Source organism: Streptopelia decaocto (genome assembly GCF_964273445.1).
Source record: "Streptopelia decaocto genome assembly, chromosome: 20".
Classification (NCBI taxonomy): Eukaryota; Metazoa; Chordata; class Aves; order Columbiformes; family Columbidae; genus Streptopelia; species Streptopelia decaocto.
Genome location: NC_138675.1, coordinates 437,574 through 507,156, shown reverse-complemented (window position 1 = coordinate 507,156; position 69,583 = coordinate 437,574). Strand labels below are relative to the sequence as shown.

General features: G+C 53.0%; 3 protein-coding genes across 4 annotated transcripts; 2 read left to right on the top strand and 1 right to left on the bottom strand.

Annotated features, from left to right (window-relative positions):
• Positions 1–2,045: 2,045 nt before the first annotated feature.
• Positions 2,046–7,480, top strand: LOC309448484 (ADP-ribosylhydrolase ARH1-like). 2 transcript variants are annotated; one of them, XM_082070052.1, is made up of 7 exons: positions 2,046–2,065; positions 2,137–2,360; positions 3,390–3,488; positions 3,560–3,665; positions 5,755–5,834; positions 5,906–6,089; positions 6,727–7,480. In XM_082070052.1, exons 1-7 carry the CDS (start codon positions 2,055–2,057, stop codon positions 7,097–7,099), a joined length of 1,077 nt encoding a protein of 358 aa, XP_081926178.1. In that variant the 5' UTR covers positions 2,046–2,054; the 3' UTR covers positions 7,100–7,480. The 2 variants fall into 2 exon arrangements, with proteins under 2 accessions (XP_081926178.1, XP_081926179.1); XM_082070053.1 differs by lacking the exons at positions 3,560–3,665; positions 5,755–5,834.
• Positions 7,481–29,368: 21,888 nt separating this feature from the next.
• On the top strand, positions 29,369–48,339 carry LOC309448371 (antigen WC1.1-like; the record flags this gene model as incomplete). Its single annotated transcript, XM_082069842.1, has 15 exons — positions 29,369–29,423; positions 30,004–30,318; positions 34,543–34,857; positions 35,429–35,749; positions 35,835–36,149; positions 36,458–36,772; positions 37,305–37,619; positions 38,313–38,450; positions 39,213–39,308; positions 39,736–39,834; positions 40,044–40,196; positions 43,365–43,436; positions 43,778–43,837; positions 46,771–46,901; positions 48,184–48,339. 15 exons carry the CDS (start codon positions 29,369–29,371, stop codon positions 48,337–48,339), a joined length of 2,856 nt encoding a protein of 951 aa, XP_081925968.1.
• Positions 48,340–59,183: 10,844 nt separating this feature from the next.
• LOC309448370 (SUN domain-containing protein 3-like) lies at positions 59,184–62,902 on the bottom strand (the record flags this gene model as incomplete). Its single annotated transcript, XM_082069841.1, has 7 exons — positions 59,184–59,339; positions 60,015–60,107; positions 60,612–60,779; positions 61,589–61,704; positions 62,094–62,178; positions 62,568–62,776; positions 62,827–62,902. The coding sequence occupies 7 exons, from the start codon at positions 62,900–62,902 to the stop codon at positions 59,184–59,186; spliced, it is 903 nt and encodes a 300-aa protein (XP_081925967.1).
• Positions 62,903–69,583: the final 6,681 nt, after the last annotated feature.

Below are 69,583 nucleotides of genomic sequence, written 5' to 3'. Positions count from 1 at the left end.
CATGGAGAAAGAAAAGAAAAGTAACCTCACAAGTACTGGGTTTGTGTAGCAAGGTTTTAAGAGCAGGGGGGCTACACGGGTGGCTTCTGTGAGGAGTTTCTAGAAGCTTCACCCATGTCCAATAGAGCCAGGGCCAGCGGGCTCCAAGATCATCAGCGATGGTGGTAGCATCTCTGCGATAACATATTTAAGAAGGGCGTGGAAAACTGCCGGACAACAGCAGCTGGGAGAGAGGAGGGAGAACATGTGAGAGGAACTACTCTGCAGACACCAGCCCAGGTCAGTGAAGAAGGAGGGGGGAAGGTGCTCCAGGTGCTGGAGCAGAGATCCTCCTGCAGCCCACGGCGGACCCCGCGGATCAAGGGGCAGCACCTGAAGGAGCTGTGACCCTGCGGGAAGCCTGCGTGGGGGCTGGAGCAGGTTTGTGGCAGGACTTGTGACCCCGTGGGGACCCAGGCTGGAGCAGCCTGCTCCTGACGGACTGGACCCCCGGGACGGGAGCGCGGTGGAGCAGCTGGTGAAGAACTGTGGCCTGTGGGAAGGACTCGCTGACTCTGCACTGCCTGGCTGATCAGAGTTCATGCACTTCTTGCTGTCTGCCCTGTGCTCCCTTACTCTTCTGTCGCTCCAGTTGCTTGACTGTCCTCCACACAAGAAAACACAGTGGTGTTGCTGATTCTTAGAACACGAGGCTTCCCAGATGCACAGGGGCAGGTCAGGGAGTTGCTGGGCTGGGACAGCTGCGGGGGAGCGGGCTGGGGGGCTCCGGGGCTCTGGGCTCGGGGGGCCGGTGCCTGCTCTCCTCACGGGTGGGCCCGGCCCCACCTCGCCCGGGCCTTAGCTGGAGCACAAACTGTGTGTTCCAAGAGCCAATGGCGCCGGCAGCCCCGTGCCCAGGACTGCAGCTCCCGGCCTGTCCAACCCTGCGGGGACACCCGCAGCCCCGGGGAGCCGGGAGGAGGGGAGGGGACAACAGGGGGTGTCGTGGCTTGACCCTGGCGGACACCAGACCCACCCGGATGCTCCAGCCCCGTCCGGACCCGCAGGGTCTGCGGAACCGTGTCCGTTCCTGGCCCCGAGCCCCAGGGCCCACGGCTTCCTCTGCAGGGCTTGGATGCACTCTGCGTGCCAGGAGGAATCCTCAATTCCTGTGTGTCTGAACAAACGTACGTTAAAAAATTGTTATTGTTTTACACCTTTTTTTTTAAAATATAATTTTCACAATCTGATGATGAATTTTAAATGTCATTATTCAACTATTTTACTACCGGCCACCTGTCACTTTCCTGAACAGGATATTTTCAAACGTATCAAAGATTGTGTCGCGTTTGACATAATTAGGGCTACGAAAACCTGTTGCTGGGGAGAGAGGCTTTTTACTTTTCCGGGCCTGGCCCAGGACCTGCGCCAACGCTTTGCTGCTTGAATCCATAATTAAGGCTCTGAAATTTAAGGATGATCTTTTAACTGCTCGCTGCCCACCACCTAACATTAATTTACTATTTTTGAATAGCAAACCAGAGTGGTTTCAGGTTGAAGATGACAACAGTTGTCAGAGCGGGGCTGCATATTGCTGCCCCATCCTGGCTGGACCCAGGCAATAGGAGTTTTGGGGATCTTGCCCTAAAATATGGCTCAGGGCTGTGTTTTTGCCCTGTCCCATTGAAACAAGGAAGGGAAAATAATTGGCAGAAACACTTTCCCTTGGAGATGCTCCTTTTCTCTCTGTCACTGCTGTTCCCCGGGCCTTGCTAAAACCCATCCCCCTGTGCCTCAAATCCTTTTGAGGCCGCTCCCCGCTCTGGGTGTTCCCTTTGGATGCCCCCCATGTGCCTGTGTGACCCTCTGGGTGCCCCACATGTGCCTCCATGCCTCTCTGGGTACCTCTCGGGTCCCTTTGGGTGTCCCCCAGTCCCCTTTGGGTGCCCCCCCAGCTCCTTCACGCCCCTTTGAGTACCCCCAGCCCTCTTTGGGCACCTCATCCTCCTTAAGGGCGCCCGGCCAGCGCTGGCACCGTGCCCCAAACCTGATGGGCGTCCCCAGCTGCTGCTGCAATGGAGGAGACGTGAGTGCCCCCGGGGCTCCCGGCAAGCGCCCCATAGCTGGACCCCCCCTGAAGCCCCACTGTTTCCCCAGGGTGCCCTCGGTGGAAGCCTACGAAGCAGCCATGGTGCTGAGCGGGGTGGGGGATGCTCTTGGGTACCGGGCGGGCCTCTGGGAGTACTGCACGTCGGGACCCCAGATCCACGCCGAGCTGGCTGAGCTGGGGGGGCTGGAGGCCATCACCCTCAAGCCCCCCGAGTGGCCCGTCAGTGATGACACCATCCTCCACCTCGCGACTGCTGAAGGCCTGGCCACAGGTGCGGGGGAGGGGAGCCGGGGTCTCCCCTGCACTGCACAGACGCAGGCGAGGGTCCTCAGGGGGTGGGGTCCCCATTGAATGCCAGGCCCACAGTGGAGTGTTCCGGGGCTGTGGGGTGTCCCTGTTACTCTTTGGGTTCCCTGGAGGGGTTGAAGGTCCCTGTTATAAGCTTTGGGCGGCATGGTGGGGGTCCCTGTTATACCCATAGGCTATATGGGGAGGTCTCTGGGGAGGTTTGGGGGTCCCTCTTATACCTCTGAGCTGCTATAGGGGGTTCTGGAGGGAGTTCTGGAATCCTTGTATACTTGGAGGGTCCCTGTGAGGGGCTTTTGGGGGTCCCCAGCCAGCCCAGGTGCTGGGGGCATCCTGATTCCAACCTCTTTTTAGGGCCTCCAGTGAGGCTTCCTATTTCCCCTCCAAAAAATCGGGGGCATCCCCATTTCCCCTCAGAGGAGGAGGTCTTATTTTTCCTCAGAGTTTGTAGAAATTTGTGTTCTGTTTCCTCCCATATTTGGTGCTGGGGGCGGGGGGTGGGGGGGGACAGTACATTTCCTCTTCCCGATTTGGAGGGCTCAGGGGCCAGGTTACCTCTTTGCAACCCAGTTTAGGGTTCTCGGGAGGATTCCCCAGTTCTCCTGAGTTTTGGGGTGCTGATGGATGTTGTCCCACTTCTCCTGTTGAGTGGGGGGTGCATGGGGGATGTCATCCTTCCTCTCTAGCTTTAGAGCACATGGTGGGATGTCCCCTTTTCCCTTCAGTTTTTAGGTATCCGTGGGGGCTGTCACCCTTCCTCTCAGGTTTTGGGGGTCCATGGGGGTGTCCCCTTTTCCCTCTGAATGTCTATGGGGGGTGTCCTCCTTCCCCTTCAGTTTTGGGTTGTCTATGGAGTGGTGTTCCCTTTCTCCACCATTTGGTGGTAGTGCAGTGAGGGTCCTCCTCTTTCCCTTCAGTTTTGGGGGGTGCATGGGCCCTCTCCCTCCCCTCCAGTTCGGGTGGCCCAGGGGGTACTCACCAACCCCCCCCTCAGGCCTGGAGGGGGAACCCCTCCTGCAGGAGCTGGCTCGCTGCTACGTGGCTGCCATGGGTGACATGGAGGGTCGCAAGCCAGGACCCACCAGCATCCTGGGTGAGTGGGGTCCGAGGGTTTGCAGGGAGCCAGGCTGTGCCAGGAGGTCTCACACCCCCGACTTCCCCCAGGCACTTCGCAGCTGCGACCTGGGGAGCCTGGGGGCTATCGCATCCCCTTCAACCCCACCGGCACTGGCTGTGGGGCTGCCATGCGCAGCCTGGCCATCGGCCTCAGGTAGGGACAGGGACATGGAAAAGGACAGTGGTGGGGGGGATGGGAACGTGGGGGCACACATAGGGACAGCAGGACGGAGGTGTCAGAGATGGGAACAGGATGGGGTTGGGGACATCAGAGCTGGAGGGATGTGAGTGTCAGAGCAGGTGGAATGGGGGCACAGGGGAGTCGGGGACAGGGACATGGAGAGGACAGGGACACAGAGGGGCCAGGAACACGGAGACAGGTGTCACAGCTGGATCAATGGAGACATGGGGATGTCAGAGCTGGGGCGGGGATAGAGACAAGGGGAGAAGGGGGACAAAGGGGGACAGGACTGGAGTGTCAGAGATGGAGAGATGGGGACATAGCGGGGCTGTCGGGTAATGGGATGTCAGGGTGTCACGAAATATTACACGGAGGCACCCCAAGGTTAATTTAAGGGACAACAGAGTCCACAGCAACTTTTATTAAACCAGTAAGAAACAGGGTTCTTGCACTCCACCAGTGACTTAAATACAGGTTCGGATATCAGTTGAGGAAATAATTTGAAGGGGCAGCAACTAATACAACAGCGGTCCACAGTGTGCATGCACGTGGCTGCACCAAAACAATGCCGGAGCCAGCCTTGGGTCCCGGAGGAGCACACACTTGCCAAACACGGTGCAAAAGAGATGCACGTACTCGTAGTGAGTACGAGAAGTGTGCACTCGCGATTCCGCGAGGGTAAATTTATAATACACTCGCAATTGTGCGAGGAAATAATTTACTTACCCGTGCCAGTGTGCACGGAATCCTACACGTGCTTATGTGAAAGCACGGGAGGAAAATACACTCGCGGTTGTGCGAGGGGCTCTCAGCGGCCACTCGCGACTGTGCGAGGATTAATTTAAAGTACCCGTGCAAATGTGCACGGAAAATATATGTGCAAATGTGCACGGAAAGTATAAATATGCTCGCAATCCGTGAGAAGTTTTACTTACACACGTGGCGGCAGGGCAAGTGGAGTCTCCATCCCGGGGAGCGGGGGGGCCCGTGGCTCCCGGCGGCAGGGGCCAAGCTCGTGCTCCGAGGGACCCGCACAATGGGCCGAGTCGCCGACGAGCGTCCCGTTTTTATAGGCTGATCAGACCTGACTGGAGTCACTCTAGAAGCTTCTCTGCACCTCCACACTGTCTGTGGGTGCCTCTGAAGCTTTCCAAACATCCCCCATACTGGCCGCAGGGACCCAGCGGCTCAGTGGCGCCTGGGCACTCCCTTCTCCTAATGGGCCTGGCAGGGTGTGCTCTGGGCCACACAAAAGAAGCTGTTAGCCTCAAGTACCAGAGAAAGAGGGGAGGGGGGTTGCATTCCACGACACAGGGTCATGGGATAGTCAGGTACAGGGACACAGGGGTGCTAGAGTTGGTGGGATGGGAGGGGACATAGGGAGATGGGGCCATGGGATGTGGGGACATTGGGGTGTTAGAGCTGGGGGAGTGGGGACCTGAGGGCATCAGAGCTGGAAGGGACAGGGACTTGGGGAGAACAGGGATTGGGACACAAGGCTCTCAGACCAAGGGGGGATAGGGACATGGGAGGCAGGGACAAGAGGGTATAAGGAGACATGGTGACAGGGAGACATAGGTGTCAGAGCTTGGGGGATAGGGACGTGAGGGTGACAGAGCTGGAGGGAAGGGGACATGAAGTGTTAGGGATGGGGTAACAGAAACATGGGGGTGTGAGAAGTGGAGGAGTGGGGACACAGGGGGATAGCGACATGTGGGTGTTGGAGCTGGAGAGGACAAGGACCAGGCATTGGGGATATGGTGGTGCTGGAGCTGGGAAGCTGGGGACAGTGAGGATGGGGGATCCAGGGTTGTCTGAGCTGGGGGACTGGGGACAGGGTGTCATAGGGGACAGAGAACATGGGGACATCGATAAAGAGGATGGGACATAGGGGTCACAGAACAGATGAGAGTGGGACATGGAGGTGGCAGGGCCAGGGGAGATGGGGACAGCAGGGACAAGGACAGTAGGGACAAGGGTGGTGGGATGGTGATAGGGAACAAGGGATACAGGGACAGGGAGGGGACAGGAGAGGATGGAGACAGGGCTGATACCAATGCAGGTACCCACACGCCTGGGAGCTGCCAAAGCTGATCCGGGTGAGCATCGAGAGCGGGCGCATGACCCACCACCACCCCACTGGTAGGTGCCAGGCAGAGTGGGACAGGGGAGGAGGGGACACTACAGCCCCCCTGAAATCCCTGTTCTTGCAGGGTACCTCGGGGCGCTGGCAGTGGCCCTCTTTGGGGCACTGGGGGCTCGGGGAGAGCCCCCAGAGCGCTGGGGGGCCGAGCTGCTGCGAGTCCTGCCCCTTGCATGGGACTACGTGGAGGGAGCTGGCATGGCTGTGGAAGACAATGCTGCTGCCTGGTCCTTCTTTGGGGATGCCTGGCGCCGGTGAGGGGGTACTGGGAGGGGCTCAGGGGGTCACTGGTGTCACTGGTGCTTGCAAGGCCCTCTCTCAGTCCTGGAGATGCGCTGCATTGGTGTCAGTGCTCTGGTCCAGTGCCTGGATGTCTCCAGAGTCCTCTGTCCCACTGTTACTGATGTCATTGTTGACCCTGGTGTCCAGTCTGTCTGCAGGGTTATCAGTGCCCATCCTGTCCCTGCTGCCCTCAGTGTCCCTGACAGTCCTGCCATCCTCAGCTCTGGGAATGTGGCCCAGGGCTACCCCACACCCGCACTGACCTCAGTGCCCCTGGTGCTCTAAGTTTCCCTCGTGTTCCGACTGCATCCACTGCCATGGTGCCCCCAGGTGTCCTAACTGTTCCCAGTGTCCCCACAGGTACCTGGTGTCACATGGGCTGCTGAAGAGCCATAACCTGGTGACTTCCAGTGTCACTGATTACCCTGTTGTCACTGGTAACACCAATGACCCCGATGGCCCCAGTGACACCAGTGTAGATAGTGACTCCACTGTCACCATGTGTCCAGTGTCCCTGCTGACCCCAATGTCCCCAGTGACCCCAGTGTGCCCATGTCCCCAAATGACTCCAGTGTTCCCAGTAACCTCAATGTTCCCATATCCCTGCAGGTACCTAGAATCTCGGGGGCTTCTGGAGGGTCATGGCCCACCACAGGTGCCATCTCTTCCATCACCAGCTGAGCGGGATGTGGCCTACATGGGCTGGGCACTGCAGGCGTGGCCAGGGCGCAGTGGGCATGACGCACCCATGGTGGCTCTGGAGGCCCTGCTGGCAGCCGGCGGATCCTGGGGAGACCTGTGTGCCAGGGGCGTGCTGCATGGTGGGGACAATGATTCGACGGGGACTATCGCTGCTGGGTGCTGGGGTTTGCGGTGGGGGCTGACGTCCGTCCCCCCTGGGCTGCACAGCTGCCTTGAGCACCGTGGGCGGCTGCATGATGCTGCCCACCGCCTCCATGCACTGGCCTGGGGGAGACACTGAGCCCCTACCCTGTCACCTGCTGTCCCCCTGCTGGGAAATGCTCTATGGGTCCCTTTCAGAGACCTTCATGGGGTCCTGGGAGGGTCTGGGTCTCTGGGGGTCAGCAGGGAGCTTCTTGGAGTGCTGGAGGGCTCAGGAGGGTCTGTGGGGCTCAGCTGTGACCTTCACAGGGTCCTTGGGCAGCTCAGGAGAGTCCCTGGGGTGCTCAGGAGGCCCCTGAGAGACCCTGGGAAGAAGCAGGGCCCTTCAAGGGGTGCTGGGGAGCTCAGGCAAGCCCCAGGGAGAGCACTGTAGCCACATCCAGGTGACCTGTTATCCCTCCACAGTTAGAGACCCCAGAATTTCCCAAGGAGCCTCAGTCTCCCTTACAGTAAAAAAAGTGTCCTGAATCACTCTGTGTCTGGATTTGTGCCCTGCACCTCTTGTCCTGTCACTGCCACTGCTGAGATTCCACCTGTGTGGGACTCCCTAGAGTCAGATCTCCAGGCTGAACAATTCTGGGTCACACAGCACTTCCAAGAGTCTCTCAGACATGAAGCATCTCAAGGACCTATTACTGGACTCTCTCACAGCCACTCACACTCTCTTGTACTGGTAGCTTGGGACTTGGACCCAGTGTTCAAAGGGTGGGCTTGTCAGTGCTGAGAGGAGAGGATGAGTCTACTGCCACACCCCTGAGTGCTACCCAGGATGGTGACAGCTTCTGCTCATGTTGCCACTTACGGTCACCTTAATGCCCACAGCCCAAGGTCCTTCAAAGCAAGAAGTGATGGTCATCCAGGGTGATGGGCCCCCAGGGTTAACAACCCCAAGGGCGATGGGCCGTAAATGTGATGGGCCCAAAGGCTAAACCAAGCTGATGAGCCCATGGGGATAACCACCCCAAAGGTGATGTGCCTGAAGGGTGTTTTGCTCTGGCTTTAACTGCCCAAGAGTGATGGGCCCCCAGGGTTAACCACTGTAAGGTTGATGGGTCCCACAGTTAAGCACGCCAAGGGTGAAGGGCCCAAGGAGTGATGGGAACCCAGAGTCAAACACCCCAAGGGTGATGTGCCCCAATGTCACCCACTTCAAAGGGTGGTTGTGCGCAACGATGTTGGCCCTGGAGGTTAACCACCCTGAGGGTGATGGGCCAAAGATGTGATGGGCCCCCAGGGTTAACCGCTCCAAGGGGTATGGGCCCTTGAGGTGATGGCCACCTGGGGTTTACCACCTTAAGGGTGATGGGGTCAAAGAGGTGATGGGAACTTGAGGGTTAACTAGCCCAATGGCAATGGGTCCACTCACTGATGGGCCCCCAATGTTAATGACAACAAGGCTGATTGTTAACTACCCAGAGTGGGTTCTAGGGGTGATAAGCCCTCAGTGTTAATCAGCCCATGGGTGATGGGCTGCTGACGTGACAGTCCCATAGAGTTATCCACCCCGAAAGTGACAGGCTGAAATGGTGTTGGGTCCCCAGAGTTTGAAACCCCAAAGTTGATATCTGCTGAGTTGAATCACACCAAGGGTGATGATGAACCTCAGGGCAGTGAGACCCCAGGGTTAACAACCTAAAATTTTAAGAATTCAGAGTGCCACTTGTCATAGAATCATACAATAATTTGCATTGACCAGGACCATCTTCACCAGCTCAGGTTGCCCAGAGCCCTGTCCAGCCTGGCCTGGGATGTCTCCAGGAATGGGGCATCCACCAACTCTCTGGGCAACCTGGGCCAGTGTTTTACCACTCTCTCTGTAAAACATTTCTTCCTCATGTCCAGCCTGAATCTTTCCTCTTTTAGTTTAAAACTGTTAATGCTTGTCCTATCACAACAAGCCCTGCTCAAAAGTCTGTCCCCATCTTTCTTATCAGCCCCTTTAAGTCTGGAAAGGCCGCACTAAGCTCTCCCTGGAGCTTCTCTTTTCCATCCGAACACCCCAACTCTCTCACCTGTCCCCCAGCAGAGCTGTTCCAGCCTCGGATCATTCCTGTGGCTCCTCTGGCCCCTCTCCAGCAGCTCCATGTGTGTCCTGTGCTGAGGACCCAGAGCTGGACCAGCACTGCAGGGGGGTCTCACCAGAGTGGGGCAGAGGGGCAGAATCCCCCCAAACCTGCTGTCCATGGGTCTGGGGATGCAGATGTCCTTCTCCACCAAGTGGGATCAGGTTAACTCTGAATGTGACGTGTGCCCTGTGTCACCAGGTGAGATCAGGTGTGAGTTAACTCTGGGTATTTCTGTGCGGTAATGCGAAGTGAATGACAGACAATCCCTCCAGAGGTCAAATTCAATGCTGAACTTACTAAAAGCACTTAGTGGAATACAAATGACGGCAATTAGTGTCTTGGCAAAAGTATATTAATATACCACAAAACTTAACAAGACTTTAGCAGCAGAACTTACAATGATGTTACTTTTATATGTTCAAGAAGAAGGAAAAGAGAGAGAGAGAAGGAAAACTAAGATATCAGAGAGAGAAAGATATCAGCGCTCCACAGGTCGACCGGTCCCATGACGTCCTCTGGAGAGGGGGTGGACTTGTTGAAGATATTGGTATATGCCACCACCTCACGTCATGCATGAGGTCATTTTATATGCAAGATAAGAGGGGGCGGTTCATCTCCTCTCTCTGTTTGCTCTTCATGCTAGTTAGGAAGAATCTTCTGGGAATGGGTCTGGGATCTTCAGACTAGGGGAAAGTTCACAGTACTGACCAGAAGTGAGTTGTTTTGCCTGACAGAGGTAGCTGTTAGTTTGTGGTTTCTTCTGGTAATTGGTTGTCCGACAGATGATTCATCTCTATCATCCCAATTAGATCATGAGGCCTTCACAGCAACACTGTTAATTGCCTCTATCTTAAGTCTGCTTTGTTTCACAAAACCTTGGGAAAGAAAAGACAAGGTGTCTGCCTCCATAGCCATCTATCTTGTCCACCCAAAGTATCAAAAACTAGATGTTTAAGCCATAACATCATTCTTTGTTTTAATTGGGATGGGAGGAGTGCTTCAAGGTTGTCACAGCAGCCCAGGATATGACTGGCCTCCGAGCTGCAAGCACACATTGCTGGCTCATGTCCAGTCTTTCATCTCCAGTACCCCCACGTCCTTTTCTGCAGGGCTGCTCTCCATCCCTTCATTCCCAGCCTGTATTGATATCAGGGGTTGTCTCGACCCAGGTGCAAGACCTTGCACTTGACCTTGTTGAACTTAATGAGGTTCACACAGGCCCCAAAGTCTGATTTTGAAGGACCAAAGCCTTATTTGTAGAGTCCAAAGCCTAATCTATGGGGTCAAAGGTTCATTCTTGGGCCCAAAGCCTCACTTTTTGTATCAAAAGCCTCATTTTCAGGGCCCAAAGCCTCATTTCCATGAACCATAGCTAACTTTTAGGATCCACTCTGCAATTTTGAGGGCCCAAAGCCCAAGTTTGAGAGTTGAAATACTTATTTTGAGCACCCAAAGGCTCATGTGATGGTCTAAACTCCTAGTTAAGGGCTCAAAGCCTCTTTTTCTTAAATTCCAAACCTAATTCTGGGCATCCAAAGACCGATTTTTAGGGTGAAAAGCCTTAGGTTTGGACCAAAGCGTTCTTTTAAGGCACATAATCTAATTTCAGGATTCAAAACCTCAGTTTCATTTCCAAATCTCTAACTTTAAGGGTCCAAAGACCAATTTTTAAGGCTCCAGCTCTCAGTTTCAGTGTTAAAACTCTCATCTGTATAGTCCAAATCGTCTTTCAGAACTCTAAGCCTCAACTGTAGTGCCCAAAGCCCTGTATTAGGAACAAAAGCTTAATTTCTTGGGTCCATATAGGTACCAATAAGCTCCCTTCTTTTTCTGAGTCCAAAGTTTACTTTTCAGCCTCTAGTCCATAATATTTAGGGCCCAAAGCCCCATTTTTAGGCCTAAACCCTCCCTTCTGGGGAGTGCAACCAACCAGAAGCGCAAACAGGGCCAGCAAACAGAGGTGAGGCAGTTAGTGCAGCGGTTTGCACAGGCAGGGCAAGCAGGCAGGGCAAGGAAGCTCTGCAAGCTCCTGTGAATTACCTCACTTGTTTGTTGTCACCGTGCAGAAAGAGCTGACTATGGTTTCCACTCGGAGCAAAGTTAAGTATTTGGCACTCAACAGGAAAGAGGCGGCAAACCAGACACAGGAACATGCAGCCACCCAGACCTCAGTCTGCAGAGAACGTCAGAGCCTTTCGCTGGTATGGAGCGGCAGTAAACAGCTGTGTGAGGTGTGAGCAGGTGGATGACCTGCTCAGCCTGGTAGCAGAGCTGAGGGAGGAGGTGGAAAGGATGAGAAGTATCAGGGAGCTGGAAAAGCAAATCGACTGGTGGAATCAAGCTCTGGCCTCCCGGGGGCAGGTAAGACCACCAGCCAGAAATGAAAATCAGGGGATTCTTGTATCCTCCCCTTGCCTGACTGAAGAAGGCAGGTCAAGGGAAAGGGATGAATGGATGAACGCCCACACTCGGGGTGGCAGGAGAAACACCCCCTCACCCATCCTGCCCTCTCAGATGCCTCTGTTCAACAAGCATGAGGCTCAGGATGTGGAATGCAGTGACTTGAGGAACAAGGGGAAATGGCAGCTGGTTCCTGAGGAGGGGCCCTACTGTGACCACCCCACCCGCCCAGGTTCCCTTGCAAAACAGGTGTGAGGCTCTGCAAGTGGAACCAAACAACAACATTGAGTGAGGCGGTTCCACTAAGTTGGAGGTGCCACAGAGGATCAGTCACCGTGCACCCTCCATCAAAACAGCTCCCACAAAGAAAAGAGGCAGGTTGTGGTCATAGGAGACTCCTTTTTAAAGGGAACAGAAGCCTCTATATACAGGCCTGACCCACTTCTCAGGGAAGTCTGCTGTCTCCCTGAGGCCAGGGTTAAAGACATGAAAATAAAACTTCCTGCCCTGGTTAGGCTCTCACACTGTTATTCCCTAATAATGGTTCAGGTAGGCAGTGATGAAACTGAAAATGGAAATCTAAAGACAATCAAGAGAGACTTCAGGGCCTTGGGATGACTGCTTAAGGGATCAGGAGCACAAGACATGTTCTCCTCTATCCCCACAGTTGCAGGGTAGGATGAAGAACAGTGCAGGAAGACCCAGCAGATCAATACCTGGTGCAGGACTCATGTCACTACACAGGATTTTTGTTCTTTTGATGATGGGTTGGCTTACATGGCACCTGGCCTGCTAGTGACAAATGGGATGCACCTGTCTCAAAAGGGGAAAAGGATCCTGGGGCAGGAGTTAGCAGGACTCATTAAAAGGGCTTTAAACTAGATTTGAAGGGGGAAGGGCAAGAAACCAGGTGTGGCAGAGGTGATCCCAAGGTGGGCATGCCAGCATTTGAGGGAAGTGCTGGCAAGGCCTTTGGGTCTGCTGTCCCAGTGGAAGCAGGGGATGGAGAGCCATGCAGTAAGAGAAACGCAAGAGTTATTAATGTGTCAGAAGCCATGGAAGCACTTGATGATGGCCTCAAAGGAATTAGGGCTTCTCAGCAGAAAAAGGTGGTGGAATCAATGGCCTGGCTGAAGTGTATCTATACGAATGCACACAACAGGAGGAGCTGGAAGTCATTGTGAGGCAGAAAAACTACAATGTAGTTACCATCACAGAAACATGTTGGGATGACTCTCATAACTGGAGTGCTGCATTAGATGGCTATAAACTCTTCAGAGGGGCAGGTGAGGAAGTAGAGGAGGTGGGGTAGCCCTGTGTGTTAGGGAGTGTTTTGACTGTCTGGAGCTTGATGAGGGTGATGATAGTGTTGAGTGTCTATGGGTGAGAATCAAGGGGAAGGGCAACAAGGTGGACATCCTGGTGAGGATCTGTTACAGACCACCCAACCAGGATGAAAGAGGCAGATGGAATATTTTGCACGCAGCTCGTAGAAGTCTCTTGATCACCAGCCCTTGTTCTTATGGGGGACTTCAACCTACCAGATGTCTGCTGGAAATACAACACAGCAGAGAGGAAACAGTCTAGGAGGTTCCTGGAGTGCATGGAAAGACAATTCCTGACACATCTTGTCAGTCAGCCAACTAGGAAAGATGCCCCATTGGATCTGTTGTTTGTGAATAGAGAAGGACTTGTGGGCCGCGTGTTGGTTGGAAGTCACCTTGAGCACAGTGATCAGGGAGTGATTGAGTTTTCTGTCCTCCAAGGAAAGAGGGTGGTCAGCAGAGCTGCTGCTTTGGACTTCCGAAGGGCAGACTTTGACCTGTTTAGGAGGCTGGTTGGCAAAGTCCCATGGGAGGCAGTCCTGAAGGACAAGGGAGTCCAGGAAGGCTGGTCTCTCTTCAAGAAGGTGACCTCAGAGGTGCAGGAGCAGCTGTCCCCATGTGCTGGAAGGTGAAGCAGCGGGGAAGAAGACTGGCCTGGCTGAATAGAGAGTGCGGCTGGAACTTAGGAATAAAAGGAGAATTTATAACCTTTGGAAGGTGGAGCAGGCTACTCAGGAGGAATACAAGAATACGGTGAAGTTTTGCAGGGAGAAAATCAGAAGGGCCGAAGCCCAACTAGACCTGAGCCTGGCCACTGCTGTGAAAGGCAACAAGAAATGTTTCTATAAATAGATCAGCAACCAAAGGAGAGCTAAGGAGAATCTCCATCCTATGGTGGATGCGGGGGCAACATAGTGACAGAGGATGAGGGAAGGGCTGAGGTACTAAATCCTTTCTTCGCCTCAGGCTTTAATAGTCAGAACAGTTGTGCTCCAGGTACCCAGCCCCCTGAGCCAGAAGACAGGGATGGGGAGCAGAACGAAGCCCAAATAGTCCAAAGGGAAATGGTCCGTGACCTGCCACACCACTTGGGCACCCACAAAGTCTATGGGGCCAGATGGGATACACCCAAGGGTGCTGAGGGAGCTGGCAGAGGTGATCACTAAGCCACTTTTCATTATCTATCAGCAATCCTGGCTAACTGGGGTGGTCTCACTTGACTGGAAGTTGGCTAAAGTGATGTCCATTTACAAGAAGGATCAGGAGGAGTATCTGGGGAATTACAGACCTTTCGGTCTGACCGAGGTCATGGAGCAGATCATGCTGAGTGCCATCACGTGGCACATACAAGAAAACCAAGTGCCAGCTTAATATTAGCCAGCATGTGCCCAGGTGGCAAAAAAGGCCAACAGCATCCTGGCTTGTATCAGGAATAGTGTGGCCAGCAGGACTAGAGAAGTGATTGTGCCACTGTACTTGGCACTGGTGAGGCCCCATCTTGAATTCTGTGTTCAGTTTTGGGCCCCTCATCGTAAGAAGGACATCGAGGTATTAGAGGGAGTGCAGAGGAGGTGACAAAGTTGCTGAGGGACCTGGAGCACAAGTCTCATGAAGAGCAGCTGAGGGAACTGGGGCTGTTTAGCCTTGAGAACAGGAGGCTGAAGGGAGACCTTATCACTGTCTACAACTACCTGAAAGGAGGTTGTAGCATGGAGGGTGCTGGTCTCTTCTCCCAGGTAGCAAGTGATAGGACAAGAGGAAATGGTCTCAAGTTGTGCCAGGAGAGATTTAGATTGTATGTTAGGAAAAAATTATTCCTGGAAAGGGCTGTCGGGCATTGGAACAGGCTGCCCAGGGCAGTGGTGGAGTCACCATCCTTGGAGGTGTTTAAAACATGTTTAGACGAGGTTCTTAAGGACATGGTTTAGTGCTAGAGTTGAGTTATGGTTGGACTTGATGATCCTGAGGGTCTCTTCCAACTGAAATGATTCTATGATTCTATTTTCTGGAGTCCAAGCCTTTCTTTTTGTACCCACAGCCTGTTTTTAGGACCCACAGTTTCATTTTTAGGGTCCAAACCCTCATTATTATGGTCCAAAGCCTTATTTATAAGTTCCAATATTTACACTTTGAAGGTGCAAAAACTCATTTTAGGACCCAGAGCATCGTTTTTAAGGGAACAGAGCATCATTTTTAAGGCCTGCAGTCTGATTTTGAAGGTCCAAAGCCTCATCTCTGGAGTCCAAAGTGTACTTTATAGTGTCCAATGCCACATTTTTATTTTTCAAATCCTTATTTTTCAATTCTAAAGCCTCATTTTAGACTCCAAAGTCTCATTTTTAGGTTCCAAAATCTCAATTTTAGTTTGCAAAGTCTCATTTTCATGGTCCAAAGCATCATTTTTAGGATCTAGCCAGGCATTTTTAGGGAACAAGTCACATCTTGATTCACATTTTGTGTCCAAACCCACATTTGGAGTGTCCAAAGCCCTATTAGGGGGTTCAAAGCCTCAGGTTTAGGCCCCAAAACCTCATTTTTAGGGTCCAAATCTCTGATTCTAGGATTGAAAGCCCCAGTTTTGTGGTCCAAACTCTCATTTAAGGGTACGCACTTCTCACTTAGGGTGCAGAGTCTCAGTTTCTGAATGTCCAAAGCCTCATTTTTATCATCCACTTTTTAGGGTAGTGGTAGGGGTGGTAGCTTAGATGGTGCCTGGAGAGGTGCTGGTGGGTTTAGTGGGGGTGGTGGAGCTTGCGGTGGGAGTGGTGGTGTGGATACTTGTGGTGGTGGGGGGGGTGATGGTGGGGATGGTAGTTATGGTTATGGGAGTGATGTGGGGGGTACTGGTGGTTGTGGGGGTGCTAGTCATCGTTATGGGAGTGGTGGGGGGGGTACTAGTCATTGTGGGGGTGGTGGAGGTGATGGGGATGATGGTGGTAGTGGGGGTGGTAGGGATGGGAGTGGTCATGGAGGTGGGGGGTTGTGGTGGGGGCGGTTTGTCAGTGTGGGGTCATGGTAGGGGTAGAGTGGATGGTAGTGGTCATGGTGGTGGTTGGGCCAGTGGTGGTGGAGGTAGAATAGGTGGTAGATGGGGGGGTGATGATTTGGGTTTATTGTGGGGGTATTGAGTGTTGTGGGGGTGCTTGTTGGGGTGTCTAATGTGGTGGGTGGGGTTAGTGGTGGTAGTGGTGAGGTGGGGGTGGTGGTGAGTGTGGCGGTGATACTGGTGGTGGCGGTGCTGATGCTGAGGGTGGTGGGAGCGGCGGTGGTGGTTGTGGTGGAGATGGTGGAGCTGGTGGGGGTGGGAATGGTTTGGGCGATTTTAGGGGTGGTAGTGTGCATGGTGGTGAGGGTGGTGATGCTGGTGCTGGTGGAGGTAGTGGGGGTTTTGGGCAGGGTGGTGGTTGCAGAGGTGTTGGTAGGGGGTTGGTGATTGTGGGAGTGGTGGAGGTGATGTTTGTGCTTGGGGTCGTGGTGGCTGGGATGCTAATGAGGGTGGTGCTCATGGTGGTGCTGCTGGTAGTGGGGGTAAGGGTTGGTCTTGGTTGTAACAGTGGTAGTGGGGGGGACTGGTGTTGAGGAAGGAGGGGGTGTTGTTGTTGGTGGCATAGGTGGAAGTGATGGTGGAGATGGTAGTTGTGGTAAGGCTTGTGGTGGGGGATGTGGTTGTGTTGCTGGGGGTGGTGTGGGGTAGTTTTGGTTGTTATGGTGAGGGTGGTAGGGGTGCTGGTGGGGGTGGATGGTGTGGTGGGGATGACGGAATTAGTGGTGGGTACTGGCAGAGGTGGTGGTGGGAATGGTTGTGGGGGGAGTAGTTGTGATGGTCTGGGGGACAGTGGTTGGTATGGTGCTGAAGCTGGTAGGGAGTGATGGCAGGTGTAGTTAGGATCGTAGTAGTGGTGTTGTGGGTAGTGCTGGTGGTTCTGGGGGTGGTGGCAGTGGTTTGGGTGGTGGGCATGGTGGTTGGAGTGGTTGGAATGGTGCTGGGAGTGGTCTGCATGGTAGTGGAAGAGGTGGTGAGGGTGGTATGGCTGGTGGTTTTGCAGGGTGTGGTGGGGGGAGTCAGTTGCTGCTGAGTGGGTGGTGGTGGGAGGGGGTTGGTTATGGTGGGGAGTGGGGTGGCGACAGTGGTGGGGGCCGTAGGGGATGATGTTGCTGATAGTGGTAGTGATGATGGTGGTGGCAGAGAGGGTTGTGGTGCTGCGGTGGTGGTCACTGTGGGAGTAGAGGTGGTGGGGACTTGTGGTGAGGGTTCTGGTGTTAGGGTTCCAAGAGCCACAAATCCTACAGCTCCAGGGACACTGGGGCTGCAAAAGGCATAGCAGGGAGAGCACGGCACCAACATTGCCCATTGCAGAAATTTCTCACCTGGGCCACCCATGCATGCAGGACCTGTTGCTGGGTGCAATTAGGGGTAGGGTTAGGGGAGGGATTCTGAGAGCCACAAATCCTACAGCTCCAGGCACACTGGTCAGCAAAAGGTATGACAAGGAGAGCACAGCACTGCACCAACATCGCTCCCTGCGCACCTTTCTCATCTGGGACACCCATACATGTGGAGACCTCAGCTCAAGGAACAGGATGCCATTAGGTTAACAGTGTTAGGGTTCCGAGAACCACAAAGCCTGTAGCTGCAAGGACACTGGGGCTGCAAAAAGCACTCCAAGGGGAACATGCTCTCTGGTGCCACCTGCTCAGAAAGATCTGTTCCTGCTGCTCAAGGCCTGCACATGAACAGCGCTGCTCTTTGAACACGCTCTGTGCTGCTATCTGGTTATTAAAATTCGGTGCTGCATCTGAAGAGCTGCACCTGCGCAGTTGCACTCTGAACGTGCTGTGTGCTGTCACCTTGTGACTAAAGTTTGGAACTGCGCCTAAAGAACCGCGCACGTGCAAAGGCGCGGGTTTGCTGCTCTCTCTGCTGCCGCCTGTTGGCTAACTCTCGGCACCAGGTCTGGATCACGGCTCTGTGAGCGTGCTCTCTGCTGCCCCCTGCCGACGAATTTCTAGTACTACATCTCAAACCCCCACCTGGGTAGTGTCCTGTGTCAACATACCTGTGCTGCTGCCTTGTGAGTAACATCAGGGACAGCAGCTCACAAACCGTGCATGCACGCTTGCAGCACTGGTGAGGAACGTGCGGTGCTGCAGCTCCGCTCCGCACTTTCACACTGGCACACCCGTGCTTGGTACAGGCCGCCCGCCCATGCCGACCATGCGGTGCTGCAGGGCCTGTGAGGTCATGTCGCTGCGCCAGTTGCTGCCTCTCGTTAAGGAAACACCACCACCCCCTCACGTGCCTCATGATTCTGCACATAGATGTATGTGGCTTCACACACATAAATGCAAGCGTTGTCCTTGCAAACGTTTCTGTATTTGTACAAGTGTATGCCTTCATGTCTATGTTTGCAGACGCATGGGCATTTAGTTGGGTGCATAAGTGTACAAGTGCTGGTGTGTATTCACATGCGTTTGTGGAAACTCCTGTGCCTATGTGTAGGTGCACAATCAAGAGTGTGCATGTGGACAGATACTAGGGAAATATGCCAGGTAAGACTCAAACAAAAGAGCTGAAAGACTTTCCTTGCAATCCTTTGCAGACTCTTCAAAACCACATGAAGAAATATACTTAGTTGTGGGTCTATAAGACAAATGTTACCAAAGAGCTTTTATAGTGAAAGGCAGCAAGACCGTGGGTTCACAAGTTGGATCATGATGCAAAAGTGCATGAGTCTGTGAGAGTACAAATGTGTGTGTAATTGTTTTATACCTGATGAGGAGAAAGGCAAGAAAATAAAAGGCAAAGCAAAGAATATGGAAAGCAAAAGGGAAGGGGAGATAAGGTAAATGAAGGCAAGGGAAGGGAAGGCAAAGCAATGAAAAAGGCAAGGCAAGCAAGGAAACAGAAGGCAAGGGAAAAACGAAGACAGAGAGAAGGCAAGTAAGGCAAGTCAAGGAAAAGGCCAGGCAAGGCAACGCAAAGGAGAAGGGAAGCCAAGGCAATGCAATAGGTAAGGAAGGGCAAGGCAAAAGGCACAGGAAGGGAAGGCAAGGGAAAAGACAAGGCAAATCAAGGCAAGAGGCAATGTAAGTCATAGGAAGGCAAAAGAATGCAAAAGGCCAGACATGGCAAAGCAAAGCAAGGCAAGGCACAAGGCAAGGCAAGACAAAATGCAAGGCAATGCAAAGGAAGGAAACATAGGCAAAAGGCAAGGCAAGTTTAAATAAAGGCAAGGAAAGGCATGGCAAGGCAATGGAAAAAGGCAAGGCAACTGAAGGCAACAAGAGGCAAAAGGCAATGCCTGGCAAGGCGAGGCAAAAGGCAAGGAAAGGCAAGCAGTCCTACAACAGAAGGGTCATCTGAGAGACCAGGCAAGGTAGACATCTGTTTAATGTCCTCAGTCTCTACAGCTGCTACACCAAAGGCCCACCGATACCCTTTTGGGTCCTTAAAATACCCTCTTCTGGGATAGTCTATACCAAATATGCATGGAGCATCTGGGCCAGTCAAAATAGGGTGTTTTTCCCACACTTTTCCAGTTAGGCCCACTTCAGCCTCTAATACAGTCAGTTAGTTGGATTCCCCAGTCACTCCTTCAATAATGAAGGATTCCGACCCTTCATGATTCGGTGGCATCATGGTACCCTGTGTGTCAGTGTCTACCTGGGCTTTATACTCATGTGGTTCTGACGTACCATGGCATCGAATCCACACTGTCCAATAAGCTCGATTGTCATTGTTCCTCTCCTCCACTTGCCTGGAGGCAGGGCCCCACTCTTTACTTGACTCTAGTAGGGAGACACAAGAATCCCTCCTACCCTGGCTGGAAAGCCTCCCACTGGTAAATGGAGCAGCTTTTCTCTTGGGAGCTTTCTTTTTCAACACACATATTCATGCCTCTAGGTCAGCAGTGTGTTTTCCATTCCAATTACTCGTATCTTCCCTGGTCATGCAGGAAAAAACATAATGAACCTTGTGACGTGTTCTGTTTCTCTCAAGCTGGTCTTGCAGAAGGGCATCTTCTATTAACAGCTGTGACTTGGGCCCATGCAGGTGACAAGTAGGATCTATCCTCCCTCTCCACAGCCAAGACACAGGCTTGTAAGGGAGAAAAAAGAGTGTCTTCATATGGTCACAAAATGTTTGCTACTTCACCCACAGCTGATGGCTGATCTCCTACTGAAATGAAGAATAATCCCAAAGTGTGGGTATAAGTCGGTGGTGTGCTCTGCACAAACTCCCGCAGTGTACCTGGGGTACATGGCACTTCATCAGGATCTATATTTGTCTATGGGTCACTGTAAATTATCTCTCACACAGACAGTTTTCTCAGATACCTAACAGATTTCTCCATGGTGGCCCATTTGGTTGGGCGGCATACAATATAATATTTTAAAGCGTATCTCATTTTTACGGCTGACAAGATTCATCTCCAGAGGCTTTGATTTTGTTTCTTCTTTGCAATTGCCTTATCAATGCCACCATCTTGGGCCAGGGATCGCAACTGACTGGCTTCATTGCCACCTAATTACAAACTATTGGCCCCATCATCCCAGCATTGACTCAGCCAAGTGACAACTGGCTCACCTTCACAACGTCTAAAGTCTTGTTTCACAGTCCTCAGCTCCTTCAGAGATAAGGAGCAGTCTATTAGCTCTTCCTGTACTGATTGCTTTGCTTTAGAAGGACCCTCTCCTTTCTCCTCTGGCTGTTCTTCACCTTCACCTTGTTCTATTCCAGAAATAACCTCTCCCAGCTCTTCATCTTCCTTCATAATGGATTCCAATTGTGTTTTCTTTTGCCTCCTGCTTGAAGCAGCAACTAATACTGCCGAAGTCTGAATGGCCACGTCACATATTGTGGAGATTTGTGTGGATGCAGTAACTGGCATTGCAGTTGTAGTTGTCACGGCTACAGAGTGACAATTGTTGAAGTTGTGATGGCTGCAGTATCTGCAGTCAGCGTTGGTGTGGCTGCGATGCCCGATGCTGGAGTTGCAGTAGCAGCATTAACTGTGGTTGGCACTGGCGTGACTGCAGTATCCAAGGCAGGAACTGGAGTGGCTGCACAGCTTGTCGAGGGGGCTGCAGTAGCTGTTGTATCTGTTGTCAGAATTGGTGTGTCTGCAGAATCTGTCACAGGAGTTTGAGTGGCTACAGTGCACATTGCTGAGGCTTCAACAGCTGTAACACCTGTCGCAGAAGTTAGAATTGCCACAATCCTCCTCAGTAGTTTTACCACCAGCAAAGACTGACACACATTCCAGAGACCAAGTGATACCAACAAGTTTCACTCAATTGTCCAGGGATATTCAAATAACCCAAAAGCATCTGTAATTTTCCCCAATGAAAAAGGCAAAGGGTAGTTGAACAGCTCTCCTAAAAGATCACTCCTGCAACTGAAAAAAACTCAAAAGGTACAGTTCTCTTTAATTTATTTTGCTTCTACCTGAGAATTCCAAAAATGCATACTCCTGAAGTATGACAACAATGAATAGAAATACACCATCAGCTTAACTGTCACCACAAAATGCAATGCTACACAATCCAGCAACAAAGCTATTATACCAACTTTATCGCAACTTCCAGAGATGATGTTCTGCACATAAACAGTAAAAAGAAGCATCAACCCCAAAAAAGTCATTATTGAATACAACCAAGTTAGCAAATAAGACAAATAATAGCAGATTTGCAACAACATCCTTTAAATCAAGATAATAACTGCAATCTGCTTTATCATCGCCAAATGACCTGTAAAGCACACAAGATCTATCATTTTCTGAGGTGTCCTCCCACCAGAGGATTAGAACTCTGACCACTCAAATTGGGAGTCCGATGTTGTCTCACTTGCCCTACCCAGGAAGCTGTTAAGGCAAATTGTCAGAGACCACTCTTAGCCCTTCTCACTCAAGCCCCACCCTATTTGGTGCAAATAAAGCTGTCACCTTCTACTGCAAGGCGACGATAACCTGTGGCAGATGCTCTCTGTTAACCCCCCACCGTCTCCACTAGGAGAGGTAACAGGAGGAAAAGGAAGAGAGACTTACAAGTTATGAAAGTTAAAAATGCTACTAATAAATAGAGAAAATAATACAAAATATACAAAATCAATCTTGAATTTCCTGGGATAGTGCAATTGCTCCAGCAGCTGCAGGGCAGGTACCTGGAAGTCCTGGGCTGGACTTGGCAGTAAACCGGAACTGGATTCAGGGATGTAGGCTCTGGAACCAGGCCTCAGATTGCAGGCATGACAGGCAGGATCCTCTTTAGATGCCAGCCATGGTCAAAGAGAGCGAGACCCTCATGATCTCCCACTTTCATAGGGTGTATGATGTGGATGGGATGGAATACTTGGGTCAGTTTTAGTCACCTGTTCTGTCTGCCTCTCTTTGCAAATATGCCCCTCTAACTTACAGGATATGCAAAATTTATCAGTAACCTTTGCTGCCATAGCAATAGGTCTAAACATGGGGCTGTTCTGCATACCATTGCTACGGTTATCAGCTCTGGAGCGAACAGTGTCTGAAAAACACGCAGACAAATTCAGAAAAGTGCAGTTACTTAGAAGAACTTAGCTGAAAGGAAAATTCACTAATAGAGAGCTGGTCTTGTTTTTCATAAAGCCAGGACAGTCATGCATGCTTTCAGTAAGAGGAACGATCCTCCAGCCATCTGGTGCACCGCAATAAAAGTGGCTGCTTTTTAACACTTTCAAAACAGTGTTAAGGAGCTTTTTTGCCAACTTTTCAGTATCACCGCCCTCCTGATCCCACCACAAATTGGCAGGATTGTCTCTGGGCTGACTCATGCTACGTGGGGACGAGCCACAGAGAGCAGAGCCTGGTTCCTGCAGGCCATAGCCACCACAGGTGGTCTGTGACACCACCAGCTGGGATGTCCTTGTGGCCCCCATGCACCTCCTCTGATCTGGGCACTGGTGATCTGCAGGTCACAGTTGGCCACCTTCAGCTCTGACCCGTGCAGCACCATGTCTACAGCAGAAGGACCCTGCATTGTTCCTTTCATGCAGAGCTTCTCCCTGCAGTGGAAGGGGATCTCCCCGGGCAGGCTGAGCGCTGACCCTGGCAGGCGGCAGAGTCCCTGCCCTGTCACAGCCCTGGGGTGCAGGGACCCTGCACTGCAGGACAGCCCTGGGCACCCCTCGGTGCAGACTCTTGATTCACAGCTCTTCAAAACTGCCCGACAGGAGCCCTATCCTTACAGATCCCATAAGCTGTGGCTGTGCCAGTTTTAGGAGCCAGGAGCTACAGCTGCATTGCCCTGCACCCAGAGACTTACCATGGCAAGGACTGCAGAGATTTCAATTCCAGTGATCTCTCAGCATCCTTCTACCCCAGGCTGTGTTTCCCTCTCTCTGCCTGGCTCCTGTGCCCTCGGTGCTGCAGGCAGAGCCCTCAGCCCTGCTGCATGTGCAGAGGAGCTGCTCCCGGGCAGAGCTGTCTCTCTGCAGTGCTGCCACTTGCCATGAGCTCCCTCTGTCCCAGGAGCCCAGCTCAGCTCAGCAGCACAGCAGCAGCACAAGGCACTTTAATGACCTCTCTGGTGGGTTTGGTGCTGAGTCCGTGAACATCAGATGGTGATAAGAAGTTGAAGAAACTCCTCAAGAAGTCAAAGTCTGATGCAAACTCAAAAGTTTCTTGTAGTTTTAATGGGTCCCAATGTGGGGCATCACTGATATGGCTTGTGTACTTGTTAGGGGAGAAAACTGGAAGCAGTGAGGACAGTTAGATACAAGCAATGTAAAGGTGGCTCTGGTGTGTTAATCTGGATGTGTTACTTAAGACAAAGGTCCAATCCCTGATCCAAGCATCTGAGAAGGCAGATGGTGTTCCCCACTGTGCTGGTTTGACTGAAAATTAGTTAATTTTCCTCATGCAGTTAGAAACCTGTCTTTTTCACAGCTAGTATGGTCATTGTTTGAACTGAGTCTGAGAACAAGAGGGTAACACCCCAGAACAGAGTTAATCTTTTTCAGTTGCTCTGGTCTGGTCTGAGAGCCAAGGACATTCTGAGCACTCTGCCCACAGGTGTGAGGCATTGAGGAAGAGGGGCCATGTATGGGGCAGAGCTTGACTGACACCCAGATTGATCAATACGAGTATTCCACCCCATTAGTGTCATGCTTCATATTTAAGGAGAGTTGGAATCTTCCAGTCTCTCTCTGGCTCTTCTCTTTGGTCTTGGAGACCTGTTCAGGGGAGTTCTGTTTGGGACTTTCTTTCATTCAGGGGTCGAGGAGGGGGGTGAGTGAGCAGCTACCATGGTTATATTGCTAGCTTGGGTTAAACCATGGCAACTGGAGATAAGTAAAGGAACAGAACAGCATCTAGTAGAAGAATGTTTTGGCTGTTACCAAGGACTTATTTTCTCCAGCTGTGGGTGCAAAATCACAACTGAAGGTCAGAACTTTACTTGACAACCTTTCTGACAAAAATGAAGAGATCCAATAAAGAAAGGGAAGACCCCAGACTCTAATTTTGCAATTAGACACAAGAGGGGTGGGAGCTTGGATCTGATCTGAAACTCTGCAAGACAGCTGAGTTATGACAGGGGAAGACTTTCTGTTTTGCACTGAGTCAGCATTGGCGAAGCTTTTCTGTATCTTATGGAGCCAGCTCAGGTGAGTGTATCTGCAACGACCAGTGAAATCTGCAGTGGCCTCTGTGGTGGCCTGTCCAGCTGCAATGCTGTCTGCAGCAGCAAAGATGGCTGCATCTGCAGCAGCATGGGTGATGCTGTGAGTGTCTGCAGTGGTCTCTGCATCTGCAATGGCACCTGCATATCTGATTGTCTCTGCACCTGACTGCCTCAGCAATGGTCTCTGCAGTGATTTCTACAATGGTATCTGCAGCTGCAGAAGAATCTGCATCTGCAGCACCTAAACCAACATCTGTAGCTGCAATTGTATTGGTTTGGTGTCTTCATCTGCACCATTATCAGGAACGGCATTGTGACAGATGCACAACCCCCCTGCCAGCCAAACCTGCAGCAGTTTGGTCCAGTCTTCAAAGAAGGGGAAGGCCTGAGCAGGTGAGCTAAGAACTCCTGTTGGGAAACCCACAAAGAAGCAGAACAGCAACTGAACACTGACAAGTTGGGGGTGCAAAGAGTCTTGTGTAGATCTTTCCCACTGTGTGCAATTTGACTATGAACCAACCACTTTAATCCGTAAATATGACAACCTGGGGGAGCTACTGTGAGCTCTCTGCCAGAGAAGTGTGGCTGTATGGTAATGATCTATCAACAACATCTGCAGCCAAAAAAATAAGGGTCTATCTGAAGACAGTGAAAGAATCCAATGAGAAGCAAGAAGACCCCAGACTCAAATATGGCTATTGGACTGGATCAACATGGGAGGTGCTGGTAAATAGTCTGTAAAGGTATAATTACCCAGTGACTTCTATGCTTGAATTGGCACCTCTGCAAAGGCACAAGCCCAAGCTGACTCTGCTGCTGTACTACTCCATCAAATTGTTTATTTCTATGAACTGCAATGCTTGAGAGTTTGCTTCAAGAGACCTGGGAACCAGACTTCAGAGCAACCTGACACGAGGTCTCTAGAGGGGAGGTAAGCAGGTTGAGATGCAGAATGATGAAAATTTAAGAACCTAGCCAAGCCATATAAAGAATTGGCTGTGGACACTGACCTGTTTTCCCTGTGTTTCTTAGACATGAACTGTTGACCAAATCTGGGGCTACGTTTGGACCCAGCTGCACCTGGACTCCTCTCTGAGAAGGAGTTCAGAAAGCAAGGGGGTCCATTCTGAACCATGTGACTCAACGGCAGGGCCTCCCTCTGCCCTTTTGCATTTTCTGTCCCCATAGAAATCACAGAATCATAGAATGTTCTGAGTTGGAAGGGACCCACAAGGATCAAGTCCAGCTCATGTTCCTGCATAGGACAACCCCACAGCTCACACCAAGTGTCTGAGGGTGTTGTCCGAATGCTTATTGAATCCTATCAGACTTGGGGCCGTGACTGCCTCTCACAGAATCACAGAATGGTTGGGGTTGGAAAGGACCTCTGGATATCAGCTAGTCCAACCCACCTGCTAAAGCAGGTACACCTAGAGTAGATAGTACCGGAATGGGTCCAGGAGGGTCTTGAATGTCTGCAGAGAAGGAGACTCCACAACCTCCCTGGGCAGCCTGGTCCAGGCTCTGGCACCTCAAAGTAAAGAAGCTTTTCCTCATATTCAGATGGAACCTCCTGTGCTTCAGTCTGTGCCCGTTGTCCCTCATCCTGTTGTTGGGCACCACTGAAAGGAGTCTGGTCCACCCTCTTGACATCCACCCTTGAGATATTTATAAACATTGATGAGATCCCCTCTCAGCCTTCTCTTCTCCAAGCTGAACAGATCCAGTTCTCTCAGCCTCTCCTCATAAGAAAGGTCCTCTAGGCCCCTAATCATCTTCGTAGCCTGCCACTAGACTCCCTCCAGTAATTCCTTGTCCTTCTTAAACTGAGAAGCCCAGAACTAGATGCAATACTCCTTTCTCTTTTGATTCTCTCCCCTATTTGGGGAGTGGGGAAGGGAGTGAGCAAGCAGCTGTTGTGGCTATATTGCTAGCTCGGGTTAAACCACGACACCCTCCTACTGAGTGGATGGGGAGAACACGAATGCCTCTTGTTTGCCCTCAGATTTCCTACTGCAACCACATCTCTGCCCACCTGAAACATCAGCAGCTGATAATAATCTGAGGGTCTGACCAGGGTGGGAAGTTTTCTCTTCACATTTTTAACCCAGCCCCAGGGACACAGCAGACCTCCCTTAGAAGTGGGTCCGGTCTGCATATTGACCACTCTCCTCTGCATTCTGGTTATTTCCCCCGGCCTGATGAAATTCCCCATGACTTTTAATTGTGTTTAGAATTTTCTATCTATCTACAAAAAATACTTCTTGTGTAGTTCTCCCTTTGGGAAGATGAAGCTCGTTGGAGCCAGCTGGGAATTGGCATAGAGCTGAGATGTGTGTTTGATCTTTTTGGTAAATCCTATCATGTCTTACTTTCGCATGTTCAAAAGTAAGAAAAATATTTTTGTGCCTGTTTGCAGCCAGCTCTCTCAGGAGAGCAGCTGGGAATTAGTGGAAGGGGCTTTAACATCCAGCTGCAGGCTTCAGTGGAGAAGTCTGATGTGAGGAAAAGTGGTGTAAGTCCCAGGTGGCCAATGACAGAAATAGTGGTGTTGGGAGGTGGGATCAAGGCTGTCCATACAGTGTTAGACCTCAAGGGACTTCTTCCAGTCTGTCCAGACCTCGTAAAGAACATCCTGGATCAATATCAATTAATAAGTCTTGCTGCCACATTATCCATAAACTGAAAAATAATGAAAAAAATCCCCAAATATTAAAAAAAAAATTAAATGCTCATAGAAATTTTCCCCTTTAACTAGACTCCCCAAACCTCTCTAATTAACTGTACAAGTCTTGAAAACTTGAAGAAATTGTAGTAGAGACAGGGTTCATTAGAGCTTTCTCTACTTTTATGAGCCACATGGTGTATTTGGTCCTTAGCCCATGAACATCAGATCCTGAGAGGAGGCTGAAAAACTTCTCAAGGATTTAAAACCAGAAGTAAATGCCAAAGTGTATTGGAATGGTAACGAGCCCAGCTGAGGGCAATTAATGACAAAGTTTCCTCAGGGACTTGTTAGAGCTCTCTCTGCCTTGCTCGTCTCCCTGAGATCCCCAGGCAGAGCCCTCAGCCCTGCTGCGCTTTGCAGAGGAGCTGCTCCTGGGCAGAGCTGTCTCTCTGAAGCGCTGCCACTTGCCATGAGCTCCCTGTGTCCCAGGAGACCAGCCCAGCTCAGCAGCACAGCAGCAGCCCAAGGTGCTTTAATGACCCCTCTGATGTGTTTGATGCTGAGTCCATGAACATCAGATGGTGATGAGAAGTTGAAGAAACCTCTCAAGAAGTCAAAGTCAGATTCTAACTCCAAGGTGCAAACCCTCCTGAGGAGGAGGGCTCTGTCCATCCTCCTCCACAGCCAAGAAACTGAGAATACCATCCTGCCAGATCCTGTCTCCTGCAGGATGTGCCAGCTTCAGGAGATCCCTCCAGGAACTGCAGCTGCATTGCCTCATAGCCAGAGACTTACTGTGTCAAGGACTGTGAAGATTTCTCCTTCCGTGAACTCCCAGCATCCTCCTACCCCACATTGCCTTCTACCTCTGTCTGCCATGGAGCTCAGTGCAGACCGTCCGTGTGCTGTCACAGGGTCCCCAGGAGGTACAGGAGCTGCCTGGCCCCGTGTCTGCGAGGCCGAAGGAGCAGCCCCTGCAGCCCTGGGTGCAGCCGTTGGGCTGGGGGTGTCTCGGGGGCACCACAGGGATGTGCCGGGCACGGCGCCAGGAGGAAACCACAGACTTCCTGCCCGGGTGCCGCGGGGGGAGCGCAGGGGCTGTGGTTTGTGCACCTGCAGGCTGCAGCTCTGATCCACCCGTGGGGAATAACGGCCCCTCGGTGACACGCTGACAGTCAGGGACACGTCTGAGCCTCTGGGCTGCACGTCTGCTGCCAGGACAGGGACATGTCCCAGCTCCAGCTCCTGTGAGGGACCTTCCGCGGGCTCTCCATGGAGCGGTGGGTGAGACAGCGCTCCTGGGATGGGGCTCTGCCCTGGGCTAAGGCCCTTTCCCAGCTGCTGCTCCCAGCATAGTGGGCTCTGTCGCAGGGACAGGGGCTGTTTCCTTCCCTTCCTGACACAGCCCCGGTGCAGTCCCAGCCCCTGGGTCTTATGGCACAAGAATGGTTGGACACTCACACGTTGGGCTCTTGGATGTGCCTGTCACAGGACATGCTCAGTGTTCCTGGTCCATTCCGCAGTGCTCAAGGAGTGAAAAATCTGTTTCCCCCAATACAGCTGGTCCTGTCCTGTGATGCTCCACCACCACAGTGATGTGACACCTGCAGCGGAGCCGTCCCTCATATATGGTCATAAATGGTGCTGGAGAAGTTCATTGGAGGACTGGGCTGTGTCGGAGGGGAGATAGCTCCCGATAATGTCTAAAAAGGTGTCGCTGCTTCGATTGGCTCCTCCTGTAGCTGGGCTGGCATCTACAGACATATATTGCCCTCCCATCATCATTGTTCCCACGAGTCCCTGGAGCTGTGGCAGGGAGCACGGCACAGAGGGATGTGCCATCAGGGCAGGAGGCTCAGGATGGGCACAGAGAGACTCCTGTCCCCTCAGACACTGTGGCTGCTCTTCTGGGTACAGCTGTGCCAGGGTAAGTGTTGACTCCTTTGTCCCACCACCCAGGGCCAGTGGGTACAAGCGTGGTCATGAGGATCTGTCTGGGAATGGGGTTTCTTTGCAGGCATTACTGAGACAAGGGACAGAAGGTACTCAAATCCGTGGAATCCGTGCCTTTCTCTGTGCCCATCTGGGTGGGAGAGAGTATCTCCTTTTCAAGGGCTCCAGTGTTTACGGCAGTCTGTGCCCTGCTGGATTGAAAGACCCCCTGTCCTGGGGTACCCTTTTTGGAGCCCCTATTCCCCAACACTCTGCCTCTGGAGCAGGCCTCACTGGCGATGGCAGCACTCAGAGATACCCTGGGCACTGCCAACCTCTGGGGTGCCCCAGAAGGTTTGTGTGCTGCTCACCACTCCTTGTGCCAGGGGAGACTTGACCCCACGAGGGTAGTTTGTGCCCCACAGAGAGAAGAGGACAGGGACATTCAGTAGAGAGATGTCCTTTGTGAGGGGCCTGGCTCAGTGCAGGGGCTGGGCTGGTGACAGGGCAGAGGAGGGGATGTGGGTGGGAGGATCCTCTAGATGGTCTCAGTGGGAACAGAGAAAGCCCTGGGTGGGTTTGGATGGTGTCAGGGCATGCAGTTTGCATGGGAAGCTGCTGGCCTGGGTACACGGGGCTGTTGCGGGTGTGCTAGGCTGCAGAGGAGTGGGTGTCCAGTGCAGAGCTGGGCAGTGTGCGGGTGGGCTTGGGTGCCGGGCAGGCGGCTGTTGGGGTGGGAAGAGGTGCTTCGTGTGGTGGGGTGGAGAATGACCCAGCAGTGCTGGATCTGGCACCCCAGCCTTGCAGAGCTGTGGGGACAAAAGGGACCCTCACACTGCACTGGGGACAGACTTGGCCCAGGCAGGAGGTTCCCCCAGACCTCCAGTACTGGGGCTCGGTGCTCTCCTGACTCACCCCGTGTTGGTGTTTGAAGGTGCCCTGGAGGTGAGGCTGGCGGACGGTGGCAGGCGCTGTGCTGGGAGAGTGGAGGTGAAACACCAGACACAGTGGGGGACCGTGTGTGATGACTACTGGGGCATGAACGATGCTGCAGTGGTTTGTAAGCAGCTGGGCTGTGGGTCTCCTGTTGGAGCTCACTTGCTTGGCAAATTTGGGCCAGGATCTGGCCGCATTTGGATGGATGATGTCGGCTGTAGTGGCACCGAATCTACCTTGTCTGACTGCAAACACAAAGGATGGGGAGATCATAATTGTCATCATGGTGAGGATGCTGGAGTGACATGTTCAGGTAAGGGGTCAGCATATTCCCCACTTTGGGACTGTGATGGGGGAAAAGACCGGGCTGTGCTCTCAGGGAGTGATGAATATGCTGGAGCAGGGCCCAGTGTGACCAACCACACTGTGAGCTGGGACTATAACTGCTGGTGTAACCGATCCCTGGGGAAAGCTGTGTGAGCGCTGCAAGGACAGGACGCCATGCAGATGGTGCTGACCAGCCCCTCCTGTCTGCCCGCAGCTCCTCATACTGCTCCATTAAACAGGGTCTTTGCCAGCACTTACTGACACTCATCTCTGCCTGCTGTCACCCTCTGAGGCAGTGTGAGGACACATGCAGGTGTCCTGCCCCCCTGCCTGGCCATTGGTCTGGGACCTGTGCACCTCTGGGCAGACAGAGCATGATGTCCCTGGCTGAGAACACCCCACACAAGCAGGCATGGGAGGGGTCTGGGCAGGCACCAGCTGTGATAACAGCTGCTCCATTTCTGTGCTCTGGGACTTCCCCCGCCTAAAAGGAACCTCTCAACACCCCAGGAACGCCATGGGATCAGAGTGTGCTACTGGTTGCACCGAGGTGATGATGGTCCTGCCTGGCCCCAGGGTGTGCAGGGGCTGAGCAGGCTGCATCAGTTGTCATCACCTGGGCCAGTTCTCCTGGACCCCAACTGCTCGCACTGCTGCAGTGCTGGGTGGACAGTGCCAGGCAGCGCAGAGAACCTTGTGTGGGAGCACTTTGCCTGAGCAGTACCTGTGGCTGAGTGTGCGGCAGACACATACCTTGAGAGCTCAGATGGTGTAGGGAAGGGGTGCAGGGGTCTTGGAAGTGTTTGTGTCACCAGCACTCCCCAACAGCTTCCTCTGGGATGTGCAATGGGCAGATTGGCCACAGCATGCTTGGAGGTGATGCGGGATGTGGGCACATAACTGCCTGACAGCTCTGGGAACTCCCAGTTCTTTTGTTGCTTTTATTCTTTTTTTTTTTTTTTTTTTTTTTTTTTCCCAGGATTTGTCCGTCTGGTGGGCGGGAAGAGCCGCTGCTCAGGACGTGTAGAGATCCATGACGAGGACCAGTGGAAAACTGTTTGTGATTCACACTTTGGCCCCAAAGCCGCTGACGTGGTCTGCAGGGAGCTGCGGTGCGGCGTGGCCCTGCCTACGGCTGGAGGAGGTCACTTTGGAGAAGGGGCTGGTCCCATGTGGGATGGAGAGCTGCAGTGTGTGGGGAATGAGTCCCTCCTGTCCTCCTGCCCCAAGGGGTCCCCCAGGGACCAGGCCTGCACCCAGATGAACAGCGCTGCTGTCACCTGCACACGTAAGGACTCAGGGTGGGGTGTTGAACACTGGGGTGAGCCCCAACCTGAGCAGGGGATGGTTTGTGCTTGTGGAGATAAGGGAACTGGAGCATCACTTCCCACAGGCTGGCAGAGGGGTGACTTTCCTGGGGGATGATTTACAAGGATGTGGCTGGGCTGATGCCCCAGTGGGATCATGGGCTGGGAGGGCTCTCTGGGATCATCATGTTGCTATATGGGAGATACACAAAGGCCTGAGATGATGAGCTGTGAGGTGCCCAGGGCAAACTGTGTCCCAGGGGAGCTGGGGGTCCTGGCGACAAGCATCAGTGTGTGCTTGGGAAACCCATACAGGCCTCTTCCCAGGGTTCTGGCTGGGGAGGAGTGGGTGCTCTAGGTGGGCCTGGGCCAGGGGCCAGTCGAAGGGGCTGTTAGGGTAGAAGGAAGTGCTGAAGGCTGTGGGGCCACAAATGACCCAGCGGTGCTGCAGCTGGTCACCCCCAGCCATTGCACAGCTCATGTGGACAGAAGGGACCTCTGTACCACCCTGGAGACAGACTGGGGGTGGGTGGGCTCCCACCCTGACACCCACAGTGCTAGGGCTTGATGCTGTTCTGACTGCTGCTGTGTCAGTTTTCGAAGGTGCTGTGGAATTGAGGCTGGCGGATGGTGGCGGGCACTGTGCTGGGAGAGTGGAGGTGAAAGGCCTGGGACAGTGGGGAACCGTGTGCGATGACAACTGGGGCATGGAAGATGCTGCAGTGGTTTGTAAGCAACTGGGCTGTGGATCTGCTGTTGGAGTTGACCAGGATGGCTATTTTGGGCCAGGATCTGGCCCCATTTGGATTGATGGTGTTGACTGTAATGGCACCGAATCTGCCTTGTCTGACTGCGCACTTGGAGGATTGGGTAACTATAGCTGTGATCACATTTACGACACTGCAGTGATGTGTTCAGGTAAGGGGTCAGCCTGTTCCCTGCTTTGGGGCTGGGATGGGGGAAGGGACCTGGCTGTGCCATTAGAGAGCAATAAGCATAAGCCAGAGCAGGTCCCACTGATGCTAGTCGAACTGCTTAGTTGTATTGTCATTGCTCATGTCCCCAGTCCCTGGGGAAAGCCCAGAGGGTGCCTACCCCAGGGTGAATTAACCCTGCCTCAGTGTCTTAGCTCTGCCTCAGTGTCTTGGGCTGCACCTGAATCCTCCATCCTTGCCCTGGGGTGTCCACTGATCTCCATTAGTCCCCACCCATTCTTCCAGTTCTGAGCCAACAAGACTGAGGATCCCCATGCTCGAAATACCACGAGGGGACTTGCCCAGTACCCCACACCTTGGAGGAAGAGAATGAGCTGTCTGGTCACGCTGGGTTGTTCCCCCTCAGAGACATATGTACCTTGACGGCCCTGGAGGGACTTTTCAGAGAGCACGAGTGCTGGGCCCTAGGAAGTGGAGCCGGCAGCAAACAGCCTCTCACTGCCCATCCCCAGGGTTCAGCTGTGTGGTCCTGCACCATGAGGCTTAAGGTGCTTGGCAGCTGCTTGATTCTGTCTGCTTCTCCTGCATCACCACATGCACAGGCTGGAACTGGGATGTCCCTGGGGAAAGCTGTGTGAGCGCTGCAAGGACAGGACGCCATGCAGATGGTGCTGACCAGCCCCTCCTGCCTGCCCGCAGCTCCTCACACTGATCCATTAAACAGGGTCTTTGCCAGCACTTACTCTCATCTCTGCCTGCTGTCACCCTCTGAGGCAGTGTGAGGACACATGCAGGTGTCCTGCCCCCCTGCCTGGCCATTGGTCTGGGACCTGTGCACCTCTGGGCAGACAGAGCACGATGGCCCTGGCTGAGAACACCCCACTCGAGCAGGCATGGGAGGGGTCTGGGCAGGCACCAGCTGTGATAACAGCTGCTCCATTTCTGTGCTCTGGGACTTCCCCCACCTAAAAGGAACCTCTCAACACCCCAGGAACGCCATGGGATCAGAGTGTGCTACTGGTTGCACCGAGGTGATGATGGTCCTGCCTGGCCCCAGGGTGTGCAGGGGCTGAGCAGGCTGCATCAGTTGTCATCACCTGGGCCAGTTCTCCTGGACCCCAACTGCTCGCACTGCTGCAGTGCTGGGTGGACAGTGCCAGGCAGCGCAGAGAACCTTGTGTGGGAGCACTTTGCCTGAGCAGTACCTGTGGCTGAGTGTGCGGCAGACACATACCTTGAGAGCTCAGATGGTGTAGGGAAGGGGTGCAGGGGTCTTGGAAGTGTTTGTGTCACCAGCACTCCCCAACAGCTTCCTCTGGGATGTGCAATGGGCAGTTTGACCACAGCATGCTTGGAGGTGATGCGGGATGTGGGCACATAACTGCCTGACAGCTCTGGGAACTCCCAGTTCTTTTGTTGCTTTTATTCTTTTTTTTTTTTTTCCCAGGATTTGTCCGTCTGGTGGGCGGGAAGAACCGCTGCTCAGGACGTGTGGAGATCCGTGACGAGGACCAGTGGAAAACTCTTTGTGATTCACACTTTGGCCCCAAAGCCGCTGACGTGGTCTGCAGGGAGCTGCAGTGCGGCGTGGCCCTGCCTATGGCTGGAGGAGGTCACTTTGGAGAAGGGGCTGGTCCCATGTGGGATGGAGAGCTGCAGTGTGTGGGGAATGAGTCCCTCCTGTCCTCCTGCCCCAAGGGGTCCCCCAGGGACCAGGCCTGCCCCCAGATGAACAGCGCTGCTGTCACCTGCACACGTAAGGACTCAGGGTGGGGTGTTGAACACTGTGGCTGGGGAACAGAGAAAGGACCATGTGGCCAGGAGTTAGGGCAGGAGGGATCATGGAACCATCTGCAGCATGGAAAGTGTGAAGAACCAGAAGAAAGACAATTATGTCCTTCTGGGCTCTCTGCCAGCTACCAAGAGTGCAAAAGCACCAACCCACCCTCTCTCCTCCTCTGTCCCCAGAGTACACAGGGTTCAGGCTGGTGAACGGCAGCACAGCGTGTGCAGGGAGGGTGGAGGTCCAGGTTCTGGGGACCTGGGGGACCCTCTGTGCCTCCCGCTGGGATCTCTTGGATGCCCACGTTCTGTGTCGTCAGCTCAACTGTGGGTTTGCTGAGTCCGTTCCTGGAGGAGAGCATTCTGGGAGAGACACTGGCCTTGTCTGGAGAGAATCCTTTCACTGCGATGGGACTGAAGCCCACCTGGGACAGTGCCCAGTGGTAACCTTGGGGGCCTCACCATGCTCTCACGGCAATGCTGCTGCTGTCATTTGCTCAGGTGAGTGCTGGGAAAATGGTGCATTAGCTCCATTTTCCCTTTTTGTGAGACATGGCCACCCAAAGCAGCAGTCTCATGGCAGCACCAGGCTGAATTTCTCCCTGGAGGAGCCCTGGCTTCCCCAGGAGTGGCGTGGAGGGCCTTCCCTGCTCAGACTGACCACGCTGCTCTGGGAGAGCTGAGGTGTGAACAGAGGCAGGCGTCTGCCCCAGGGCAGTGGCTTGGGCTGCAGCACCACTGCCAGGCCTGGGCTCTGTGGGATGAGCCCAGAACAGGGCTGCAGCTCTCTTCTCCATCCCTGCAGCTGCAGACAACCGCATCCCATCCCCACAGAGAGCCCTGCAGAGCCTCATCCCACCACCCAGGCAGGAGCTGCCCAGGTGCCCCCAGCAGCAGCAGACCTGGGTGTGAGCTGCAGAAAGGGTCTGGGCTTTGCCCTCACTTCTTGTCAGCAAAGGGCTCAATCTTGTCCTGTTTGGTCGGACAACCCCCCCTTGCCCTCCTCCCTGAAGGCTGCTGTGCTGCCCGGTGCCACTGATGGCTGTGGCTCCTCTGCTCTCCCCAGGCCCAGCCGACTCTGCGTCCCTGCGGCTGGTGGGCGGCGGGAGCCGGTGCGACGGGCGAGTGGAGATCTTCCGGCGCGGGACATGGGCCAGAGTCCTGGACGACCAGTGGGACGAGCAGGAGGCCAGCGTGGTGTGCCGGCAGCTGCGGTGTGGAGAGGCAGAAAAAGCCTACAACCCCCCAAAGCCTGAGCGAGGGACAGGCCCCGTGGGGCTGCGAGGGGTCCGGTGCGCAGGGCACGAGGCCAGCCTGACCCTCTGCAACACCTCCCTGCCCGGGAGTGCCCCGCTGGGAGCGGTTGTGGAGGACGTGGGAGTCATTTGCTGGGGTGAGCAGCGCTGCACGGGTCCCCAGATGATGAGGTGGGGGAGCAGCCACCCCCTTACAACAACTGGGGTTTCTTGCCACTGCAGGGAGCCGGCGGGTCCGGCTGGTGAACCAGCCCAGGCGCTGTGCAGGAAGAGTGGAGATCTACTACCAGGGCAGCTGGGGGACCGTCTGTGACGATGGCTGGGACCTGTCTGATGCTACTGTTGTGTGCCACCAGCTGGGCTGCGGAGGGGCAGTGGAGGCGGCCGGCTCCGCTCGCTTCGGGGAAGGCTCCGGGCAGATCTGGCTGGACGGTGTGAACTGCTCCGGGGCTGAAGCTGCTCTCTGGGACTGCGCTGCCAGGCCCTGGGGGCAGCATGACTGCAGGCACAAAGAGGACGCGGGTGTCATCTGCTCAGGTCTGTGCTGGGAGCTGTGCCGGGATGGTGCCCAGGAGGCATGGCCAAGGCTGTCCCTGGCTGAGCCCGGCCTATGGACACCCATGCACGGGTACCCTCAGTTCAGCGGGGTCCCTGGGGAGCTCAGTGTCCCCCAGGGTGAGCGGGGAGAGCAGGGGCTGTGTCCATCAGGGACTTCTCTCTGCCCTGGGTGCAAGGGGGACTTGCTGGCCCTGCCCTGCCTGGCTGGGGGCCTGGGGAGCGCAGGGGTGTCCTGGCTCCCACAGCCCCACACCAGCCTGTTCCTCTTGCTGCCTCTTTCCTTCCAGAGTTTGTGGCCTTGAGGCTGGAGAACAGTGACGGCTGCTCCGGGCGCCTCCAGGTTTTCTACAATGGGACATGGGGGAGCGTTTGCTCCAGCTCAATGACTCTTGACACGGTGTCGCTGGTGTGCAAGGAGCTGGGCTGCGGGGATGGAGGATCCCTGGAAGCAGGCCTGCCCTATGGCAGGGTGTCTGGCCCTGCCTGGCTGGATTATGTGAAGTGTGAGAAGGGAACCAGCTCCTTCTGGCAGTGTCCCTCTGCTCCCTGGGACCCACAGTCATGTGATAACCTGCAAGAAGAGACCCACATCACCTGCAATGGTAACTCTGAGCCACTTGGGCGCTGGTGTCACCCCAGGTTCTGCTCCCCTCTGGGCACAGCCAAATTCAGAGAAAGAGCTTGGAGGGGCTTTTCCTTTCCATGTCAGACTCCTCTGCTGCCCGTGGCACAAATGTGACCACAGCTCTCAGAGCCCCACATGTCCAGCAACAGTTGTCACCCAGCAGTTCCCAGGGGAGGCAGAGACATCTCCTGGAGAGGTCTCAGAAGAGACCAGATAGACTTCAGAGGAACCTCCCCTCCATGGGCACCCTCCTGCTGCTCTGTGACCAAGACAGGACACAGAGGCACAAGCAGAACTCAGCTCTGCTCTCTTCTGCACAATCGCCTGAGGCAACTCATTCACCACAGTGTTTCCTTCTTCAGGAGGACGCCCAGAAATGCCTCCAGAGCCTTTGACCCCATGCCCCAACTCCAGCAGCTGCACAGGTAGGGAGCTGCTCCTCCGTGTGCTCCTCTTGCCTGGCAGGGCTCTGCTGTCTGAGTGCCATGGGAGCTTTTTGCCTTGTCCAGACAGGGAGAAGATCCGTGTCGTGGGAGGCGAGGACGGGTGCTCGGGCAGAGTGGAGCTCTGGCATCGCGGCTCCTGGGGGACAGTGTGCGATGACTCCTGGGACATGCAGGATGCCCAGGTGGCGTGCAGGCAGCTGGGCTGTGGCCCCGCGGTGTCTGCCCTGCATGAGGCTGCTTTTGGGGTGGGCCAAGGCCCCATCTGGCTGGAGCGGGTGGAGTGCCGGGGGACGGAGTCGTCTCTGCAGGACTGCTGGGCCCGGCCCGGGGACGGACATGCTTGCCGGCATAAGGAAGATGCTGCTGTGCGCTGCTCAGGTGAGCGGGGGGCTGGGACCCCTTGCTTGGGTATTGGAAGGGAGCTGGGGAAGGCCTTTCACCCGCTTGGTCCTGGCACGGCCCTTGACCTGCCGAGACCAAGAATGTTCCTGTGGTTCCTGTGGCAGCCTGGTGCCGAGCTCGGTGCAGCCTTGGTGGAACTGGGTGTCCTTGGGCCACTGCCCGTGGGGCCCTGCAGCTCCAGGACCATCCCCTGGGCTGCCTGTGCCATCCTGCCTGCCACCCAGAGCAGAGGCCCTGGGCCCTGTCCTGGCCTCCCTTTATAGCACTACAGGAGGGGAAATTTGGGTGGGATGTATCAGGGACACCTACAGACACACATATGGTGTGTTGGAGAGGAGGGTCCCTGGTACGCGCACTCCCACCCTCTCAGCCAAGCTCTCCTTTTCCTCCTCTGCAGCTACACCCAGGACAGCAGCATCCCCACCTCGAGCAGGTAACTTGTCCTCCCCCCAGAGCTGGGTATCCCTGGCGCCAGGCCCTGACCCACAGGTAGATGGAAGAGGCTCCTTGCTGGAGTGTGAAACTCCCAGAAGGAGGCACTGGGGTGGTATTGAGGAGGCTGGGGAGGGTTGTAATTCCCTCAGCAGGGTTAAAGCTTCTCCATTACGCCCCTCTTGTGAGATGGGGGTCAGGACTGAAGCTGCCCCTTCCATGTTCTTGCCCATGCAGATCCCCCTCGGGGCCGTCCCGCTGCCAGCGGGAGAGTCTCAGTGCCCGTCATCATCTGCATCATCCTGGGGGCCCTTCTCTGCCTGCTCCTGGCCATTCTGGCCGGGCAAGTGCTCAGTGCCAGGGCTGGGCACAGAGGTGGGTCCTTCCACAGAAGTCCCAGGAGTGATGCCTCCTGGAAGGGCTGTGGGTGCCAGTAGGGGCACAGGCAGAGTTGAGGGGATGAGACTGTGTGCTGCCACTTGTCCCACACACCTCCTCATTGACAGTCTGGGCACCAGCAGCAAGGGGTGGAGAGAGCCCAGAGGTGATGGGAGCAAGAGATGGGGCAAGGAGAGAAATGGCAGAGCAGGACAGGGGTAGATGTTAGCCTGGGAGAGATGTTAGACTGGGGGAAATGTTAGCTTTGGGGAGACGGCCAAGACTGGCAGTGCTCTGGGTAGTAATGGAGGGAGCTCTGGGGCAAGGGAGAAGACGGGAGGAGCACAGGGCAGCAGGGTCCATCTCCATGTCAGACCCCCCGACTGACCCTCTGCCCAGCCCTACCCAACCCCTGCAGGGCAGAGGCCATGCTGTGGGCTCATGGGACAGACAGGGGTCAGTTCCAGGTGGAGAGAAAACATGGGAGCTGCTCTGGGGTCAGACATGGGGGACATGACCCAGGGGCCAGAGGGGCATGAGTGTTGTCTCTGAAGGGATGATGCAAGGGTGATGCTGTCCCAGGTAATCTCCACAGCAATGTGGCCCCCACTGGGGATATGGCAGCCATTCTGGGACAGCACAGTGCGGCTGTGCTGTTGGAGCAGTCCTGGGATGGGCCAAGGAATGGGTTTAGGGGAGCACAGTGGGGTCTCATTGCCCCTCTGTCTGTCCCTGTGCCAGCCCTGTTTCTGTCCCCAGGCTCCAGGAAAGCCAAAGAGCTCTTCCCCGAGGCTGTGTATGAGGAGATCAGTTACAGCCCAGTGTGGGAGAAGCAGAAGAGGTTTGGTCGCTCAGGTGGGTGTGGGTCCTTCCTGGAGGCACATCTGCAGGACCCTTTGCCCTGGCCCCAACCCAGGGCTGATCCCCTGATGCCTTCAGCCATGATCCCTGTGGTGCTGGGGCTGTGTGGTCTGTGGGCAGAGCACCCAAGTCCTGGGCTTGGGAAAGGAGCTTCTTCCCAACCAGCTTTGCCCATCACAGCTGGACAGCCCCTCTCTTCCTGCCCCCGAACCCCACGTGATACCTGAGGAGTGAGGGAAGAGTGGTGCTGGGGTAGCTCTGGGAGCACCTCTGAGACAGGGCTTGTCCCGGGGAAGCAGGGTGAATTCCAAGAGCTCCTCCCCATGCAGCCCCAGCTCTGTGGGTCCCCCTTCCCCAGCAATGCTGACCACAAGGCAGATCAGTGGGCTTGCTCCGTAACACCCGCTGCATATCTCTCCAGGCTCCTCTTCAGAGCAGTCCCTTTCACAGCAGTCCCTGACCCAGCTGCAGCTCTACTCTGGGCACCATGAGGAGGAGCATGGTCTGGGATCAGCACCAGGTAATGGAGGAGGAAGGGGCTGATCTCCCTGGAGACAGGAGATGGATAGAGGTGTCACTAAGTGTCATTGTCAGAGATGGGGAGCACTTGAGCGTCTCTTGTGGTGCTGCCAACACCGGTGTCTCAGTCCTGTGTCCCTGTGCATTCTCTTGTTCTCTGTTCTGCAGGATGTATCTTCTCACTGTCATCAGCTCCCCTTCTCCTTTCAGATGTTATTGTTCTGCCCGGGGATGACCCAGAAGCTGGCTATGATGATGCCAGGGAGGTTTCTGACCCTGGGGAGGACGTTGCCCCTAGGCAGGGAGCTTGGGAAATGCCCAGGGTGCCAGAGGAGGGAGCAGGACCCGGGGATGCACCCAGAGGTAAGAGAGAAATTTAGCGCTGCTGGTTTCTGGGGTGCCATCCCTGCCACCATAGTTGCTGCTGTGCTGAGACCTAAAACTCCTGGGAAGGGGGAACCTGCCCCTGGAGTTCTCAGTGGAGGGACTGAAGGGTGAGAGAAGGAGCTGAATATGGTGAGGAGCAGGGAGAAAGGTGATGCACAGACCCCATGGGACAAACTGCAATGTCCTGCCTTGCTGCTTGTAGGGGGCAGCCTGTGCTCCCAGAGAAATGCTGAGGTCCCTGGAGCTGAAGGAGACACCTCGTCCCTGACCCTGGAGAGCATGGGCTATGATGATGTTGAAGAGGACTCTCTGGCACATCCTCATGAGGACAGAGCTGCAACAGAGCTGGGTGCACAGCAATCCCTGAGCCCCTGGCCTGGAGAGCCCATCCCTGTTGTGCAGCTGGGTGCAGCCAGGAGGGAGGAGAGGTCTGTGCAGCTGGGAGACCCATGATCGCCAGGGAACCATCTACCTTTGCCCATGGTCAGCAGAAACAGCCCAGATTTTCCTTGATCTTTTTTCCACTTTTACCCTATACATTGTATTTGTTTTTATTAAAAATCTCAGGAGCCTTTGACCCAGAGCCAGTCCATGTCTGCCCAAGCGTCATGAAATCTTCCTGAGTTTGATTAGGAGGAGCAGAGAACTCAGACATAGTGGTGGGGAACGGGCATGTCTCAGTGATGGCAGGCTTGGGGTTAGGCTGTGGGGCTGCCAGAGCCCATAGTCCCTGGTGAATAATTCTGCTGATACAGATGTCTCCATCCTGCTTGCCATAGGCAGTTTCTAGTCAAAATGTCTCTCTAATAGGTCCCATGATGCACCTCAGTGCCCATTTCTTGACTCCAAGATCTCCCAGCTACTCTTTCCCCCACATCCTGCCTGGGCCATGCTGGTGCCACGGTGCAGTGACCGTGACAGAGCTGCGGTGTGAGGGTGAGTCTTGGGCTGTGACCCCATGGGAGTGAACTGTAAGGTGGTCACAGTTCCCTTAAACTCCAGATGACCCCAGAGGTGATCACGGCCCACAAACCTCTTCCCACAATGGTCAGGAGGCAGCTCTGCTCCCCAGTGCCCCAGCATGGGGTGCAGAGCCACTTTCTGGGACACAGGGCTGGGATACCCTCTCCTCTGGCTCTGCCAGGGCCTCAGTCTCCATGGGCTGCTCCTGCAGCCTTGGGCCATCACAGACCACGAGCATCCTTGTCACAGCCACAGAGCTGCTTTCTTCCTGAGTAGGGGCTGTAAGGCCCCACAGCAGCCCTGGGACCCCCTCCTCCTGCTCACCTCCAGTACTGCTGCAAACAACAGAGTCTGACCCTAGAGTAGAAGATGTGAGGAGATGGCCGTGACAAACATCCTCTCCCACTTCAGCATTGCCCTGTTCCCTGCTGGGAGCTCCTCCACCCATGGGGTGAGCCTGGGGGGACAATGGGGGAGCCCAGGCTCACACATGCCTCTACCAAGCACCCTGGGGCCTTCCTGCTGCCAGCCCCCATGGGAGAGCTGCATTCCCAGTGCAAGACCCCCATGGTGATTGGTGATATGCATGTGTACTGCAAACAGCCTCAGTCCCCTGGAAAACTCCCACTGGGGCAAGCTCCAGTCCTGCATCTCAGAGAAATAAAGTATAAACGTGAAGCAAAGAAGAAGGGGAGAGCATTATCTTCTGAACACAGGCTGGTGGGGGCCTATGGGCAGTAGGAACACTGACCTACAAACTCAGTGTGCCCCAAGTGGGGACTGGGAAGAAGAGCCCAGTGCCTCTCCCATGCCACCTTGCTGGCAGCTCTGCCCTCCCACAGCTGTAAAATTCCTCCCTTACTTGGGCACCTGGCAGAGGTTTGCCTCCTCCTCCTTGGGGAGATGAGTCACAGGTTCTCAGTGTGCATGAGGGGCAGCACACCCGAGCAGAAAGAGCCCGTTACCTGGCATTTTGGGACTTGAACAATCTGGTTTTGTGGGCTGGGTCTGTTCTCTGCAACAAAGCAGGATCATGACCACGCGCCAGATCTGTGGTTCCTCCTGCTGCTCCCAAGGACCTACCTGAGGATGGACATGATGAGACCTCAACCCTCAGCACTGCTGTCCCACTCCAAGTAGAGCACAGCTTTGGAAAGCCCCCAGGAGACCCACCTTACTTCCCTGAGTCTGGGTTCACTGTTCACAAGTGCTGGGCACCCTGCAGTAAAAGCCCGTGTCTCACACCCCATTTTGGTTGTGGGTGTTTTTGCCAGGGGAGCAGCTGAGGCATCTCCTGGTCCTCAGTGCCTGTGCATGGCTGTGGACAGGCCTGTGCCTCCCCAGACCCATCAGCATGGGACACCAAGCACCCCAGGAACACGAGGTGGGCACCGGTGTTACCTTTGCAGGGCTGGTGTCTGACCTCAGCATCTCCAGGTTCCCTGCTCTGCTCAAGCCGGTGGTGACGGTGGAAGGAAAAGGACTCAGAGACATGGTAAGGGCAAGAAATGTCTTTCCTCCTGCTGGGAGTCCCACAGCCCTGCCCAGGCCTGTCCAGCTCAGACACCCCTACCTGCTGGCACAGGGAGGTGCTTCCCAAGTGGTATGGGTTCTCCACCTGGAGACAGGACAGTTTCAGACCCTTATCCCTGGAAAGCCACCATGGAAGCGTGGCTCTGGTCTCAAAGGACACCTGAGCTGGACCAGCACCCTCACACCACATATGTCAATGCAGCCAGAAAGGATTCCTAGTGTGCTGCAGATGCCCATGCACTTCCTGAGGCTGCACTGCAGGGAGCTGCCCCTTCAACATCTCCGCAGGGCAATGGGGCAGGAGGAGGCTGCATCTCTCCCATGCTCTGGCCCACTAGTTCTGCTTCGCAGGTGTTGTCATCGGAATCAGACTCGCCGGCTGTATCCTGGCTTCCAGCCTCGGCGATATCCGGAGGGGCATGTTCAGGAAGTGTCCTGGGAATGGGAAAACAGGAACGTTTCTGCTCTCATCCTGCAGCCCTGCTCCCCTTGGATGAACTGCAGGTCTCCAACCTGCAGGAACATGCAGGGCTAGCGGTGGTGCAGCCTTTCACAGGGTCTTGTCCATGAGAAGCGTGGACGATTGCTTTTTGCTCCAGATTCTTCTTTCCTCTGTGAGTGTTGAAACTTCTCTGTGTTTGATTCCAGGGTATGGCATTGTCAGCGCTTATCGAGCTTCTCGGCTGTATCCTGGTTATGAGCCTTTGGTGCACCTCAGAGGTAAGTTGTCACTGTCTTTCGGCTTGAGGGAATAAACACTTATCTTTTAATAGGTTATTCATGTGCAGTTTTACCAAACATCATCTTAAGGACTTCCAAGAGCTTTTTGTGCCTTAGGGGTGTTGCGCAGATAAGTCATGAATATTCCTTTACCAAAAGAGCTGCTAGGTCTTGGCAAAAAGGTCACCCATGTTCCTTTTATCTGTGGGAAGCTACACCTTTGTATGTGTCCTGTGTCATTACCCCACCCCCTTCCAGTCACTGCAGGTGACTGAGAAGTAGATCACAACGTGCCCTGGAAACTCCTTGCCTGTGTTTGATTCCCTGTTTGGTTCCTGCAGTTCATGGTGATGAAGCCACTTGGTGGAATCTTGTTCCTGAGCATGAGGAGAATCCCAGAGGTAAGTGTTCAGTCTTCATTTGTTACTGACCTTTTGCATTTGTTAACATTTGGTTTGTTATTTGTTAACATTTTGTTGGGATAGTTCCCCCTCACAGTGGCCAGCAGGCTCTTCTCTACAAGAGTTGTGAATGATCACTTTTTCCTCTGGTGCTACATGCTCCCGCTCCAGTGTGGGTTTCATTGTGTGTGTGTGTGAGGCCTCCTGCTCAGAAGGCCCTGAGAGGCCCCATATTTGCTCATCCGCTCCTTGAGGAGTGTGCCACGGGTGGCTCTGCTTTGTGAAGCTCTTTGCCAGCTGCTTCATCCTGCGCTGCTCCCAGTGCCACTGCCAAGCCAGAGGCACGCTGGGGTTGAGTTTAGAGCTGGAGGAGCTCCAGGGAGTCCTTTCTCGTGACAGCTCCAGGCCTGGTGTGGGGCCACTGCGACCACCAGCAAATGTCTGCAGAATGCTCCTGGGAAGATATCTCAAGTTCCAAAGGAAATGCTGAAAGACCTGGAGAAAGCGACACCTGGTCAGTGTAGTTCACTCTGTAACCGTGTAGCTTGGGCAGCTGAGCTTTTAGATTCATGTATGGATGTGCTGTAGACTTGACGGCGGGGCGGGGGGCAATCAGCGCCTCACTGCAGTGACATTCAATTTCACGTCTGGCGTGGGCTGGCAGCCACAGAGATGGTCCAGCACAGGGTCTGCTACCAGCTGTGGTTCAAGCTGAGTCCCAGGGGCAGCTGCTGCCCCATCTGTACCGTTACTGGCCAGAGGTGCTTTGTGCAGACACTGGTATCCAGAACCAGTGTGTGCTGCATTCATGTTCAACTCATGCACAGGCCAGCTGGCAGCTGGGCAAGTTCCAGTCAGGAATGAGGTCCCAAGAAATCTTGGCTGTCCTTTCCTAATGTTGGAAGTCAGGGGCAGATGCTGCTTCTGCAGCATTTCTCTTTGTGATTGATTTCATCCCACTGGTACGGCAAGGTGACTGGGCTTCAGGCAGGATTGATCTCCTGGGTAAGATCAGAGCAGCTCAGTCTTCATAGCCTGGTCCAGCCCCGTTGCTCTCCTGGGTGTCTGCAGGATCTCAGTGTCGTCTCAGGGTCGCGGTGGGTTGGAGCTGGACACTCGTCTTGAGGCTGGACACTGATCTTTCAGGCAGCCTTGAGTGGTACCTTCATTTAATTCAGCCTTGAGTGGTTTCTCTCTCTGTTTCTAGTTGCAATTCCAAAAACTTGGCTGTGGTTTTCTGCTTGTTTTGGGGGACAGTGGGCTCTTCAGAACCACTTGTGAAAGTGCCTAGAACATGTTTGGAGGACCCTGGGATTCGGTGTCCCATGTGTGTTATCCTTCCCATGTGATGGAGTTGGCTTGGTGGGACATGCTTCTCAGATGGCTCTTTCTCCAGATGAACTGGCTGAAGGTATAATGTTCCTGATGAGGAAGTTACATCTCATGAAACTGTCCCACTTTCTTTCTTAAGAGGCGGACCATGAGACTGGGCAGAAGAGCCTTCTGAAGTGAAACAGTCACACAGTGTCAGTGTCCACTGAAGAAAGAAAGACAATGCCAGCAACTGGCACGCCAGGTAATTGCTGTCCTGTGGTCACCCAGTGTCACCAGTCAGAATTACTGTGTGCCTGCAGGTTCTTCCCCAGCTCTTGCACAACAGGCTGGTGCTGCTGGACCAAGTGCTGTCATGGCCATACTTCCTTCTCCTGTTGCTCCACACTTCCTTATGGGGAAGAGAGAGCCCTGATAGGCATGACAGCTGTCTGAGTCATACCTTCCTCTGCATCCACATCTTGGGTCCTCCTCAAGGAAGTTCTGGAAAGAAAGAATAATCTGAGAGGTCCAGAGTTAAGCCCATCCTATCTCATGCCCAGGAAGCTTGTCTGTCCGTGCTGCCTGGCCTGGGGCCTCTTCACAGGAAAAGCCCCTTCCCGCAGCTCCAGCATTCAGAGCACTGGAGTGAGCAGCCCCCCACTTTCTGATCCCGTCAATCACAGCAGAGCAAACATGAGAGGCTTCCAGATAATTTGGGTGTTCCTTCCATCTGAGATGGGCCTTGTCCCCATTCGCCTTGGCTGGCCTTGCATGGGGAGCTGCTTGCCCCATTCCTTTTCCTTCTAACAGGCTCTCCTTTGTGTTCCTTCCCAGGCTGTTCAGGAGATCATCACTCAAGCCCTGGACAAGCTGGAAAAAATGCAGGTCCTGATGCCTGATTATGCTCTCAAATCAGCAGGTGCTGTGACATTGTACATACAAACCAGTTCCAAAGCGCTTTGTATCCAGATTGGCAAGATGGGCATTGGAACATGCCCAGGGGTAGGAGAGAAGGGGCGAGAAGTCAAGGGTCACCTCGTGCCCTAAAAGTACCCCCACTGACAGAGCAAGACCCCATGGGAAGAACAGAATGGCTGGTTCACAGTCTTGCCTATTTCAACAGCCAAATACAACAGTTTGATGACTCCTTGCTATGTGTTCCAGAGGGGTCGTGCCATCAAGACAAAGGGGAATCCACTGTAGGACATGGATGACAACTGAGAAGCCTTTTCCAAGTCAACAGTGTAATATTCCTCCTGACTCTGCCTGGTGATCATGCTCATGTTTTAATTTCCAGGGGCTGCCGTCATTCTTTACAGGACTTCTCCATCCCTCTGGACTGGCAAAGCAAAGTTTTTCCTATATTCCCTGACAATAATGGATTACATGAGGACCCCTGAGCTGATTCTGCAGGTAGGAACACCAAGAAGCAGTAAAACAAAGGTCAGGAGAATGAACCACACATGCTGCTCAGAGTTGCCTTCTCCCATCTTTGCTCCTCAAAGCTTCTTCTCCTGCCTCCTTCTTGCACGGACCTGCTCTCCTCCTGTGTCTCCTTGCTGAGTGTTTCTTGTCCTTGCAGCCAGAAAATCATCCTGGCAACTGCTGGCCCTTCCCAGGAAGTCAAGGACACGTGTTCATCAAGCTGTCCATGATGGTCATTCCCAGAGCCATCACGATGGACCATGTCTCTGGGACAGCATTCCATGGAGAAAGTATCTCTGGAGCTCCAAAGGACTTTGCTGTCTACGTAAGTGACTTCTCTAGAGTGGGGGGCTGCACAGCATTTCTAAGCATGGATGAAGATGGGTCAAAGATTTTGGTGGCCTAAGCTTCGTCCTGTCTCTCAGAAGAAACAGGCTCCTTGGTGTTGCTTCCTTTGCATTGTATTCCTCTTTTATTCAATGTACCACTCAAAAAGAGGCTTCTGGGGCAAGATGCTACTCCAGGAGCCACAGGGAAAAGGAGCTGGCACAGTGCATGCTCCTAAACCTTTTTAGCTTCCAACCCCAGTGGTATTTGTGATCCTCAGGTCACCTCCCTCTCACTGGGAGTTTCTGCTCCTTTTCTGACTGCCAGCTTGGACTCGTTGAGTAGGCAAGTGTGGCGTGCTGCCCACCTGCAGCTTCAGGTCTTTTCCTTGTCCTCATCATCCTTGGACTACATAGCTGAAATTACCCCGTACTTCACCAACTAAAGTTCAGTCTTCCATGGTGCACCAGACGCTCTTGTTTTCTCCACCCCATCTTTCTGTAGGGCTTCAAGGAAGAACACGAGGAGCAGGGAACATTCCTGGGACAGTTCACTTTCCTGGCGTCACTGAATCCCAGTCAGACCTTCCAGCTGAAGGTACGGGGACACAGAGGGAGGAGAACTGCAGGAGAGGAGGAGAAATGCGGTTGAATGGGTAGAGGCTTCCCTGCCAAAGGGCACAGGCAGCCCTGTCCTTGAGTGTGTGCCACGCTGGCCTCTCTTCTGCTTTAACTTCCTGGTGGCGGATGCCTGGACTGCCGGCCTTCTCTTTCATTTTGGATTTGATCTTCAGGGCTTAGAAGCGCCACAGTTGAAGCTGGAATCAGCTTGACTGTCTGGACCCCAAGTGCACACAAGCGGCCACATCTGGTAGGATGCACGACTGCTGGTCTGCCAGTTGAAGACCAGAAATACTGGGCTTCCTGAGGATTCTGTTGGTGCAGGAAATGACCAGTGTTAGGGAGGCCATTCTGTTTCCGTTGCTTTCTAGAGAAGGCAATGAGACGTTATACTGACCCCAGCACTGGGTCTTCTGACTGTGGAAGCCTGTGCCCCAAAGCAGGCGAGAACTTTCCAGTGTATTTGCTGAGGCATCTGGTCGCTGCTTCTTCCTTTGCTGTTCTCATGGCCCAATGAGGGAACATCTTGGCCATGACAGGTCAAAAGCCCCCGCAGGGCAGCAGGAAGGAATCTGTTGAACGAGGCCGTTGCTGCGGCACTTCTGTCAGTGCTCACATGCCAGAGAGGAAAAGGCGACTCATTTCTTCTTGTCATTGCAGAACAAGCTCCCTGGGGTCGTGAATTACATCAGGCTGAAAATGCTGAGCAACTGGGGCCACCCGGACTACACCTGCCTGTATCGGTTCAGGGTGCACGGTGATCCACCCAAAGATGGGGAAGAGGTTCCTGTTTCACCTGTCAGTAAATTCCATTAATGTTCACCAAGTTGAGTTCCCGTCTGCTTTGCCTGTGATGCTGCCTGGTCCTTCCTGAGCTCACTGGAGGTCCCCATCCTTCTCTTGACCCACCAGCATATGGGAGACTTCAGGAGTACACATCAAGATTTTCCTAACTAAAAGAAACAGGAAAACTCAGTCAAAAATCTGCAGAAAGCCTGACATCCACACACTGCTGCCTACACAGGAACATCAGCAAGGCCCTGCCTGTACACTAAAGATTAAATTCATGGACAGTTTTCCTGTGGAAGAAGCAACTAAGGATCGGCTGAGTGGAACCATCTGTTGTTACCTGTTTTCACAAGAGGCAGATGCTGTTTCAGCTTCCATCTTTCAGTCTGTTGCCAATGAGAAAATGGAAGTGTGTGTTTTTCTAAGAAAGAAACCTTAATAGGAAAGTTGGTTCATGGACTTATTTGCCTCTCTGGGCACATATCGTGTTTATAGCCAAGGAAACATTACAGAGTGATTAGCAAAGCAATCCCAGGACACTTAAGAGATCCCATAACCACGCGAGCCTGTCTTTCCTTTTCACCCGAGTTCCCCAAGCCCCAAGGCAGGAGCAGGCAGGGCAATCGTGCACTCGGGCCGCACCAGGGAGGAGAGACCAGGACCAGCGCTTGGCAGCTGGGGCTGGGAACAGCAATGTGTGCTCTGAGCTGGGGTTTAGTCCATGTACAAGCCCAGCACGGGTCCAGATACCAAACTGAGGGTGTCGCTTCATCCCTGGTGCCACACACATGGCACCTTCTTCCATCGGCTCCTCCCAATGAACTGTTTTCCAGCCCCTTCCAGCTCAGCCCAGCTCAGACACCTGCACTCTGGCTTAGGGCTGACTGGGGCTGGTGACCCTCAGGGCAGCAGCAGGAACGGCTCTGACCCTGGTTGTGGGGCTGTCCCTGGGCTGAGCCCTCGGGCCCAGGGCTGTTGAACTGGGTCCTGGTGGGGGTCGACAGGTCCCCCCATCCTGTCCATGGTGGGAGACACCTGCTCCTGCAGCACCCCTGGTACTGATCCCGAACCTGGTCCAGCCTCATCCAGAAGTACACTTGAGTTTGGTGGTTTTTTTGTCTTAAAACTGAAGATAATTCAGGTAGAGGCAGAGCCTGTTTACAAGTCTGAGTAGTCTGGGGACAGAGGCCAGTGTGGGGCTGGGACCCTTGCGGGTGGTGGATCTTTCTGCCATGTGCCCTTGGCCTGGCGCTCACAGCTGGGAAGAGACTTTCCGAAATGCTGCTGGGAGGAGCCAGATGTGGCCACCCCCGGCACAGCCTCAGGGTCTGCTGCCAACCTGCCCTCAAATCATCTCTGCCCAGCTGGACATGGCCCAGGAGTCACTACCAGTGTTGCTGTTCTCCGTGGGGCAGCGTGGTGCTCACCAGGCACAGCCAGAGCTGTTCCTATGCCAGGAGAAGACTTCACACAGAGCCTTGGCTGATGGTGACAGTTCCCACCAGCCATCCAGCTCTGGAAGGTCCAGGTGCCACAGAGGGGACCCTGACTGGTTGTCACTTCTCTTGCAGGAACAGGATTGAACAGCAGGAAGGAGGCAGGATCAGAGGGTCCATGAGGTCAGAAAGCACATCAGAGTGCTGGTACAGTCATGATGACAGCAGAGGGAGAAGAGAAAGAGATGCAGTGACCTGGCTGGGTCAATGCTTCTGATGTAACACCCGCCACACAAACACAGAGACAGATACATCACCCCATAATGCAGAAGGCAGAAGTTAGAATAAGTGAACCACCATGGATCAGCTAGAAACCATGCAAATTACATGTGGGAATATTGATATACCTGGTTACAAGAACATCATCTGTCAGAGGATGCAACAGGAGAGCACTCGAAAATGAACGATTAGATAATGTGGAGCAGCAGCTGACCTAACAATATCGAAAATAAACACAAAAGCTGCAATATAGCAATGTAAACTGGGAGGAGCTGAATACCCAATTTGGTGTCTGATGTTGGAGTGGGTGGCCTCAGCATCTCTGGCTACTTCTCAAAAAGAAGCATTTACTACTCTATCATATGTCAATGGTGGCTGGTCAGGTTCCCAGACTAGGCCTCCAGGATTCAGCTGGCATGTGCCACAGGCAAGAGCAATGTTTTGTTTGCAGAGCCTTATGGAGTGGGCTATGGCCGTCCCTGTCCAAATGTGACTCAGGTGCCTTTGGAATGTCCAGGAAGAAAGTGAAGTGCTTGGAGAGATTCTTACCAAAAAACTTATGTGCTGTCAACTGTTGTGTGTCACCAGACTGAAGACAAATATGTAGCTTTTGTAAGCAATTGCTCATGCTTCCATGCCAATACCGTATTTATGTCATACTTCAGGTGACCGTGCTCTCTTGTGAAGCTGGAACTTGTGCGCACAAGCTTTCCTGTCCCTGGTGCAGAATGGTCAGAGAGCATCAGTGCTCAGGAGGGCTGAACAGGCTGTTGAGGAGGGACAGACAGGGCAGGTGAGGTGGGGGAGTTGCAGTGTACGTAAGGGAGAGGTTTGACTTGGCAGCCCTTATGGTTAGGAGCGATATAGTTGAGAGAGTGTGAGTGAGGATTACTGGCTGGAAAACAAAGAAGGTTCATTGTGGGTGTCTCCTATCAATCAGCCAGGCAGGATGATAGCACTGGTGAGTTCTTGCCTAGGAAATGAGGAGCAATCTCTGGCAATGCTATGGGCGTGAAGCATCCTGGGACACGTGCACACAGACTTGTGAGCCAAAGCACCTTGGCAAAGCTGCTGGCAAAGAGCGTGGCACAAAAGGTCCTGGGCTTCTGGTGGACCCCAAGTTGAACAGGAGCCGGCAAGGTGGGCTTGGCCCAAGGCGGCAGCCAGTGGTACCCTGGGCTGCATGGGGCAAAGCCTTGCCAGCAGCTGGAGGGAGGAGACCCTTCCCCTCTGCTCAGCACTGCTGAGGCCAGGCCTGAAGTGCTGTGCCCAGGGCTGGGCTCCCAGTGCCAGAGAGACATGGGCATAGTGGGGAGAGCCCCCAGTGCCCCTCCCCCAGCACTGCGGTCGCAATAGGGGGTTTTGTTGACCCGGCGCTGTCCCGGCATTGGTTCTGTGCCAACACGGAGTGTCAGGGGGAAGAGCTCTTGCCCCGCAGCGCGACTCGGCACTGGGACGCCCTTTGGCAGACCTTGTCCATCCGTCTGGCCAGCACCTTGCGCCCCACAATCGTGCCCTACGGGAGGCTTCTCTTGGCTTGGTCGGGATGGGCCAGGTGAATTGCTGCCGTGGCTCCAGGTAGGCTCCCCCCATGCACAGCTGGGAGACAGCCCAGAACAGCCTGACAATGCAGCAGCAGATTTTCTCCTGCCCGACACCATCTGCTCTGCAGGGATGAGCCTGAGCCCAAGCAGCCATGCGTGCCCATCCCATAATATGCATGATCCCTGCACCAAACCCACCATGACACAGCCTAACTAGATCTGCAGCTTTTATGTTTGTACTGCCAACAGTTTGTGAAAGTACAGTATAAAAACCATCATTATTGAGAGATCTTTGCATTTTACACTTATTCTAAGTGTCTCAGGTAGTTGGGTTTTTTATTAAGGTCTAGTCTAAAACGTCTGATAGCTTTCCTCCTTATCTAAAGTACAGTGTGGTATAAAATATAAATAGAAAAACCATTCTTTTGGAGGGATCTTGGTGTTTTAGGCTCAGTCTAAGTTTCCCGAGTAGTTGAGGTTTTATTTTTTAACTCTTACATGAAAAATATTTTACTCCTTGTGCATTCTCAAAATGTCTCTTTGGTGTGTGGAGACAATAGAAGTGTGATGTTACGTATAAAATTTTGCATTTGTATCTGTAAAGGGATTCTCATGTTCATATACACTCATGAATTGACTGATTCATTTTTTCTTTTCTGTACTTCTGTTGTTTTCAGAACACACAGATGACAACGCCCCAGTCCCTAAGAACTCACCAGAAAGTGTTGGAAGAATCGTGGCTGGAGCAGTTAAAGCTCCTGGCAAAACACATATTTTGTACGTATTCCTAGGGCTTTGTAGAATATAAGGTATATATTCCTGTCAAATACTTTAATACTTTCTGGAAGAGAAAAAAAAAACAAGCAAACCAAATCTGAGAGGAAAAAAACTGGGGAGTGTGACTGCTTTGAAATAATGTAATTATTTTTCTGTGTTGTGTTTATTTAAGGTCTGAGTCTCCCTGTAGTGCTTTGTCTTACCCTAGAAGTTCGTATACCTACTGCAAGTCATGATCAGGCTCTTCCTGCACTCGCTCCGACTCTCGATCACGAAGTTGTTCATGTTCTCATTCCTACTCACCATTGATGCCATCTCCAAGAAGAAGCAAAGGGAAGAGTCCTACCTATTGTTCTAGGTCAAGGTCACATGGTGATCACCACCCAAGGTAAAGGTGTTCTTCAAAAACATCAAGCGAGAAGAAGCCAGCGCCAGCACTGAGCAACTGTCAAAAGAGCTCTGGCCCCTCTTTGACTCTGTCAGATCCTGTCGGGCTCTTTCAGGCTTTTTCATGCTCTGTCAGGTACTGTTGGGCTCTGTTGGCCGCTGTCAGACTCTGTCAGGCTTTGTCGAGCCTCTCTCGGTCTTTGATGGGCTCTCTCAGGCTCTGTCACGTGCTGTCAGGCTCTATAGGTTTTTGTCAGTCTTTATGGGGCATGGTTGGACTTAGTCAGCCTCTGAAAAGCCCTGTCAGCCTCTGTTGGGCTCTGATAAGCCCTGTTGGGCTCTGACAGGCTCTATGGGGCTTTGTTGGGCTTTATTGGACTTTGTCAGGATCTGTCCAGCCCTGTCAGACTTTGTCAGGTACGAGGGCAAAAAATCATGGATTCCACACAATTCAATATGAATTTAAGCGAAGCCATTTATTACAGAAACAAGCCTCCTTATAAATACAGTTATTTCCTGATCACGCGTCCACGCTCCAAGCGTGCATTAGCTGATTGGATATTGTCCATGTTCATGAGCTGTCCACCCGCCCGAGTCTCACTGCTAATAGGTCTGTTGATTTACATCTTGTTGAGGCCTTGTTATTGTAGAACTGCCTCACTCCCACAGCAGGACCTGTTTTCAGCTTTCCGAGGTGGCCTTGAAATTCCTTTGGGCCTGGCTAGTTCAGTAACAAATCTCCATCTAATAGAAACCCATCCACACATTAACTTCAAGAAAATCCCTCAAATCTCCCACAGTCAGGCTCTGTCAAGCCCTGTTGGGCTCCGTCAGGCTCTATGGGGCTTTGTCGGGCCCTGTTGGGCTCTGTCAGTCTCTTTCAGCAAAGCCCAACAGAGCCCAGCAAACCTTGATAGAGACTGACAGGGCCCAACAGAGCCCAATAGAGCCTGACCAAGCCAGACAAAGACCAAAAAAGCCCACAGAGCCCGACAAAGCCCAACAGAGCCCAATAAAGCCTGACAAAGACCTATAGAGCCTGACAGAGCCCGAAAGAGTCTGACAAAGCCCAAAAGAGCTTGACAGATCCTGACAGGGCCCAGAAAGCCTGACATACCCCAATAAAGTCCGACAAAGCCTGATAGAGCCCAGGCACTATAGGTCTTTGTTGGGCTTTATTGGGGTATGTCGGGCTTTGTCTGGCCCTGTTGGGCTCTGTCATTCTCTTTCAAGGTCTGTCAGGTTCTTTTGGGCTCTGTCAGGCTCTTTCAGGCTCAGTCAGGTTCAGTCAGGTTCTGTCAGCTTTTTCAGGCTCTGCTGGGCTCTAAAGGGCTTTGTTGGGCTTTATTGGGCTTTCTCAGGTTCTGTCTGGCCCTGTCAGACTTTGTCTGTCTCTGTCAGTCTCTGTCAGGCTCTTTCAGTCTCTTTTGGGCTTTGCTTGACTCTGTTGGGCTCTGTTGGGCTTTGTCAGGCTCTGTCAGGCTCTGTCAGGCTTTTTCGGGCTTTGCCGAGCTATATAGGTCTTTGTCGGGCTTTATTGGGCTTTTTCAGGCCCTGTCAAGCTCTGTCAGTCTGTTTTGGCAAAGCCAAAAAGAGCCCAACAAACCTTGAAAGAGACCTACAGGCCCTGACAGACCCAAACAGAGCCTGCCAAAGACCAACTGGCCAAACTGGAAATAAATAGGATAGTTAGGAGCCCTGGCTCTCTCCCAAGTGGAAGTAGAAAGTGCAGCCCAGCAGAGCTTCCCCGGTCCCTCCTGGCCCTGGCTGAAAGCTCAGGTGGCCTCCACTGCCCCGCACGCTGGTGTCCTTCATGCCTTCCCAGCTGCACTCTCATCCTCTCTCCCACAGGGACATTCAGATCTTTACCTCATTTCTCTGAGTGCCCACTGGCCCTTGATGCCCCGAAAAACAGGTTCCTGTCTATAGTGACCATGGAAAAGGTACCTCAGTTAGAAAAGGTCCCCAGGGACAGTCCCTCAGATGTCCCCACTTCCAGCATCACTCTGGGCTGATCTCAGAGCCACAGCCAACTGTGAAACCCCTCTCCACGTCCCAGGGAAGGACCGTTGCCAACAATGGAAAAAGTCGACACTTTTGCAACTTTTCCTTTGTGTTTTTACTCAGTTCTTTCCCCAGCTCTTTGTGTCCCAGGCTGAGCTTTGGAGCTGAGGGACAACAGAGATGCTCTCAAGGATGTTTTTGAGTAGTGATACTATCACCAATAACAGTGCCAATGATGAGGGTGAACTAAAGCTTTTTAATTTCATTGCCAACAGTCATTCTAGCTTCTCAAAAGGGGAGTTGTTTCTTTTTGGCCAAAGAAAGCCAAGGAACAGATGCCATGTTGGTGCAAAGTCATAAAGGAAGACAGAAATTTTATGTGGTGTCCCCTGACACACACCGTCACCTGCTTTTCCAGTCTCCGCAGTCCCAAATGTGCAGCAGAGTCTGGAGTTCTGAGCTGCCTTCATCTGCCCTGCGTGACACATGTGAAAAAAAACTACCTCACTTTAAAAGTTGGTTGTGATTCTCTTCAGAGCCTGAAGCACCACATGGGTCAGGAGACAAGCCAGGATCCCCAACCAGGACTCACATGCCCTATCACCTTCTTTTCCAGACACCCAGAAATGGGGTCCCAGTGGACATGTTCTGGGGCACAGCCGTTGGTTCTCCTGCTCACTCATTGGCCATTTTGAAAAGTGCACACACTGTGTGAGAGCTGCCAGTGGTCAGGGAGTCCCCCCAGTCTCCATGAGCTTTCCAAGATGGTGGAGAGTGGCCTCACTGTGACATCGTCCTGCTGTCCCAGCTCCTGGGGTGCTGCCCCTCCTGTCCCATAGACTGGAAAGGATTGTGTTAGTTCCAGTGATCCCTGACTTGATCCCCGTGCACTGCTGGTTGTTCTGCCTCCAGTCACAGAGGCCTGAGAGACCTTGCAGGTGAAGATGGAGGACAAGACACACAGAGAATGTCACTTTTTCCCTTATTAAATTCATCAGTGGCCACATGTTGTCTTTGTTTCTCCTTTAACTGTTCCTGCAGTAGTAACAGCTCATTATAGGAACTTGAATTGCCTTACAGGTCTAGACTGAGTTCTGATCTGGACTGTTGCTGTGCTTGGAGGCTGCTGTCCTTGCAGACCAGACGAACTCGCTTCTGCCACCCTGCCTGGCAGTTCATTCCATCTGTGTCACAGCTCTGTCTGCAGCACTGACAGCTCCAGCCCACCCCGTCAGGTCCCTGGCCGAGGACATTGCCTCACATCTGGGCTGAACCACCCCAGCTGTGGCACCAGCCCAGCTCTGACCTGCCACAAGAAACCTGCTACCAAGTGTCCAAGACCCCATGTGTGCAAAGGCTTTGCCTAAGAGCACAGACATGACATGGACACAGATTGTTGAATGTCTCTCTACACGTAGGAGTATAAAACCAGAATAAAATGCCTAAATTCATTCAACTGAAGATACTCCTCCCCCAGCTTGGAGGAATTAGATCCTTTGCTGTAACCTTCCTGGTGCTCTGTCTAATGATGGGACAAGAGAATAGTATTATCATAGTAATTCATTTTTTTTTAATACAAAGATAACAATGCTGGCAAGAAGTGTCTGTGCAGAGGAGAGAGAATTAACCTCACTGATTACTTCAGGTTGTTTCAAAGGATGTGCCCCTGGAAGCCCAGGGACACCTGGAGGGAGCCCAGAGGGCACAGAGAAAGGGACATCATGGGCTGCTCCTGTGCTGCTGAGCTGGGCTGGGCTCCTGGGACAGAGGGAGCTCATGGCAAGCGGCAGCGCTGCAGAGAGACAGCTCTGCCCAGGAGCAGCTCCTCTGCACACGCAGCAGGGCTGAGGGCTCTGCCTGGGCATCTCAGGGAGACAAGCAAGGCAGAGAGAGATTAAAGGTGGTCAGGATTGGGAGGATGACTGAGAGCTCACTGGAGGAGAAATCTTTGCAGCCCTTGCCATGGTGAGTCTCTGGGTGCAGGGCAGTGCAGCTGTAGCTCCTGGAATTATCTCCAAAAAATGGCACAGGGACAGCTTGTGGGATCTCTACAGAGGGGGCTCTTGTTCAAGCAGTTTTGAACAGCTGTGAAGCCGGGTGAGCACCCAGGGGTGCCCAGGGCTGTCCTGCAGAGCAGGGTCCCTGCACCCCAGGGCTGTGACAGGGCAGGGACTCTGCCGCCTGCCAGGGTCAGCGCTCAGCCTGCCCGGGGAGATCCCCTTGCACTGCAGGGAGAAGCTCTGCATGAAAGGAACAACCCCAGCAATGCAGGGTCCTTCTGCTGTACAGAGGGTGCTGTCTGGGTGTCACGGCCCGTTTGATGATGGACTCGTGATGGTTCTTTTAACCTTGATCTCAGAGCACAAAATTAAAGTGACCAAAATGCCAAGGGGTTATAATTCAATCAAGCAGTGTAACTTTATTAACTTCCCCATAAAGCGGCACGCAATAGAGAGAAAGAAGAAGAAAAAGAAAAGGGAAAAGAAACGGGGAAAAGTAAAAGTAAAGATGAGAAATGAGGTTGCGTTTATCACCAATTGAGTTCCTGATGGCGATGGCCAGGCAAATCTTCAGACCGACTCTTACAGACGGTCACCATCAGGGGACACCACAGGGACCAGGGGACACCAGGGCCTCTGAAAGAACAGCCAGGGACACCGGAACCACCACAGGGGTGGCCGTGACCCCTGGGAACATGAGCAGGGTCACCGTAGGGTCAGGGCCACCACAGGGATGGTCGGGGCCACCGTGGGGTCAAGGCCATTGCGGGGTCAGGGTCACAATGGGGTCAAGGCCACTGTGGGGACGGTCGCGGACAGGATCCAATAAAGGTGACACCAGTTCTTGGAACCGCTTCGGAGCGGTTCTTGATGGCGATGTTCAGGCAAATACTGCTCCATCCTCGGACCGACTCTCACACTGGGTCAGAGCTATTCACATCTCAAGATCACTACAGGACGTTCCCAGGGGACTTTTAAACTAGTACAGCAAGTCAGTTGGTACCTGACAGGGAGGGATCCTGGTATTTAAATCCCTTTGTCTGGGTTGACGGGGTGGGCACTGGGACATAGAAACTAATTTCTTGGTTCAGGATGCGGCCCTGAAATTTCAGATCCATTTCTCTTAGAGTTGAATAAACCTGGGAGTATCAGAAATGAACACACTGTGCCTTACAGACAGCTTTATGATGACTTTTCAAGCACAGCCATAGCCCACTCCATGAGGCTCTGTATGGGGATATAGCGGAAGATTTGGGGAGGAGGTTAGTTAAATGTAAATACGCTCAAGTGACTTGCACTTGTCTGTAGAAAAAGCACATACATCACACTAATAGTTTTACTGACCTTGTGTGCTTGATGAGTAGAACCTCTGTGTTAGATAACAGGCCTGTGAGAAACTCCAGGCATCTTATCACTATGTCTGAGATTCCTGCTTGGTTGTGAGAAAGAGCGGGAAGCTGTGCCTGCCTGAAGCCTTGAAATACAGGCGAGCTCAGCAGGCCCGGTGATCTTCCAGCAGGGCTGAACTGACCAGCGCCTGCGTCCCCGCTTCTGTCACCTCTGCCTGGGAGCTCAGGTGTGGCTTCGGAGATCCCCCAATAGAGAGGGAACTAAAATAAAACTTGCTCTTTGCAAATGCATTTGTGGCCTCTGGCTCTTCTTGCGATGTGCCTGCGTATGTGTACACAGGCTCTGCAAACAAAACATTACTCTTGCCCTCAGTTTGGTATCTGGACCCGTGCTGGGCTTGCACATGGACTAAGCCCCAGCTCAGAGCACACATTGCTGTTCCCAGCCCTGGATGCCAAGCGCTGGTCCTTCTCTCTCCTCCCTGGTGCCAACCGAGTGCACGACTGCCCTGCCTGCTCCTACCCTGGGGCTTGGGGAACTTGGGTGAAAAAGAAAGACAGGCTCGTGTGGTTATGGGATCTCTTAAGTGTCCTGGGATTGCTTTGCTAATCACTCTGTAATGTTTCCTTGGCTATAAACACGATATGTGCCCAGAGAGGCAAATAAGTCCATGAACCAACTTTCTAGATAAGGTTTCCATCTCACAAAAAAAAACAAACAAAAAAACACACTTCCATTTTCTCATTGGCAACAGACTGAAAGATGGAAGCTGAAGCAGCATCTGCCTCTTCTGAAAACACTCAGTTGATCCTTAGTTGCTTCCTGCACAGGAAACATGTCGATTAATTTAATCTTTGGTGTACAGGCAGGGCCTTGCTGATGTTCCTGTGTAGGCAGCAAGTGTGTGGATGTCAGGCTTTCTGCAGATTTGTAACTGAGTTTTCCTGTTTCTCTTAATAAGGAAAAACTTGCTGTGTACTTCTGAAGTCTCCCATACGCTGGTGGGTCGAGAGAAGGACGGGGAGCTCCAGCGAGCTCAGGGAGGACCAGGCAGCATCACAGGCAAAGCAGACGGGAACTCAACTTGGTGAACATTAATGAAATTTATTGACAGATGAAACAAGAACGTCTCCCCCATCTTTGGGCAGATCACCGTGCACCCTGAACCGATACAGGCAGGTGTAGTCCGGGTGGCCCCAGTTGCTCAGCACTTCCAGCCTGATGTAATTCACAATCCCAGGGAGCTCGTTCTGCAATGACAAGAAGAAATGAGTCGCCTTTTCCTCTCTGGCATGTGAGCGCTGACAGAAGTGCCACAGCAACGGCCTCGTTCAAGAGCTTCCTTCCTGCTGCCCTGCGGGGGCTTTTGACCTGTCATGGTCAAGATGTTCCCTCATTGGGCCATGAGAACAGCAAAGGAAGAAGCAGCGACCAGATGCCTCAGCAAATACACGGGAAAGTTCTCGCCTGCTTTGGGGCACAGGCTTCCACAGTCAGAAGACCCAGTGCTGGGGTCAGTATAATGTCTCGTTCCCTTCTCTAGAAAGCCACAGAAACAGAATGGCCTCCCTGTCAATACGCACTGCCAGCACCAACAGAATCCTCAGGAAGCCCATTATTTCTGGTCTTTAACTGGCAGAACAGCAGTCGTGCATCCTACCAGACGTGGCCGCTTGTGTGTACTTGGGGTCTAGACAGTCAAGCTGATTCCAGCTTCTACTGTGGTGCTCCTAAGCACTAAGCACCCAAAATGAAAGAGAAGATCGTCAGTCCAGGCATCTGCCACCAGGAAGTTAAAGCAGAAGAAAGGCCAGTGTGGCACACACTCAAGGACAGGGCTGCCTGTACCCTTTGGCAGGGAAGCCTCTGCCCATCCAACTGCATTTCTCCTCTCCTACAGTTCTCCTCCCTCTTTGTCCCCATACCTTCAGCTGGAAGGTCTGACTGGGATTCAGTGGTGCCAGGAAAGTGAACTGTCCCAGGAACATTCCCTGCTCCTCGTGTTCTTCCTTGAAGCCCTACAGAAAGATGGGTGGAGAAAACAAGAGCGTCTGGTGCACCATGGAAGACTGAACTTCAGTTAGTGAAGTACGGGGTAATTTCAGCTATGTAGTCCAAGGATGATGAGGACAAGGAAAAGACCTGAAGCTGCAGGTGGGCAGCACGCCACACTTGCCTACTCAACGAGTCCAAGCTGGCAGTCAGAAAAGGAGCAGAAACTCCCAGTGAGAGGGAGGTGACCTGAGGATCACAAATGCCACTGGGATTGGAAGCTAAAAAGGTTTAGGACCATGTACTGTCCAGCTCCTTTTCCCTGTGGCTCCTGGAGTAGCATCTTGCCCGAGCAGCTTTTTGTTTTTGAGTAAAAGAGGAATAAAATGGGAAGGGAGTGACTCCAAGGACCCTGTTTCTTCTGAAAGTCAGGAGGAAGCTTCAGGCCACTGGACTCTTTGACCCATCTTCATTTCCTGCTTAGAAATTCTGTGCAACCCCCTGCCCCCAACTCCAGAGAAATCACTTACGTAGACAGCAAAGTCCTTTGGAGCTCCGGAGATACTTTCTCCGTGGAACGCTGTCCCTGAGACATGGTCCATGGTGACTGCTCTTGGAATGACTGGCACCGAGAGCTTGATGAACACATGACCCTGACTTCCTGGGAAGGGCCAGCAGTTTCCAGGATGATTTTCTGGCTGAAAGGAGAAGAAGAAACTACATTGACATGGAGAAGGTTGCCCTGGCTCTCATTCCTGCCATGAGCATCAGAGGATTAATAATCATTTGGCCAATCAGTTCTGCTCTGAACCACAGCCAGTGCCTTCAGTCGGACTCTGTGGGTACCGAACAGACCAGCAGCTTCCGCAGAGAAGCCCTTCCATGGCTGGGAGCTGGGTGCGCTGGTTGTAGAAGCTCAGTGGCCTCTCCCGGTCCAGAGCCCTCACCAAAAACAAGCCAGGGTTGGTGTGGCTTAAAGGCCCCTGCCCAGAGCAGGTGACAGGTCCGGGCCCACCTGGATTAACCTTTGCTGTCAGGGGAAGCACTCGCTCCCTCTCATCCACTCCCACCTCCTTCCACTGGCAGCAGCCAGCTCTTCAGATTGTGCAGGCAGCTCAGGAGCAGGGCCAGGACAGCTTGAGAGCCCAACATGGGACCCTCCAGCAGTGCAGGCTCTCAGCACCCGCTGTTGCTCAGGAAGAACACATCCCAGAGCTCTGCAGGCTCCTCTGCCATTCTGCTTCTGTGCCGTGCTGACAGTCTGCACAGCGACTGGGCAGACACAGACTGCAGGAGCAGCCTGGCTTGGCAGAAGCTCCCGCGTAGAACCCGGGGCACTTTGGGAGAGGAAATACCCAGCAGGGAGACACAGGAGGAAAGCAGGTCCATGTGAGAAGGAGGCAGGAGAAGAAGCTTTGAGGATCAAAGATAGGGGAAAAGGCAACTCTGAGCAGCATGTGTGGTTCATTATCCCGACCTATGTTTTACTGCTTCTTGGTGCTCCTACCTCCAGAATAAGCTCAGGGGACCTCATGTAATCCATCAATGGTAGGGAATAGAAGAAGAGTTTGGCTTTGGCGTTCCGGAGGGATCGAGAAGTCCTGGAATGAATGACAGCAGCCCCTGGAAATTAAAACATGAGCAGAATCATCAGGCAGTGTCAGGAGGAATATTGCACTGTTGACTTGGAAAAGGTTTCTCGGTTATCATCTATGTCCCACAGTTGTTTCCCCTCTTTCTTACTGGCACGGCCTCTCTGGAACACACAGCAAGGTGTCATTAAAATGTCGTACGGGGCCGTGGAAAAAGACAAGAACGTGAAAAAGGCTTTCTGAGCTTCCCATGCGGTCTGGCCTGTTACACACTCTGTCAGTGGGTGCACTTTTAGGGCACAAATTGACCCTTGACTTCTCGTCCCTTCTCTCCCTCCCCAGGGCAAGTTACAATACCCATCTTGTCAATCTGGACAGGAAGAGCTTTAGAACTGGTTTGTATGTACAATGTCATGGCACCTGCTGATTTCAGGGCGTAATCTGGCATCGGGACCTGGATTTCCACCAGATTCTCCAGGGCTTGATTGATGATCTCCTGAACAGCCTGGGAAGGAACACAAAGGACAGTGCCTGTTAGAAGGAAAAGGAACGAGGCAAGCAGCTCCCCTGCAAGGCCAGCCAAGGTGAACGGGGACAAGGCCCATCTCAGATGGAAGGAACACCCAAATTGCCTGGAAGGTCTTTCTCTCCAGTCCTCCTTTGAGGAGGACCCGAGATCTGGACGCAGAGGAAGGTACAACTCAGACAGCTGTCATTCCCATCACGCTCTCTTTTCCCCATAGGGAAGTGTGGAGCAACAGGAAAAGGAAGTGTGGCCATGACAGCACTTATTCCAGCAGCACCAGCCTGTTGTCTGTGACAGGGAATGGAGTAGGATACGTGCCGGAGGGAGGATAAAACCCCTGAGCAGATCCTTCTGCCTTGTGCCCTTACCCGTCCGGTAAAGCCTGGGAGCTTTGCCTGCTTCAAGGCTTCCTGTAGAGCCTGCTCCGCGACATCCTTTGTGCTCCAGCGCAGATGGTAATGCTGTTCCTGGAGCTTATGGAGCTGGTCTGGCAGGGACAGGGTTTTGCTCAGGTCTTGTAACTGTGCTGCGGTGCTCCAGAGGCTTTCCTTGCCAAGTTGGCCCAAGTGGTAAATACCTGTGGGACACACATCAGAGCTTAGAACTTGGTCTAAGGCTGGGTTATACCCCAGGGTGCCTGCTCCCCTTTCTGTGTCTCTCTCAAGTGCCCTAGTTGTCTCTCATTGTCTTTGACAGTGGCCATCATGGCATAAGGGCTTCACAACAGATGGACGTTCCCTGCCCTGGACTGTGCTCCTTGTCCTGCAGAAGATTCTCAGCCCCTGGGGCAGGAGAGCTCAGCCACGGCCTCTCCCTGGGCTGAAGAGAACTGGCTCAGCCCTCCTGGGGAAGGCAACTCAGCCCTTCTTCACCTCCCACCCATCCCGCTGGAGCAGGGACTGGCACAGCTCTGTCGGGGACTTTCTGCTCTTGGCTGAGCTCCTCTGGTCACAGCAGGGGAAACGGAACATGACAGGATGGAGCCCCGAGTACCTCCTAAAGCACCGTCCTCAGGTTGGAGCTCTACAGACACTCACCAAAAGAGAGCAGACCAAGAATCAGCACCAGCATCGTTGCTTTCTGAGCCTTCATCTTCCTGCAGAACAGATAAAGGAAAAGGCTGGTGAAGCTGGTGGTACCCGCGCAGATCAGCAGCACTGGAGAGCAGCAGCAGGGACTAAGAGCAGGAAGTGCAACAAGAGCTGTGGCCACACTTCCTGTCTGTGGGGCTGGACAGAGATTCTTTGGAAATGGAAGGGACATAACGAACGCCTGTTTCTCCTGCCCACCATCCGATCAGCACTTGTGCTGATCCTGTTCTCCAGCCTCTCAAGAGAAGGTTCAGCCTGTGCACAGCTGCCAGGCGGGGGGTGTGTGTCTCCCCTCTTGCAGCATTTCTTTAGCAGCTGGGTTATCTCTGGCCCTTCTCTTGGCAGAACTACAGACAGATGCAGACTGGGTAAAGAGGGAGGGAGGGCTGAACGTCAATGCGGGCTGGCACACAACGGGCAACCAAGGAAGTGCCAAAGAAACACTCTGGTGTCTGGGCCCTGCTGCCCTGAGCCTGATCTGCCAAGACACAACACACACCGCTCTGCAAGGGGGAAATTCCTCCTGCCTGTTCCAGGAGGCTCTCAAAAGGCTCACAGCATACACTCATCAGGAATAAACAATCCCCTTCTGTTCTCCTAGAGAACTCCTTGCACCCCTCTGAGGATCTTGAGCCCCTTTCCTAAGGCAGAGCCCTGGTGAGGAGCTGACCAGGTTTCCCAAGGAAACCTCCTCTGTCAGGAGCACAAGTCAAATCCACGGCCAAGAGAGGACACGGGGGTGTCCTTCTGGTCCCATTGGAGAGGAAAACCAAGCAGGCTCAGGGACATAACCCACCCTGCAGAGCACAATACAGGACGGAGCTGAGCTCTCACAATTACTACGGCAGGCTGTATCTGGGTCACCCCCTGGGACACTCTCTCTCCGATCCAAAATGGAGCTGTCCCTCATTCTGCAGAGATCAAAGGCTTTCTGGGCCCAGCCCTTGCGTTCATGAAGAGACTGAAAGGTGGCTGCTGCCTTCCAACAGCTCCAGACCCAGCTCTCAGGCTGCCCTCATGTTCCTCTCCTGTCCGCCCTCCACCCACCCCAGCTGATGAGGTGGAAAACACACCTGGGGAAAGGGGAGAAAGATTTTTCAAACATACCCGTTCAGACCTTCAACCATCTCTGTGTGTCTCCTGGTACCTGCTGAGGTGCAGGTAACAAGCATCTCGCTCGCTCTGGAGTGAGCCAAAAACTCTGCGATCTTGGTTCCCTCAAGATCAAGAGTGACCAAGGTGCAGGGAGACGCCTGGTCTTATACCCTGCTGTGCTGACCTCAGCGCTGATGCTGCTTTGTGACATCAATGGCAGTGGCTGATGTCACAATGAAGAGGCTGTGCCAGGTTTGCAGGCAAAGTTCAACCTGACAAGAGCAGGTCTTGCAGTCCTGTCTGCAAGGGAAGAAATCCTTCACCATAGAAAGACGGGAAAGGTACAGGAACACGTTAGAATCACAAAACAGACTGTCACCCACTCTTCCTCTTGCTTATCAAGGTTCAGATGATGTAAGAAAAAAAAAAAACACAAAAAAAGTGAGATAGCTGTTCTTATTTTATGGAACCCATTATATCAGCCACATAACTTTCTAGTCCAACTCCAGTCTGAACCTCAGAATAAGAAATGCCATCTTAAAATTTCCAGGAAAAGGAAGGGCTTTGAAGTGGCAAGACCAGAAAACGTTCATGAAAGCACCACCATGCAAATACACATCTCAGATCACAGACCACCTGCCCCGTTACCTAAGGCACTGATGTTCTCGCAGATTCACAGCCACTGACATCTTGAAAATAGCACAAAGTCTCATGTTCTTTAGCACCGAGCACGTAGGTTGGAACTGGATCTGGGAAGAAAACCATCTACAGTCAGTCTGGTTTCATTCGAGGACATCAGGACAAGTTCAGTTCACATTCACGAGGAATCACAGCAGGTCCCAACTGTCCCTGCAGACCCCAGCATGGCTCCTGTGCAGGGTCCTGAGGAGCAGGAGGCACAGAACAAGAAACCTCCCTCAAAAGAAGCCCCCAGCCACCTCTTGCACCAAGTTGCACAGAGCAGCAGCTGAGAACAACCTCTGCCACAACTACACCCGGCTCTGCTGTCTGCACAAGGAGACCAGCTCTGTCTTGGTTTTCTTAGGGACAGACTGAATCCAGTTCTGGTTTGCTGCAGGCTCCAGCCCAGGAATTCTGGGTGTCTCCTGCTGCTGCTGGAGCAGTTGTTTGCCAGCATTTTCAAGACTGGTTTTGCATATTTTGTATTATTTTCTCTATTTTATTAGTAGCACTAGTAAAACCTTATGTTTTGTTTCCAACTCTCTCTCTCTGTGTCCTTCTTTGCCTTCCAGCCACCTGTACTGAGTGGGGAGACAGGGGGGGACAAGGTGTTTGGCAGGGGACAGGGCATTAACGAAGCATCTGCTACAGTGTATTGTCACCCTGCAATCAAACCTTGACAGGTGTTTACTCCCCTTCCTCCCATTGGCCAGGGCTGCTCATTAGATCGAAATCACATTTATTCTCAGGCAAATGTTTAGAACACATCTGCCCTATACAGCAGCATTTCAGGTTCTTTCCCTGATTATACTGTTCAAGTGTCAAAACAAATGGATGTGAGGAGGATATATAAAATGCACATATAACATTATTTATTGTATAATATGCATTACGTAAAAGGCAATATATTATTTAAAATATCCATCTTATGATTTATTATACATAATGCATTTCCATACTACACATTATCAAGTATACCCACCTAGATCTGTGCAGCAAATTAATATTATTATATATTATATGGTGGCCACCATTGATTACGATATTCAGTCAGATTGTCCGTGGTTGCTGTTCCCCAGGGGGTCCAATAATCTTTTTCTAATGTCACAAAATGCATCCAAGGGGGACAATTTCTTCCGAATTCCTCCTGTCGATTGTCTGATAGTCATCTCAGAATCACAATAACAGGCAATTGTAAAACCGTAAGTACTAAACAATACAATTACCCAAGACACAAGCAACAGCAACAACAATCACTAAATACACAAACGACACAATCACTAAGGGTAAGAAAAAAGCAATAAGCACTAAAGTTACCTTTACCGAACTACTGCTTTTTCATTTTTCTCTTTTAATTACTGTTTTCTCGGTCTTATTTATTTTTTTATTTTTTTAATTTTAATTTTTATTTTTCTATTTTTCTTCTCTTTTTCTTTACTTTTTTAATTTTTGAAAGTCACCAAGGTAACCAAGCACCCAAGCACTGCTGTCCCCCCAGGAGGCAGACAGCTCCACACGTCTCACTTGGGTCACAAGTATCGATAAACCCAGTTCCAGAAATTACTACACACCTGCAGTGCTGGGGTCTCCACACATCTCACGCGGGCAGCATGCAAACCAAACCAAACCAACACAAAAAGTGCCTTATCTCTATTGATGGGGTCTTACCCACATCCAGGGCTGGTCCGAGGAACTGTGGTCTCTCCCAGGAATTCCCTGGTGCTGGCGTAAGGTTCCAGAGATCCTGGGATCCATGGGGCGAAAGGAGACTGTCCCATCCTGAGTCAGCAGAAAATCATACCAGAAAGTCATCAAAATGACTCCTTAACACAGTTTTGAAATTGTTAAAAAGCAGGAATTTCTATTGCAGTGTCCCGGATGCTCGGAGGATGGTTCCTCTAATTGAGTGTGCGCAGGACTCGCACTTCTTGGTGTTTATTACACACACCTATTGCATATTCCTTTCATGCATTAAACATAAATGATGTACAAAACCCCGCCCTTTGCCGGAAGTCCATCTTTGGCATTCCAGGGACTTCATCCAGGGTCTCTGGTGTCCCCGGTGTCTCTGCAGCTGCTGCCCCCAGAGTCGGCTCCTGGGCCTGATCTCTTGAGCGTGCGTGGTGTCGTTTTGTGCTGCTACTCAGCAAAAGTCACGCAGCTCTTTCTTCATTCGGTGGAACATTCCGCTTTCCCAGCTTGCACACCAAGGACATCCCGCTGCGCCTCGTGTCCAGTCTCTACAGAGCTGCTGTTTCTCCATTCAGTTCCTGTTATGTCAGTGCGCTGGTTCGGGGCCCACACGCCCCTGGGGGTTCTCTCTGATTGGCTCCCTAAGGTGTCACTCTGCCAGGCGCAGCGCCCACCCTTCCCTGAGGTGATGTTTCCTCTGATTGGCTGCCTGGGATTGCCACCTTGCTCCTCCCATCAAATGATTGGTCAGAAATCCTGTCAATCATCCATGTCCCAATCTCTTTCCAGGCGTGATTGGTGGAGCCAGCATGGCCCGCCCTTCACAGTGCCCACCTTTTCAACCCTTGCCACCATCCCTGCAGCCTGAAAGCTTTATTGGTTGGATACATATCAATCACGGACCTTCTCCACGCCTCCTCAAATGTGATTGGCCGTCCTGACTCCTCCACCAACTTCCGGGTGGTTGTTGCCAGGCAACGAGCTCCACTTAAAAATGAAACTGGGGGCTCTAAACAAAGGCCACAGGCAATGAAAGACATGTTGGGACCCTAAACATGAGGATTTGTCCCCAAGAAGGAGGCTCTGGGCACTCAAAAGGGCGGGCAGATGCTGCAGATGGCGCTTTGGGCCCAGAACATGAGGGGACCCTCTCGGTCTGATGAGTGAGAAGTGCTGGGAAATGGAGTTGTCAACAGCGTGCCCTGTTCAAAGGAAAGAGCCCCTGATGCTGCTCCGAGGAGGAGCAAATGAAGACCCCCATGCAGGAGGGTTTGGGGATTTTCCTGGCAGCCAGTGCTAGGGACTCCCCTTCTCCCAGATTGCTGGGTTTCTCCTTTCCCTCGTGTCTTTCAGAGGCTTTAGCCTCCTCTTCCTCCCCCGTTCTCTTGTAGATCCTTGACCATGTCCTGGAGGTGCTGGGGGGAGTTCAGACACCATTCCCACAGGGCAGGGACCTGTTTCAGCCATGCAAGATTTGCATGGTCTGGCAGCAAACACGCAGTGTTGGAGGAGGCCTCTACAACCTGGGCAATACCTGCTTCCTCAATTCCGTCCTGCAGTGTTTGACGTACACCCCACCGCTGGCCAGCTACTTGCTCTCTCGCCAGCACAGCCAGTCCCGTGAGTCCTTTCTACGCGTTCTTTTATACCTCCTGGGCAGCTCTAAATGATGAAAAAAACACTGTGACTCTGGGAAGACAGCTCTGACTTTTCCTCTAGAAGCTGCCTTCAAACCTCACCCTCAGAGCGGGCTCGGCACCGCGTAGGGAGCGCGTCAGTTTGATGCCAAACGCCGTGCTCGTACTCCCAGGGAAGATCCTTGCTCGCTTCCTGTGATTAACAAAGTGCATTCGAAAGGTGTGCCTGTAGAAAGCCTTTGGCATTTGGCGTTCCTGCTGCTGCCCAAGATACTAAAATGGAGCATGTGGGCACCCGGGATTCTCAGAGTTGCATCACAGCTCGTTTGTGCAGTGCCCTCCTGCTGTGGCAAACGATACGGTCACTGGTGAAGCACGAGGAGGGAACAACCCCTAGCAAGGCCAATGAGGTGGCGTCATATAATCATGATCAGAAATGTGTGTGGGATTGTATTAGAAGTGGGAATTTTATGGGGGAGAAAAATAATTCCTTGTTCGTCAAACCCTTTGAGTCTTCCTTCTTTTCCTCCCTGCTTAGGTGTGGAGAAAGGCTTCTGCATGATATGTACCATGGAGGAGCACATTGAGGAGGTCCTGTCTTGCTCGGGCAGTGCCATCACACCTGTGGCTGTTGTCAGTGAGCTGCCATGTGAGTCATTTCAGATGGTTTCATTTGGAGGTATTTTACATTTCTGAAGACCCCTGTGTGTAACTGCTTTCTGCGGGTTCATGTTAAGGAGGAGAGCTTTTAGAAGGGTCAGTTTTCTGTCTTTTTTCACTGAGATCAACATGAAAACCTTCTTCTTGCTCAGGAATAGGAGAACAGTTCCAGCTTGGCGCCCAGGAAGACGCACATGAATTCTTTGGCTGTGCTGTGGGTGCCATGCAGAGAGCTTGTTTGAGCAGCAGCAGCGAGTAAGCATGAGCACATGACCATGGAAATGTTCTCTAGCCCTTTTGACTCCTTCCTTTAAATCATCAGTGAAACCCTCTCTCCGGGGGTCTCCTAACAAGGGAACTCTTGGAAGAGCAAACTCTCTGCCTTCCACCTTCTGAGCCATGATTACCATTTCTTTCCAGCCAGGTCACATCTTCTCAATCCAGCACAGTCATTGATCAGGTCTTTGGAGGGTTTCTAAGATCCAGAGGTAATTTTTTAAAATATCACTGTCCTTAGAACGGTCCGTG

Bases quoted from the DNA above. Each gene is read 5' to 3' on its own strand.
- LOC309448484 (XM_082070052.1), top strand. The intron at 3,489-3,559 runs GTGAGTGGGGTC...GACTTCCCCCAG, and splicing joins AGGACCCACCAGCATCCTGG to GCACTTCGCAGCTGCGACCT. The intron at 3,666-5,754 runs GTAGGGACAGGG...ATACCAATGCAG, and splicing joins AGCCTGGCCATCGGCCTCAG to GTACCCACACGCCTGGGAGC.